Consider the following 72,089-nt stretch of genomic DNA (forward strand, 5'->3'; position numbering starts at 1 on the left):
CTCCCACTAATAGGCTGATAACGGTTTTGTAATTCTATCTTTAACATCACTGTGAGAAAATAATGACAAAGGAGAAAGGTAAAATTTGTGAGTTATATTCTGCATGCCCCAATAAAATTTTTTTTCTGTTTTTATTTACTTAATTTTTAAAATTGATACATTATAATTACACATAACAGTGTAATTCATTTTTACATATTTGTATACGCACATGCATTATTTGGTCAAATTCAGTTTTTAAAGTATTACAAGAATGAGCATATATATTGCATTTGTCTTTATATTAGTCAAAAGTTCAGATTTTTTTCTTACATGTATTCAACAACAATAACTGGGATCTCTCTTTATTTAAGGCATAATGTTAAGCAAATTTCACTGAACTCAATCTTAGCATTGTAAGTAATAAGAGAAACAATGAGTTGAAGGATTGAAGGTCCTTATTCTACCTACCACCTGTAAAACCCTTGCTAGGCCTTCAGGGAAGATTGCAGACTGGCAAGGTCTGCATGAACCACTGCCTCCAAAAAAGAGAAACTGTAGTAACAAACTGTAAAATGAAGGATGATAAATATAGATGCTAATGGTACATTTTATGATATTTTACCAAAAAGCACTTACATCACACTTATGAACAAGTGTGTTCTTCATTGAACTCCCAGATCTGGATATTTGCAGGTAGTTACTGCTATCTTCGTTTCCTGGAGATATAAAATGTTTAAGTAAGATGTCTACCATCAGTCACATGGGTAGTAAGAGGTACAGCTGGGAGTCAAATTCATGCTATTTGATTTCAAACCCAAATTATTATTATACTTCCTCCTAGTGACAATTTCATCTTAAAGCTGTGGACCCCAAATATTTAATAAATTACTTAGAAATATTTATTTATTTATTTATTTATTTATTTATTTATTTATTTATTTTGCAGGTCTGGGGATGGAACAGGGGCATTCGACCTCCGAGTTACATCCCCTGTTCCATTTTTTATTCTTTATTTTGAAATAGGGTCTCACTATGTTGCAGAGGGCTTCACTAAGTAGCTGGGGCTGTCCGCCAATAGTGATCCTCCAGTCTCAGCCTCCTGAATGCTGGGATTACACGCATGAGCCACCAAGTCCAGCTCTACCTAGATATTTAATATGAATGGTAAATCTTAAGCTAGATGGGGCAATAATTGTGGGTTGAAGGAGAGCATGACCTAAAATTAGAGTTTAGTTTATTAGATCCTAACTATTAGAAGAAAAATAAGAAGAAAATACAGAAAGTTGGATAAATATTTCAATAATCTTGATCAGGGGATTATTTGATGGAGGAGAATATTTGGGTTTTGAATTGAATATATGATAATTCAATTTAATAAAACATTGGGTTATTTGGAGAATTTATGAGTTGTTGGAAAATATGATTATTCTTAGGCTGAAAATAGTAAAATAAAAAGACGATATAGTTCAAGTGAGTGAGGCAAAACAATCATTAAAATATAAAAATAACAAATTTGAAAGTCATCTTCAGGTGAGAAAAATAGGAAGTAAATATATTGGCAAAGCCATTTATTGTTTTCAAAATAATAAATAATTGGACTGTTGGTGATAAAGAAAGAAGTCAATCTCTGCTTTCAAGGTCACATTAAATCTAAAGAGCACTGAGAGTTCAATTTCAATAAATATGTCAGGAAAATAATTCGGGGAGGAAAAATTAGAATGGGAAAAGGAATCGTACACATCCTAGCCATATTTGGAGCCAATCTCAAAGGAGAAAATGATGCATGAATCAAGACAGAAAACATTCTCAAAGGAAATATGAAGGGGAGATAATTGTCCTCTCTTTGAAGTAAAAATAACATGAGTAGATCAATTAGGAATTCCATTCCTGCATCGGAAGGGCTGGGGAACCACATGGACTACTTCATCCTCCTGTCCTGGCTGGAGACGCGGGAGGAAGACAAGCTAGTCTTTGACAATGAGCAGCCTCCCGGTACTTTGAAGGCAGGTGGCCGCATGTCTAAGCTCATAGACTCGCTGAGGTCGGAGGTTGTACCACACTTCCTTTCACAAGAGACCACTCCAACTCATCCTGTGTGGAGAAAAGCTCTGGGCCAGGGAGCAAGCCAACGTCTCTGTCCCTGCTCCATGAAGACACCTGGATTTCTACATGCTCCGTGTTTCTGCATGTTCCTCTTCTCTCCTACTCCCATTGGGACAGAGACTCGGCCTCACTTGTAAACTTGAAAACTCAGCTCATTTCTAATAAGTTCAAGTTTTATGATCTAAAAAAAACTTTTATCAGTAAATAAAGGTCACCCATCTGGCAGCAATGTGTCTATTTGGCTCAGCTTTGGTTTTCTACACTATGTTATAAAAATATTACAGTCTAGTATGACATTAGCAAAGTGTGACATCTGGGCTTATACAAAATATAAGAGTTGGCAGGGGGACTAATTTCCCTTCTGAAAAATTGCCATAACAGAAAGGGACTGAGGACAACCAATGGCTGAGAAAACGGTCCTAGATTTTGCTGTAATTCAGCCAGTCTGGCCCCCGAGCTTAGCAGCATCCTCCAAAACGTCTGCCTTAGAAAGGGGAAAAGGGCCTAATTACCCCAGAGGACAACGTTGATGGATTGCCATGGGCCTTTGAGAATAGAAGCTATTTTAGCACAAGAGGAAAAATTTCTCTACCTGCAGTGCTAGGTGGCCATGCATTCAAGAATTAAGTGAGACAGTTTAAAAAAAAATACTGTAGATATGGCAGTCATAAAGCTGGGCGGCTTTTCACTGGGTTTAGATGTTAGAGCATTTTCTTTGGGGGTTGAAAAATGTATAATTAAATTTTGGCATTGCTTTTAGGTGGTAATGATTTTTATTAAATTCCTTTTTGTATGACCCCTTTTATGAGTTCAAGACAAATGCCATATTTATTTTTTTTCCCCGAGGCTCTCTGGGTGCATTTTAATGCACTATAATCTCAAAGATATTGAACACTGACGAAAAGAATACCCGCATCTGGACAGGGCCATTGTGCAATCGCAGTTAAAGCTAATTTATTTTTTTAAAGAAAAAAAGAGAGGATCAAATTTAAAGAAAAATTCCTTGCTCATCTTTGAGCACTCAATTTGTTGTGTGTGTGAACATTCAGGCAGTATTAATGGTGGGTGGTACTTACATAAGTGGGAAATGGCACTGGAAGTTTTTACAAGGGTTTAAATAAATCCCTAGGCTTTCAGAAATTTGAATATCTGAACTATAATGAGTATTATGGAAACCTAGGATGAATGCTATTTAATTAGTAATACAAATTATTGAAACCATAAAATCGAAGTATCTTGGGAAATGATGCATGGGGGTCGCAGTGAATAAATAGGTTTGGGACATGGGGAAGTAGCATGGTGTTCCCATCTTTTCCGAGGTTAGTGATGCTAACCAAGGTAAAAGGCCACAAAGTCCTTTTTCCTGCCCTCTCCCCGAGCCATACTTGTTCAGTGTGAAATAGCAGGCTGCTGCATGCCCCCATCTGATTTGCAGTGCACATCTTTCTTAAGGCAATATACAGATATATTATGCAGGAGGAAGGGATAAAAGACCGTCCTCCATGGTCACAGCCAGGGTGCTCTGGGAGTCCTTCTCAGAACAGAAGGGGAGCAGAAGCTTCCGCATTGCGATTTTTCACATGAGGCACCGACAGCCTGGAGGGGTTCATGGAATTGCCTGGTCAGGGAGGCATTGCAGGAACCAAGACTGGAGGGCAAGTCTCTGGGCTACTTGCCATTAGCTCTTCTCAGCTAATTACTGCCACCCAGACTACTGGGCTTTGGCATTTGTCACTTTCCCCAGACTCTTAATATTTTCCATTCCAGTACTTGAAAGAATGACTGTGTGCTTCTGGAATGTATGGATATGATCACCAGAGGCTGGATGGGAACTGGGTGCTGGGAGAGTTTCACTTTCTTTAGTAGTTTTGTCTCTGGGAATTGCTTCACACAGAGTCTCATAAACTCGAGTCATTTGTATTATAGATGCCGCACATTTTTATTCAGACTGGGGAAGCTGTGAGATGTAATGGGCTCCATCTGCGGGGAAGTTTCCTGCCCTGCGTTAGATGTGGCTGTGCGCCTCATGCATCTTCTGCACTCTGTGTCCTCCTTCCTTCTTCTGGGAGATAGACAAAGAAGGAGAGTATCCTGACAGTTCCCAGAGGTTGAAGTGGGCTAAGGCCTCCCTTGGCACGCAGGGCATGTGAAGGCTTCTATGGAAATGACTTGTGGCTGCCCATCGAGAGTGAATCTCTTCCCACCTTGACTCTCCTGCCCCTTGTCCCAGGCCACTGTCTCTATTTATACTTTGCCAAAAGATGAGCTTCAGGACCACCTTCCTCAATGCCTGAGCCAGTTCGGACAAGGGGTTGGCCTACATGAATAGTCTCTTTTTCAACCTCTTCTATGACTGTGAACTTTGGGCTTGAGATGCACCATCAAACCGAATACCATTCCTAACTCTGTCATCTACTCTTCCAGTATTGTTTTCTCATCTGTAAATTAAGTGTTAGTATGTCTACTTTACATAGGAGAGATGTTAATTCTCTGCTGCATAGGGATAAATTCTCTATATTTTTGTCCTTCATCCTAGCATCCATCAGTTTAACTACAGAATACAGTCCTTCTTTCTTCCAAACATAACCCAGAGACCAGAGGCCCTGCCATTTTCTTCATCCTAGGAACTACATTTTCCTAAAGCGATCCCTTGATCTCTATTGTTAACGAGAGTCTGATTTACTTTATGAGTTGAATACCAAATTTTAGTGAAGCTAGATATTGAAAGTCATGTGGCCTATTTCTCAGGCACCTGCTATCGTCTGGGGTCAGCCCACCAGCATGGGGCATTCTTCCAGTCCTAGACCCTTTAGAATCTTTGCATATATTGCCTGCTTCCTCATTTCTTTCTAGTGTTATATCACCATCCTGAGCAACCTAATAGCGTTCTCTCACTCCAAGCCTAGATTCAGAGACGTTGAAGAGGAAAAATATTAACATGCATTAAAAAATATTTTATGAGGAGGAGACTGCTATACTGAGTGCTCTGCCAATTACTGACACATTTCATCCTCACCCTGACCCTGGATGATAGAAACCCTTTTATCTAGATGGGAAAACAGAGGCTCAGAAAGAACAATTGATGTGTGAATTTACTATAGCTAGTAAGTGGCTGACTTAGGATCTGACCTTGGATAAGTGATATAAAGGCTCCCGTTCTCCCCTCAACACCCTCCGTTCCATATCCATGAACAATATCTCACCTTATACCTGTGCTATATAAAATATGATGATTTCACTAGCTTTCTCTAGCCTATGCTGTAGTCAGCAAACAATCTCCAACTCCTAATGGCTTAGAGCAAGAATGGTTTATCTTTATCATGTTTATGCTGGATATAGATTGAATTTTTATGTCTTCTTCATTTTGACTTTGTGCTAAAGGAGAAAGTCTTATTTAGGACATATGGATCTTGGTGCTGAAGGAACCTACTAGGGGAAGAACCATCCAATGGCTCTTAAAGCTTCTTCTTTGGTGTATAGCACACATATCAAATCTGCTCATATTTTATTGGCTACAGATGGTCATTGACCAAATATTATGTCAACTCTTTAGGACTTATATGCATCTTATAGAGACAATCACTCTGGTGAGAAGGTAGGTATAAAGGAAAGTGAATATTTTTTAACAAATAATGCCATTTGTCATATACAACTTCTGCTTTATGTACACAGCATAATTTGTGATACCATGCTTCCCAAATTTCCTCCCACCTCCATGGCTACTATCTCTTGGTTTCTCTTGCTTCTTTGCTGGCTCTTTCTCTTTCTGAACTTTAAACAGGACTCTGCCTCTCTCTCTCTCTCTCTCTCTCTCTCTCTCTCTCTCTCTCTCTCTCTCTCTCTCTTTCTCTCTCTCATCAAACTCCAGATGACCTCATCCAACATGGCTTTAATTATCATCAACATGCTGGTAACTGTCTAATTTATCTTTCAAGTCCTGACCTCCTTTTGAGCTCTAAATGTCTTATGTTATCTCCCACTTGGAATTTTGATATGCAGCTCAGATGTGCTACATCCAAAGTGAGACTTCTGATTTCTATCCATCCCCACCCAAGCTGGCAATCTTCCCTGTTGTAGAAAATGGTACCATTCTCCAGGCAGTTACTGGAAGCAGAAATCAAGGTTTCCTCCCTTTTCCTCACTCCTACTTCAAATCCATCAGCAACACATGTTATTTGCATCTTTCAGATACTTCCCCAAAATATCCATGTCCCTTGGTTGTAAATGCCAGTACACTAACATAAGCCACCATCATCTCTCACCAGTAATTCTGCAGCAGTTAACTAAGTGGCTTTTGTACTCCTTTATTTTCTCTCCATAATTCACACCTCAAATAGAAGTCAGAATTATCTTACAAAAGCACGTGATTGGGCCTTTTCCTTTGCTAAATTCCTTATAAATATTTAATACTGAATATAGGAAAAATGCAAGGTGCACATAATAGTGTACGAGGCCCTGTATGATTTGACAGTTGTCCACTGTGCTGGGTTTAATGATGGGCCCTCCAAATTGAATTCCATCTGAAACCTCAGAATGTGACCCTGTTTAGAAATAGGGTCTTGACCCATGTGATTAGCCATGCTAAGATGAGGTCATACAGACTAGCATGTCCTAAAGGCATTATGACTGGTGTCATGATAAGAGAGAAAGAAGAGACCCAGAGACACCCAGGGAAGAGAGCCAAGGGAAGATACTGTACTGGCAGAGAAAACAGCACTACAGCTATAAGGGCAGAAATACCAAAGACTACTGGCAGTCACTAGCAGCTAGGAGAGAGATCCAGACCAGATTGTATCCCAGAGCCTCCAAAAGGGACCAACTCTGCCAACACCTTAATTTCAGATTTTTAGCCACATAAGCTGGGAGAGAATTTTTGGTGTCCAAAACCAATTTGTATTATTTGTCATGCAGCCCTGACAAACCATCATGACCTTGGTTCCCTTCCCTCCTTTCACCCTTTGCCCATGCACTGATGTCACACTGGCCTTTTTGCTCCAAGGCCTAGTTCTCATCTTGGGGCCTTTTCATTTGCTTTTCTCCCAGTGTCTCAAAGCTTTCACAGGATGGCATCTTTATAGATTATATACTTCTGCTCCTGCTTCTGCTACCACAGCCTCTGGTGTTGGCTCTACATGTCTTCAGTAACATCCTGATTAGAGTGTAGTCAGAAAATATTTTTGCATTACTCTTGTCATCCGCTTCTAGCCTTAAGAGATCTAAAGCAAGGGAGGCATGCATGTTGGAAGCATTTTTAAGCAGTAAGATTAAATTGGTTCCAACTGTGGGTCAGATAAAATGGGGGATGTGTGGGGATGGGGGAGTATGACTCAGTCCGTGAATTGGTCTGTCTATTTTCTTGTGCTTAAAAAGACAGTGGCAGCGAATACCCTCCCACTGTCCTAGTGTTACAGAGATAAAGGGCTTCCAAGACATGTAGTCACTGAGTAGATTCCACAGTGGAGCAGTCAGCATCCAGAGCTCATACACTGGGAGGAGCTCTGGAAGGAAAGAGATAGGTTTCACATGGTGTCTAAATCTGTAAAATTGCAGATGGAATGTCTGATGATTCTCCAATTTGGACTAAAGGTCCAGATGTGAGGAGTTTGCAATTCCAGGAAAGAGTAGCAAACCCCAAGGTGAGCTAGTAAACACTGATCCCCGACTGCAAAGAATTCTGATGATGAAGAAAGACTGTCCACACTATGAAACAGCATTTGTCCTTTACCAGTGAGAAGAAATAGAAAATGAACACATGCACCATTAGACATACTCTTTGTCTATTGAGTTTATGTGATTCAAGTTTACTAACTTAGGAATCTCCATGGAGTTCTAATTTCATATGCTTTCCTAAATTTTTGTGGTTATTATCCTGGAATACTTCATAAATTCTTAAATCAAAGAGCCCCTTTAAATATTATACAGATATGTAAAAGTGGAATTACTTAGTGTGTGGTGCCCCAAACAATCTGACATATATCAGTAACAACAGTGGTAAAAAGGAATTCTATCAAGCTGGGCGTGGTGGCGCACGCTTGTAATCCCCGCACTTGGGAGGCAGAGACAGGAGGATCGTGCAGGTTCGTAGACAGCCTCGCTGGCTTAAGAGACCCTGTTTCCAAATAAAAAAATATAAAATAGGTCTGGGAGTATAGCTCAGAGATAGAAGGGTTTCCAGAAACTCCAGCACCACCAAAAAAAAAAAAAAAAGGAATTCTATCAAACTTTTGGGCATTGTAAGAAGAAAAAAATAACCTTGATATGGTGGGACCACAGATGCTCTTATACCTTGCACCCTCCCAGCCATCGTTTCTGCTCAGTAGTGGTTCTTTGAACATGGACACCCTGAGTGTCCTTGACTTTCCCTAGTAGTGTTTCTTGCCCAGAAGCCCCACCTGCATTTCAGAATGGGCTGGTTATTGTCAACACCAAGAAAGTGTTCCCGGGCGATGATGCAGTAATGTTTTCTGTTTTCCCAGACTAGGAGTTGCAGATTCAGATTCTTGATTTCAATTCTGGCCCCAGATGGCCACACCTGTGCTGATATCAGATGTGTGTTTTTATAAGCTTTCACAAGCATACTTCCATTCTTTTTTATTGACTTATCACAACAATTGAGTATAATCTTTATCTTTTTTTTTTTTTTGGTGGTACTGGGGTTCCTGGAAGCCCTTCTACCTCCGGGCTACACTCCCAGACCTATTTTATATTTTTTTATTTGGAAACAGGGTCTCTTAATCCAGCGAGGCTGGCTCCAAACCAGCACAATCCTCCTGTCTCGGCCTCCCAAGCGCGGGGATTACAAACCTGTGCCACCACACCCAGCATAATCTTTTATCTTTTTGGCTAATATGGAATCAGAGGTAGCTGATGACTGAACTGCCACTCACGCAGTTTGCCCTGCATCTGGAGATTATGTGGACCATCAGACAACCTGTACTCTGATAGACCGAACACTGACTTCTTCAGGCCTACCTAGAGCATCAGGCTGGGGAGGGACGACTCTCCTAACAGAACCTAGAAGTTCAGATAAAATCCAGTGTCCACTTTTGAGATGACATAAGAAAGTCCCAAGAGAAAGACCTAGAGAGGGGCAGAATGAGGCCAAGAGAAGAAGGAAGCTCCTGTCAGGGGAGCTTCAGAGACCCCCCAAGCTCCCTTACCCACTGCCAAGAACCAGAGCACCTGTGTCTGCAGCTGCCAGGTTGTTTTCAGTTCCACTTAACTCCTTTGCTCTCAAGAATCTGAGAGGAGACAGAGCAAAGTGAATCTTTTCACTGGTGTCTTGGACAGAAGACTGCTAATGGCTTACTGTATAAGTACATATGCACACACACATGTACACAGACACACAATCTCACACACACACACACACACACACACACACGCGCGCGCGCGCGCGCTATGAATGAACAAAAGGAAAGGAATTCTAAAGATGGTTAGTGGTTCGGAAAAACCAATAGCAATAACAAATTCTTTGGGATGATAAGGTTTCACCAGATATGAAAAGTGGAATATGTAAAACTGTATGCTTTTTCTCATTCTTAATCATTTTTTGTACTGGAGTTCAAACTCAGGTGTGTTCTGCCTGCACATTACATCCCATCCTTTTTTATTTTTACTTGAAAGTCTTGCTAAGTTGCTAAGGGTGTCTCTGAACTGCTGAGGTTGGCCTCAAATTTAGAATCCTCCTGTCTCAGCCTCCTAAGTACTGGGATTCCAAGTTTGTGTCACCATGCCTGGCTGAATAGTTCTTCTAAGAGCACACATAGGTCTCAATATCCATTATTCATAAATAATTCTAAATGTTCAGAACAAAGCACAAAATACACCGACATGAAACTATAAGTGATTTTGAGTGTATTGACATTAACTCATTTTAAAGTTCTATGTATTTCTTCCCTTCAGGAATATTGGAATATCATTCCCTGCTATTGTTTTGGAAAATTAAAACCCAGATTCAAAATGTAAGATAGGAATTTATTTTACTCTAACCTTCCATCATAAAAGAATCATTATTTTCTTGAGTTCAATTTTTTTTTTTTTTTTTTTTTTTTTTTTTTTGCTGGTACTAGGCTTCCTGGAAACCCTTCTACCTCTGGGCTACACTCCCAGACCTATTTTTATTTTTATATTTTTTATTTGCAAACAGGGTCTCTTAAGCCTGTGCGGCTGGCTTCGAACCTGTGCAATCCTCCTGTCTCTGCCTCCCAAGCACGGGGATTACAAGCATGTGCCACCATGCCCGGCTATTGAGTCCAACTTTTCTAGATTCCAAATTTAAGTGAGATCATAACATTATTCTTTTTTATATTTTTATGTAATATAACATCTCTGTGTTCATCCATGTCACAAATGATGGTGTTTCTTTCTCTATAGGGTTGAATGGTGTTCAATTTTGCATGTAATCTGTATATTCTTTATTCCCTCATCCGTCCAAATGTTTTTACATCCCTTCAAGTCTCAGCTATCCTGAATACTGCTGCTATGAACACAGAAGTGCAGCTATTCCTTCAAGTTCTTGACTTCAGTTCTTTTGACTCCATGTGCAGTAGTGAGATTGCTGAATCTGGATAGCTCCATTTCGTCTTATTTTGGGGCATCTTCATACTGCTTTCCATAATGGCTCTACTTAACGTATATTCTCACCTTGGGTATAGGAGGGATCCCTTTTCTCTGCATACTCTCCAGCACTTGTAATCATTTGCCTATTTTAATAGTAGCTATTCTAACAGGCATGGGTGGTAAATTGTGATTTTAATGCTCATTTCCCTGATGAAGTGTGATTTTAGCATGTTTTCATATACCTATTGGCCATTTATGCACTTCCTTTTGAGAACTGTCTATTTAGATCCTCTGCCCAAGTTTTAATTAGGTTGTTTGGTTGCTATTGAGTTGAAGGAGTTTGTTATGTATTTTGGTACCAATGCCTTATCAGATGTATGATTTGCAAGCATTACTCTCATTCCATGGATTTTTCTGGGCTCTCTGTTCTGTTCCATTGGTCTATAGGTCTTTCTCCATGCTGTTATCATACTGTTTTGATTTCTATAGCTTTGTAGTGTATTTTAAAGTAAGTCAGTGTGTGATACCTCCAGCTTTGTTTTTTTTTTCCTCTCAAGATTGCTTTAGATATTTATGATGTGTGTGTGTGTGTGTGTGTGTGTGTGTGTGTGTGTGTGTGTGTCTTACTGGGTTATCAACTTAGAGGCAGGCATTATAACACTAAACTATACCCCAGCCCTTTAATTATTTATTTTTGAAACAGGGTCTTCCTCTTATCGTGTCCTGGCCCTGCAATCCTTCTGTCTCAGCTTCCCAAGTACTAGAATTACAGGCATGTACCCCTGTACTGAGGTACTGAGGGTGTATATTTGTTTGTGTGTGTGTGTGCTTCTACATTAATTTTTTAAATTTGTTATTTCTGTAAAATATCATTAAAGTTTAGATAGACATTGCCTGAAATCTATTGATTACTTTGAGTGAAACAAACATTTTCACAGTATTAATTCTTCCAACACATAAACCTGAGATATCTTTCCATTTATTTGTGTGTTTTTTAGTTTCTTTTGTCAATGTGTTATAGCTTTCAGTGAGCAGATTTTTCACATCCTTGGTTAAATATATTCCCATGCATTTTATTTTATTTTTCCTAGATATTTTAGATTGGAATTATTTCTTTTTAGATAGTTGATAGAAAATAGAAATTATATTGATTCTTGTATGTTGATTTTGTATTCTGCAACTGTATGATTTTTTTTGAAAAAATATAATAACAGATTCAGAATGTGAGGTAAAAATTTGTTTTACCTTTATCTTCAATCATTAAAAAAATCACCCTTTTCTTGAGCTTATCTTTTTTAGATTCTAAATTTAAGTGACATTATATATTGTCTTTTTTGTGCCTGGCTTACTTTACTGAACAGTTTTTGAGAGAAGTCTTTGGAATATATATATATAATCATATATATATATATATATATATATATATATATATATATATATATATGATTATGTCTTCTGCAATTTGTCTTCTTTTCCAATTTGGATGTCCTTTATTTCTTTCTCTTTCCTAATTTCTCTGGCTAGGAATTTCAGTACTTTGTTAAATAGAATAGCAAAAGTAGAGATTGATATGTTTTAGAACTTGATTGTAGTGATTTTGAGTGTATGTGCACATAGCTAAGTATATAACATCAGATCATATACATCATAGTACCTGTGCATGTACAGATTTTTGTATATAAATATCTCAGTAACGCTGTTAGAAAGAAAATGGTTATTGATTAAGAATTTTGTTACAAGAAGGGAGAATGGCTGAGGAGCCACATACCTCAGAACATGTTTGCATTATGGAATTCCTTTCTTTACATAAGTATAGACTGGAACATATTACTTTTCCTTTTTGCCCTAGTTCAAAGTAAGGGCCTTCTGAGAATTGCCTTTAATCAGCAGGACAGGAGGATCTTCCATATGTTTAGGTAGAGAGGTGAGACATTCAGCAGTGGAGGAATGTGGGCTTTCATAGTCTGACGGAAATGAGTGTTATTGGGGTTATAACAATAGCATAGAATTGAAAGGGGTCACAGTGTTCATCTAGACATAAATTAAGAACCTATTTTTCATGGAGGCTTTCGCTTTCTTCCTCCTGTTTAGCAGCATGCGGTGTTGTCTTATTACATGGGGACCAACTTCTCCTCAGTGCTCATGGCTATTCCTATGAAAGGGGAAGGAATAATACATTTACTTTAATGTTATCTGCCTTAGTAATAGTTAAATATTCTTTAGTTACTATTACTAATGTCCTTAATTCAATAGTCAAGTATTATTCTAGTATTAAAGCTGGTAGATTATGATGATGATTACCATGGCACTGATGCCAATGTCAGTGTCGACGATGATGACTGTTTACACATTTTAGTTTTGCTGCGGGGCCCTAAATAGCTGATTTGGTTTCTGGTTTTCACAGACAGGGTATAAAAGGAAATCTACTTGAACCATGCAATTTCATCTAAAAACCATGACACTGACAATATCACTATCTAGCACTGTATTTTTGAAATGAGAGAGAGCGAGAGCGAAAGAGAGAGAGAGAGAGAGAGAGAGAGAGAGAGAGAGAGAGAGAGAGAGAGAGAGAATATCACACTGAGGTCAAAGTGGTGCCCACCTGCAAACCATGGTTATTTCTTAATAATGTACAAGGTTATATGACTTTCCCCCTCTTCACTTGGCACATTAATTTTATTTCTCTAAATTTGTAGTCATATTCAAGTAATTTTAGCATATATAATCCCACATAATCTCAAAAACTCTGTTCATTTGGCCAAGTTCACCTAGTTAAAATTGAAATTGGGACTAAATTCCAGAAATTCTTTCTACTTCGCTATTGTGTGTGCTTTAATTCTTGGATTAGGAAAGTAACGTATTTTACTTTTGCTCAGATCTTGACTAGAAAGTTACCTTAAAATCCCCAATATCTAATTTGTTGTTATTTTTCTGCACAAGGATCTTAGCCCAAAGTTCTGCATATTCATATATGAACACTTGCTGAATCGAAATATGTTGGTTTCAGTTGTAACTGATTCTCTTTACTTCAGTGTACACATATTTCAGAGGTGCATCTGTTGTACATTAAATGATATATTCATAATAATGAAGAAAAAGCAAAATCATTTCCCCTCAAGAAATTAAAATATTGCCAACTGAACTTTCTGACCTACACATAAAGCAACCTTAACCCCATCCATCCTACAACTCACTTTAAGAACACCCTACAGATGGCCATGGTCCCAAGTCAGTGCTCAGGAAAGGAGTCCCGAGGGTTCTTTTAGACACCTTCTCCTGTTTTGGAAGCATGATTCATGTTGCTAAATTTCAAATTGTTATTTCATCATGTGTCCCACAAAACATTATCGCCGTGACTCACGATTTTCAGTTGGAGGTTACCTCAGATGTAAATTATTTCACGCTGGCCGCGTGTGCATAAGGCTTTGGCTTTTAGACTTCTTCTCAATTTACTCATGCGGTTTCGAAAGGTCCAGATGGGAATGAACATATTGAACACTTAAAAAGAAATGTTTGTATTGTTTATGCAGGAAATAAGACTCATTTCTTAGCACACAGGAAAGGTTGTTTCTCTTTCTATTAGGAATTCCAAATGAAATAAAATTGGGGACCTCTGTGTTTCCCTGCAGTAGTTAAGCTGAGGCAGCAGACACATTGGTTTTAATTATTTATGGATGAGCCGTGCAAAATGCCTGCCAAAGGTAGCAAAGGGGAAATAATGGCTGGTATTGCACAACTGACCTTGAATCCATCTCTGATTGAAATTAATTACCCAGAGTTTTAAAATCTCGGCTTCTTACATTGGTTGGTAATGTCCTCCTCTGGTGATAATGAATAGTCCCATTGTCTCACTGGGAGCTTTGCTTATCACAAGTATTTATTCCATGGTATTTGGGACATCTGATCCTTGTAGGGAGAACACTATTAATTTACTTGATTTTTTTCTAATTTCTGCATATTGTCTTACCCTAACTTTGAGCCCCCGACTTTCTAAGGCCAGTGTCATCTTGGGGAGCGACTTTGTAAAAATTAGCTCAGTTTGGGTGCTGGCCTCTGGAATGTTTTGCTGCTCAGAAGCTACAGCTTACCTCATATCCTTGTGTTTGTATGCCACCAGTCTAGTGTGCATCAGTTGGATGTGAGTGCTAGATGGGAAAATTATTACTCCTGTTAATTCTTTTTCTATTTCCTTTTAAATTTTTTTATTGGTGCATTATATTCAAACATCATATTCGGGTAAAAATCTTGTGCGTACAAACATGTACACATCGCTGATTTAACCCCTACCCAATTCCCACTCCATTCCCTCCCCGTCCCTCCCTCCCTTGCTTGGCTTAGTGATTGACTTCGATATGTTTAAGTATATTGTGTGTTTTAGAGATTTTCCTCTTCCCCCCTCCTTTCTCCTCCTTTAGGTTGTCTTGTTTGCTCCTCTATGGGATTTCCTTTCTTTTTTTTCAAGAGTTCCTCCTATGACTCATTTCTCCCTAACTCTCACATATTAGGGAAAGCATCTGATTTTTTATTTAATTAGCTGTCAGTCTTGCAAGAAGAGAGTATTTGGTCGCAATGGGGATGGTGCTGACTCATGAATGTACAATCCAGTCTTCAAGAAACATTTGCTGTGAAGGAGCAGTGGTTTCTACTATTATTTTCAAGGTCTATTTAGTTTTTAGGTACTTGAGTTTCAAGAAAGATGTTGCCTACAGCATTACATCTAGGTGCTTTTCGCCGCCGTCTCTGGACCGGTACATGTCTGGGACCATATCTTTGGTAGCTGGGGGCAAAGGTTCTGTGAGAGGAAACTTCACTGACAGAAAACTGAAAAGTGCCACACTGGAATGCTGAGAGAATTCATTGATAATAAACAGTAATTAAACAGGGATTATTAGGGTGGCACATTTACGATGTGAAAGCTGAAGTTATGTCAACACCTTGTAAAGCCCAGAAAGTAATTCAGCTGAAACATTTGCTCTGGGCTGTGAAGAACAAGGTTGCATTCTAAGGGAGAAGTAGGTGTGCTGTTGAAAGACTCTTCTTGCTTGGTTTTAAGCATTTAACAGAGTGGTCCTAGGGTTCGAGATCATAGAGGGTTACGTAATCTGAGATTGTTACTTATGGATCTTTTATCATGAGAAACTCTGTTCTCTTTCAAAAGACAGTATGTAAAAACACATAGCAAATTAGATTTTGTGTTTTGAATGTAAATCCCTGGCAAGATGGAAGCACTTAAAACCCTCGTCTGGGGAGCTGAATCGCTTTAGTCATCTATCATTGTCTTTCTGCTTCATTCTCTCCGCCATTTGCTTGTGGCCTTGCTCATCACCCATCACCCGAGCTGTTCACTTCAACCTCAAAGCACCGAGGCTTCTCCCCGGGCCCCGGAGTTATCCACACCCTCCCATTTTATCCCAAGAACCTTGTTGAAAGTCAACCTGTCTGTGGTTTAGCCTCTCGGAGTTGGCTGGGCGGGTAAAGCACTAATGGACAAATCTCCTTTGTGATATATCAACATGTATTCAGTATTCTGGCAGTACTTCTAGTTAATAAAAAATGAACTGTAATAGTTAATGCTCCTGTAGCATAAGGAAGGGTGAGGCAGCTCTGGAGGTCCAGGAGGGAGAGGCCACACAGCTGAGAAGGCTGGTCCTGTTTGTCTCTGTCAGATTAAGCTATTCAGAAACTTTATATCACTTACACATTAAGCTTACCCAATAAAAATAAAATGTCACCTCAGATGACTTAAAAATAAACAAGAGGTGGGTAGAAGAGAGAAAAGCAAGACAGAAAAGGATCACTTCTGCCCATCAAATTATCAACATCAGTTTTCTAGAATTTTGTTTAGAACCTGTAAAAAGAAATTGTTTCTTTGAGTATTAAAAGACTACCTAGTTTAAGGAAATAATAGCCACATATGAATCAAAATTTCATTTTATTTTTATTTGTTATGTCTTTCTTCTAGGAATTTTTAGTGAGTGGAAATGAAAAACAGGAATGAGACAGCAAATCTTTTTTCTATAAGCAATAGAAATCTTTTTTCTAGATAGCAATGCCAACTTTTAACTAGATTTATTATTTTAAAAACCCATATGATGCCCTATTAACTAAATCAGATTAAAATGGCTTTAGGCATATATAAGCAGAATATTATTACAAAAGAAATATACATTTGAATCCATTATGACTATTTGACACACTTTCTCTGTGGTCTTTTCTTGATTTGAAAAATGGACTACTTTGTTTAAGAGGGAGAGTTCCAAATGGGATAAAAGGCTGGCCCATGCAGAGAGAAATGGCCCATGCAGAAGGGTAAGTCTCTCTCTACCTCCATCTTTTAAATAGAAAAATTATGTTTTACAAGCTCTGTTGAATAAAAATTTAATCCAGGTAGGAGAAGTTGATTGTGGCTGAAAATAGAGAAGAAGCTCAACAGACCAATTTAGGGAAGAAGGAGATTTGTTTTGTTTTCCAATTTTATGGAAAGAAAAGACAAATTTCTAATGAATAAAAAAGTGTTAGGGAGAAATGTCTAGGCTCTTAGCATTAGAGATTCTTCCAGAAAGAAGATGTAGGAAAGCAAAAATCAGAGTAGCCGGTAGCGCTATGGCAGTGCACACTTGTGAGTCCAGTACTTGGAAGAGGAGACAAGAATATAGCGAGTTCAGGGCCAGCCTCAGCAACTTAGTCACTTAGTGAGACCCTGTTTCAAAATTAAAAATACAATAGGGCTAGGAGTGTAGCTCTGTAGCTCAGAGGTAGAATACCCCAGGGTTCAAGCCCTAGAACTACCAAAAAAAAAAAAAAGAGAGAGAGAGAGAGAGAAAGAGAAAGAAAGGAAGGAAGAAAGAAAGAAAGGAAGGAAGAAAGAAAGAAGGAAAAAAAGAAAGAAAGAATAGCTGGTAAATAGTAAAATAGGGACTTCTGGGGAAACAGGTGGGCACAAATGTACAATATCTTCAAAGAATATTTGAGAGTTGAGAACTTGATCAAGGTAGGTTCAGAGGCCCAGTGAGTTTAGGAATTGGAAACTTTTTTGCTTTGTTGTTATTGTTTGTTTGTTTGTTTGTTTGTTTCTAATGCAGACCAGGATATTTTTAAAGACCGATTGTTATGAGGTTTTGTCTTCAAATACATATTGAATATCCATATTTATTTTCTTATTCATTTTCCAATATTTAAACTTTTTCCTAAAATATTCTTCTCAACTGGATGGCTCTGTGATGCTCAGCAAAATGAATATGTTAGGACATTCAATTGGAGTCTAGACAAAAATAAATAGAACTTAGACTCTGCCTAGCTCTCTTGAAAATAAAATTAGTCTTGATTCCTTATTATAAGGGCATCTTTAATGCAAGAGTTATGTGTGTATTGTTTTATTTGAATGTAATTTATACTTTTGTAAGGTGGAGATTGCTTGAAACTGGAAGTCAGGCATATCTCAGTTCAAATCCAAATTCAATAAGTTACTAAAAGTGTAAGCTTCATAAGTTGCCATCGTAGACACATTTGTGCTATTTCAATTCCATTTTTTTCACAAACTAGGACTAACTACATGATTTTCTTCTTAAGGTACTAGATTGCCCACTCTTTCAATTTACTTGAACCAATGTTTAAATAAACCTTTTGCCCTGAACAATTTGCAGTCAGCAAATTAATTTCAGTTACTGTTCAGAATAAATAAACATTTAAATTCTACTCTGTCAATTTCACATTTTCTCAGAAAACTCAGCGGGATTTAGTAGGATTGCTCCTGAATACAGACCACTGCTTTCAAAAACCCAGAGTCATTGAGTTTATTTCTTTATGAAGTAAAACCCACTGGAGAGTAAAGAGAAAAACACAAGAGACAACTTTTTTATGCATAAAAATATTTTATTTTCTTAATAATCTCATATTGCTAACAATGTCCCTTGGTATAATTTATATTCCCTCTTATGTCATTATTTGTTCTTAGAGAAATCTTGCTGGGTTCTACTGCAATATTCTTCATGCTTTCCTATATCCATTTGGTTTCTATATTTCAAATTTTCTGAATAACACCTCAAGGAAGAGTATATATTAAATAGTGGAAAATGCTACAATAATATAAAATATACATTTCCCTGTAACAGTATTTTATGCAGTGCTTACAATATGCATAATTGGTGTATGGCTAACATGCAAGTAGAAGAGAAATTTTAATAAAATATCCCTCCTTTCATAGTTAATTACTCATCTGCATGTATGTATGATCCTGGGGAGGGAAATCCAGTTACATATAGGATTCTTTATTCAGGTTGAATTAGATTGCTACCTTATATTGTGATTTTTTAATACACTAGTCTTCACATTTCTTATTTACAGTAGGATATCGAATATATGGCTATCTTGTCCTATTTGTAATTTAATTAGAGGACATATTAATAGAAAATATAATAAAAAGGGATAATAATATTATTTTCACCAGAAGAAAATGTAATACTTACAGATATACTCTTTAGAATTTAAATGATCACCAGAAGTTTTCTTTTGCAGATAATAATTAAAGGAAACCTATGTAAGTAAATATATTGGTCTTCTTGTTGTCTCTCTCTCTCTCCCTCCCTCCCTCCCTCTTCTCTCTCTCTCTCTCTCTCTCTCTCTATATATATATATATATATATATATATATATATATATATATATATGAAAATATTCTTAAAGCAAATCATACTCTACACATGGAGACATTGTGGTAACAAGAATATTGCCAGAATATGATTGAATTCTAAAAACATTATCAAGGTCATTGGGAAAAGCACTAACTTCTCAGTTGTCATTAATCTAAAATATAATGTGGTCCTATGTGAAACTATCCTTCCATATATCAGCAGAGCCACCCATCCATCCACGCATCCACCCTTTCACACATACACTGGTCTTTCCATTTACATATCTATATTCCAATTATCTACTAAGTGGTTGTTGTATGTTGAGAAGTGACTAGGAATGTAAAGATGGGTAAATTGAAATCCGCAATTTTAAGTTGCGTAGGACTTCATGAAAAGAAGACAGAGAGCAGATATGCTCTACCTAAGTCATAGCACTTATCAGTAGGTGCTGAAGTTCAAATCTCAGCTTTGCACCTTACCAGCTCTGAGACTCCTGGGTATCTGTGTCCTTACTTGTGGTGTCGTAAAGAAGTATGTTGTCCTTGTGAAAGATTTTGAAAAACACCTATCAGTGTATGTGGTTGATTCGGGTTGAAGATGGACGAAATGAGGCAGAATCAGAATATAGCTTATATATTTAGTGGATTTTGAAGTAAACTGGTGACTGCAGGGAAGATAGACTCTGGAGACAGATGGGATCTAATACACAAAGCCCCAGGCATAGAAAGCAAGGCTGATTTAGGCAAAAACTGTTTGAAATGGTTGAACCACAGGGTACATTTTAGTGATCGGAGATGGCGCGGCTGGGTTATAGAGGAAGTTGTTAACATACTGAGACATTTGGACTTGAGCTGGTATGTCGACATTTATCTGATTCGGGTAGCATATGGATGCTTTTAAAGAAAATGGCGCATGTCTTCCATTGTTCATGTTGTTTATTTTTATTGCATCCTTACTTACATATGTACACATATAAAAGAAACTACAAACTCTTTATATATGGGAAATGATTACATAGCTAAAATAAACGTATGAGTTAAAAACAATTATAAAACCATTAAAGCTCATAGTCGTAGGCCTGCTACTTTTAATTTTTATTCAATTATATTCAGTTTTTGCAATACTGGCCCTTGAACCCAAGAACATCTGTTACTGAGCTACATCTCCAACTCTTTTTTTTTTTAATTTTATTTTGAAGCTGGGTTTAGCTAAACTGCCCGGGCTGGTCCTGAACTTGTAATTTTCCTCCCTCAGCCTCTGGAGTTGGTGGGATGATAGCCATGCACCATCACACCCAGCTGACTTTCCTTTTTAATTAAAATGTTTTGAAGTGAACACGGTCTTGACTGCTTGGTGCCGGTATTCTGACTTGGGCATGCCTGTACTAACAGTAGTATTTACCATGCTGGGGCTTATTTTTCTATTTACACTGTAGGGAAACCTTTATTTGTTCATCTACCATGCTGGGAAGACATTTGAGTTTAGGACATTAAGATATTCTATGTTCCTTTTTATCTTATTTGTAACAATGAATTTAGTGTCACTGGTTGTTAATGTGATTAACCCCCACAGCAATATGGGTACTAAAATCTTCTGAGCATGTTCTGTCATTTCTATCATGAGGAGTATGCTTCTATTTCTGCTTTAGATTTTCCTTGACAATGCACAATTTATAATTGTATAAGTCCGGGATCCCTGAGACCAAAGTCACAGAAAGAGTTTTGTAAAATACTGCCAGAGACAAAAGTGTGGGTATGAAAGGCTGAAAAACTTAGAGAGAAATGTGTATGAATTTTCTCTTGGAAAACCACTCTGTGGACAGTTAGAAAAATAACAACAATTTGGACAATAGATGAAGAAAAATGTGTAGCCGCCATGGGACTATGGCCCAGAAAACAAATTTGACAGTGACAGGGGTTTAATTGACAGGACTTTGTCTCAGATTGGCTGTGGGAGGTAAAGGAAATTGGAAACTCAACGCTTCTCAACGTCCCAGTGTGGCTGCCTGGGTAGTGGGGATATCAAATAGAGAGAGTGTGAGGACAAGGTTGGCTGGGGGTGAGAACAAAGAAATTGGCTTTGGATATATTCCATCTGAAATACAACAGCTGAGATGGAGTAAACAATCAGAAATATGAGCCTGGGGTTTGGGGAAAGAAAGGAGGTTGTGGAGAGAATTTGGCCATCATCAACATACCTGTGGTCTTTGTGGCTTTGGCTCGTATGAGATTCCTACATTGAGCACATCAGGAATCAGGAGAAAGCCACAGATGGATTCCCAGGGGATAGTGGCCCTTCAGGAGGCCAGATGGAAGAATAGCTCTGAAAGGGAACTGAAGAGGGCCAGAGAAAGAGTAGGCCTGGAGAGCCATGAGTCATTGAGGGCACTCTGCTGTCTTGCCTGGGTTACTACTGCAGTCTCATAAATTATTTGTGTATTGGAGTGTCAATTTCTTCCAATTCATTTCCACCCTAACACCATAGTGAATATTTGATTTCAAGCCTGATTCCTCTTTCTCCTTTGTAATGTGTCCAGCAGTGATTCATGCTTTTCTGCTGATGTTTATTTGTGGTCCCCTGCAAATGTCATATCTTCTGCCATGAATATGTTGGAAAATTTGGATTAATTCAAAACACATTAACATATTTAGAGTGGTAGAACCTCTCAATGGAGTATAGTTCCTTCCCTTTTAAAAGCTTCCCTTATTCGGGTGTACTCATTCGAGTCATCCCCTCATGCCATCTTGGCATGGGGCTGTATTTCTATTTTCTGTATTTCTGTCTTTCTAATTAACTCCTAAAAAAAATAAAAATAAAAGCTTCCCTTATTCATCCCAGTGCTCAACACTAAGCCTTCTTCATTAATATTCCATCAGGTGGTGCATGCCTGTAATCTCAGTACTTACGAGGCTGAAACAGGAGGACCACAGGTTCAAAGCCAGCCTCAGCAATTTAGTGAGGTTCTCAGCAGTTTAGTGAGATTCCATTTCCAAGTAAGAAATAAAATCGGGCTGGTAGTGCAGTTCAGAGGTAGAATGCCTCTGGTTACAATCCTTGATACCAAAAGATAAATTATATCCTCTTTTGATCATTTTATTGTTCTGATTTCCAAATTATTTTTATCTATCTACTATCTTTCTATCTATCTACATCTCATATACCATAATCATCATCCTCCTGAGGCCTAAAATGTATATTCAACTACCTACTTTACCTCTCTACTTAGTCACCCTGTAGAAGGCCTATTTAAAATGATTAAAAATTTAACCACCAAACATGTACCCTCTTTCTTCTATGTTCAGTGCCTTACAATATAGTCTTTACATAAGCCATCTGAGTGATACTTTATGATACTTCATGATATTAATACTATATGATAACACATATATTACTTCCTGATCTAAAAATCTCTAATAACTTCCAAGTGCTCTCAGAATAAAATCCACACTTTTTACTGTACTGGGTAAGACCCTATAAGATGTGACACTGTTGAAGGCCCTGATACTCACTTTGGTCTAGACACACTGGCATGATTTATTCCCCCACAAACACCTCAACCTGAAATGTCTCCATTTCCTAATCTGGCTTATTCTTATATAGTATCATCTGAGTGAGCCAGATTGGCAATAATCTTTGATTTTTTTCCCCTCAACCCCCAAGTTAGAGGATAAGCTAATACTTAATAGTATATATTCAGTCCAAATATTTGTCCTCTTGAAGTTTTCATTAAATGGTTAAATATTGCTTAGACACTATAATAAAATGTGTGTGTGTATATATATATTTGGTATAATAAGATAACTGGTATAATATGCAGTATACTAAATTAATTTTATATATATATACACACACATATATATATAATATTATATAGTATTGTACTATATATAGTATTGTACACAATTATGGATGCTGAGGAATCTCAAGATCTGCAATTTGCAAATTGGTGACTTGGGAAAACTATTGGAATAGTTGTAGTTTGAGTCAAAAACAACGATAATCAAGAGAACTGACAGCAAAATTTCCAATCCAAGTTCAAGTTCAAAGGTAAGAGAAGGTCAGTGCCCATCTTGAAGACAATCAGGCAGAGAGAGAGAATTCGCCCTTTGTCTGCCTTTCACTCCATTCAGGCTTTCAAGAGATTGAATGTGGCCTGCCCACCCTGGGGCAGGCAATATGCTTTTCTTCATCTGCTCATTCAAATATTCATCTCATGCAGAAACATCATGACAGACACACCTAGGAAGACTGCTGAACCAAGTGTCAAGTCATCCTGCAGCCATTCAAGGTGGCAAAAAATGTAGCCATCAAAAATACTCCCTCATTCCTCTTATGTTCAGTGCCTTGAAGTTTAGCTTTAAAAAGTTGCCCACATCATATTACTCATTGATTTAAAACTCTCTATTATCTTCCTAGTGTCCTTAGAATAAAAATGCAAATGTCGTACTGTACTGGGTAAGACCCTATAAGATGTGACACTGTTGAAGGCCCTGCTGCATACTGGGGTCCAGTCATCTTGGGCCTTGCCCTGTAGTGAGAACACTTTACTTCCCTAGAAGGCAGAGTTGTGCTGTTGTAGGGCCTTACATTTGCTATTTCTTCTACCTCACCCCTCAGAGTTTTGCACAACTGACTTCTCATCATTCCTGTTTCAGCCCAAATATCAGCTCCTTGGATGCAGCTTTCCCATAGCCTTACCTAAGCATCATTCTGCCTTAGCTTATATTCTTGGCCATGCTACCCTGTAATTCTATGCACCATGGGAGGTTAGAAGAAGGAATATTACCTCTGGCTGTGAAGTCTGCAGAGCAATGGAAAAGTGTGGATGATAGAACAGGACAAACATGTGTTTGAAGCCTACATCTACCACCTACCAATGTGGCTAGTTACCACACACTTTTGAATCTTAATCTTCTCACCTGAGACAGGGAAATGATGAGTTCATAGCTGCAGTGAGAATTAAGTGAGAATACACAAGAAAAACATCTTACATGGCTCGGTTCCTAACACAAAACAATTGGTATGAACTATAATTCATTTTTTTTATTTTTTTTTAATTGGTGCACTGTATTCATACATCATAATGGGATTAAAAAAAACTTTTGTAGATAAACATGCACACATCGCCCAATTAGCCCCTACCCGATTCCCACCCCGTTCTCTCCCCATCCCTCCTTCCCATGCTTGGCTTAGTGGTTGACATCTAGTATAGCAGTTTATCCAAAATTAACAATGATAATCTCACAGAACAGTTTCATTTGTCTGATACCAAGCTTTTGATGACTTAAAGATAACATTTCAATATTTCTTTCTTACCAGAGAATATTTTTTTAGGTGAAACTATCATACATTTATTTATTTATTTTTCAGAAAAAAATTTATCCTAATATGGAATGTGGACTCTAGATACCCAAAACGATCTCGAAAAAGAACAAAGCTAGAAGATGTATATTTTCTGATTTCAAGCCATATAAAGCTACAATAATTGAAACAGTGTAGTACTGTTCTAAAGGCAGATATATAAACCATTGGAGTTAAATAAAAGCCTAGAGATAAATTCTTCCATTTATTGTCAAGTTATTTTTGACAAGGCTTCCACGAACATTTGGTGGAGGAAATAATAATTTTTAACTAAATATTATTAAAAAATAATAATTACATGAAAAAATAAAATTGGGCCCTTACCTAACACCATATACAAATATTAACTCAAAATAGATAAAAGACCTAAATATAAATCTTAAGACTATAACTTGTAGAAGAAAATCTGGGTCATAAAACCTCACAACATTGAAATTGGCAGTGATTTCGTGGATATGATTTCAATGATACAGGCAACAGAAGGGTAAACAAACTCCCTAAAAAATAAAACAATATTGTATATCCAAAGACAATGTAAACACAGTTAAAAGTTACAGATAGAATGGGATAAAATATTTCCAAATGCTATATCTGAAGGTATATTAATATTCCAACTAGAAATCCTAAAAATTAGCAACAATAAAAGCAAACAATACAATTTAGAGATAGGTAAAAGACTAACATAAATAATGAATCTCCACAGATAACCAATCTTAGTTGTCTGTTGGATGGGAAATCTTGTTTCTCTGGTTCTGGTGTGTGTTACCTATTTCTTCTTTGTAGTTAATCTCTTTGAGTATTTTCTCTAGCGCTGGTTTTGAAGACATAGATTCCTTCAGTTTCTGTTTGTCATGGAAGCTTCTTATTTCCCCATCTAATTTGATAGAAAGTTTCACTGGGTAGGAAATTTTTGGCTGGAAGTTGTTTTCTTTCAGAGTTTGGAATATGTGACTCCAAGCCCTTCTGGCTCTCATGACTTGGTTTGGGAAGTCTGGAGTGATTCAAATTGGTTTGCCTCTGAATGTCACTTGGCCCTTTGTTTTTGTTGCCTTTAGATTCTCTGTTTGGCTTCCACATTGGTCATTTTGACAATTATGTGGCATGCGGATCCTCTTCTTCGATCCTGTCTAAAGGGGGTTCTATAAGTTTCCTGGACCTGTGTATCGACCTCTTGCTCTATGTTTGGAAAATTTTCTGCTATTACTTCCTTGAAGAGATTGTTGATCCCTTTGGTTTCACCTTCTTTTCCTTCCTCTATTCCAATTATTCTTAGGTTAGCTCTCTTAAAATGGGCCCATATTTCTTCAATGTCAGATTCCTGCTGTCTGATTTTTTTTTCTAAATTAGAAACTATGCGTTCATTTTTGGAATGATCATCTTCTAAGAGCAAGATTCTATTATCCATGTGGTCTAATCGGTTGTTTGTGCTTTGAATTGAGGCCTTTACTTCATTAATTGCATCCTTTATCTCTTTTTGGCTCTCTCTGAATTCTTTTTGAAGCACCTCTATTATTTCTACAGTTATTTTCCTGATTTGATCTTCTAGAAATCTCTGATTTTCAGTTTTATCGGGTTCTGATGTTGTGGGGTTGTGGGTATTCATTGCTCCTTTGTTATTCCTCTTTCCCATGATTTCGGAAGTTTGTGCCTTCTCTGGGTTCTTCCCTTGGGTCACTAAGACTTCACTTAAGGTGCTCTGGATCTCAGTCCCCACTACTCCTTTATTAGGTTGTATCGTAGAGTCTCAGACCCAGGGAGTCAAATGAGGCTGCTTTAGACCATGAGGGGTGCCAGGTTGGGCGTTCTCCTATGGTGTGATATCTCTGCCATCACCACTCCCCTACTGGGTCAAGTCCCTGGGAGTGCAGTACTGGGATTTCTCCTCTAGGGGCCGCAATTTGGCTTACTGTTGATGAGTGCGCCAATGGAGCTGTAGTGGACTTGGTGAATTCGCTGCTGTTGTCGCTGGTGGCAATATGGCGCCGCTGCCACACCCTCGGCCATGAGGCTGGCGTATTTGTTCTCTGATTCTGAGCTCTGCTCTGAGTCCCTGCAGGGTGTGCTGAGCCCAGCCACTGGGAGCTTTAGATACTCCCTGTGCCAAAAAATCTGCTGAATCCAGCCCAGCTGTTCCACAGCAGCTCACCTTAGCTCGCTGTCCGCCACTCCTCTCTGGAGCCTGGTGGGCTGTTGAATGCATTGGTCTGGGTGCCGTCCGGTGAACTCTCCGCTGTTGCCGGTTGTAAGGCGCTGCTGCCGCGTCCTCGGGCGTGAGGTCGGCATATCTCCTCTGTGGCTCTGAGCTCCGTTCTGAGTCCCCCTCCTCTCTGGGGCCTGGTGCTGCAAGGAAAGATGGCGCCCGCCGCTCCATGCCACTGCTCCGGCATCAGCACTGCAGTCTGGTTTCTTTCTGGTGTCTCGTTTTTCCAGCCCTCTTTTTCTCTGTCCCTTGTAATTACATTATTTGTTTCTCTGCTGATGGTGTTTTCTGACTATGAAAGGCGCTGATTTTGTAGTAATAGAGATTGGTTGTTAGCGGGGCTCGTAAGCCCTGCTTTTCTCCATCGCCTTCTTCCCAGAAGTCCTGAACTATAATTCTTTTTCCATCAACCTCATCCCTACATTCTACTCCCTGTTTATTCTTTGAGAATTGCTAAGAATATAGTATGTTAGGAATCTCAGAGATTGGGCTGAGGTGTAGCTCAGTGGTAGAGTGCTTGCCTCGTGCGCATGAGGCTCTAGGTTCAATCCCCAGCACAGAGAGCATGGCTGATATTTTGTATAATCCCATTCTCTCATTTTGTTATCATCTAAAAATTAACCTAAAATTAAAATTAACTTACCTAAAAATTAACTGAACCTACTGGAAATTCAGACATCCTCGACATCAAGGAAGGTGTTATGAAAGGCTCACTACCAAGTCGATTCTACTGATAACCTCTATCAAGACTCTAACAGTCACAAATGGGGAGCTGGCAGATAAAGTATCAGAGGAACCTTTGACTCTAAGGTTCCACAGAGACCTGTTGCATTTGCCCTTTTATTTTAGCTTTGTCCTGACCTTGGAACTCTATAAACACAGCTTACATCAGCTGTGAACTCTCTCCTTTAAGACTGAATGTGCCTAACTGACCACCGTTTGTGTCTGCTGAAATAGGTGTCGCCAAAATGTAGCCCATGGGTCAAATTTGTCCATTGGCCTGCTTATGTAAATAAAGTTTTATTGGAAAGCAGCCGCATTCATTTATTTACATATTGTCAAAAGCTGCTTTCACACTAAAAGGGCAGAGTTGAGTAGCCACAACAGAGACCATATGGTCTGAAAAGCCTAAAATATTTGCTATTTGGCTGTTTGCTATAAAAGTTCCCAGACCCCCATGTTATACTGTCTAACCTCTGCACTGGCATCTGCTTCGCAAGGAAAAATGTGTTGGGTACCTACTGCCTGTCAATCTTTATCTAGGCTAGCTTCTGAGAGTAGCATACAAAGAAGAGGCTAGTCCTATTCTCAAAGAGCCCACAGTTTCTATCAATGGCTCTGCATCAAAGGTAAACTAGTCCTACCCATTTTCTCTATTGGTCTCCTCTCAGATACCATTATGGAAAGTAACAATTAAAAAAAAAGATGTTCTTCCTACACAAGACTTTTTCTATCACACCTAAAGGTTTTCCTTATTCTAATCCCCTTGGTATGGAAGTTTCTACGGTGGAGATAATTTATGGGAAACAAAAATGCCCTCTCACACCTTTGGCTCAGGTTTGCAGCTTCATCGTGACTCTGCTCTCTGGGCTGGCTTAGACTTTGAGATTTCAACAGCATCGCTTATTCAAGATCTCTTGCCTATTTTAAAATCTTTTTAATACCGTTCATGTTGCAATGTAAGGCTTCTACGTTATACTGCACATCAACTGTTGCTTATTACCTCTTTGAAATATGTAAAGTGTTCTCTTCCTGTTCATATATAGTAATAGCATTCTGGAAATCATGGGTGCAAAAATAGTAATTGGAATGTGGGTGCATAGGCAGCAGAGCTCAAACAAAGCTTATTCCCTAGTTAATAAGATGTGCAACAATGGAGAATATCACGCAAATGCAGCTCAGGGTAGTAAGCCTGCTTTTTTTTTCACTAAAAAGTCATGGCAGAAGATAATATATCCATAAATTAGCTCTACCAGCCACAAAATATGAGGTATATGCTTTAAAATTATTCAATTTGTAATAATAAAATACAAGTAAACAATGACACAATAGCTTGCTATTTTAAGACTATTTCCCATGCTTCTAATACTTGAGTTTTTTTTAAAAATAAAAACTTAGTTTTTTAAACATAATTTAAATTAGTATTACTCAGCTTACCTGTGAATTAAATGTTAATGCAAGTACAAAATAGTGAAAGATAAATAAGTTATATTTAAAAGAGTGCATAAGGTTACATATTTACTAATAAAATATATGAGAAATCTTTCAAAAATTATGTATGAGGCTATCATCTAATTCTGTTTTCTTATTTTTATCAATTTTATGCAGTATCTTTCTTTTCCTTACCAAAAATTGGAGATCTTTACTCCTTTCTATTTTTTACTTTGAAATATTATTTTACTTTACAATTCAAGTAACTAATGAATTTTTAAAATACAAAATTAATTTTAATATATCTTTGCTCTAATGTTCTATGGTGAAGGAAAAATAATTCAATTTTGCACAATTTTTTTTTTGAATGTATCAATGTCACATTTATTTTTTTTTCTTGCCTTAACTGATTTTATTTTATTTATTTTTTTTTATATAACAATTTTTTTATTGAACATAAATAGTATACATTTACACTATATTTGGTGCCCTCCCCCCCCGCCCACATTTCCCCCCCCACACACACCAATGGTTGTCCAGGTTAACCATGTCTTATTCATAATTTTACACATGTTCAAGTGTAGACCCTTATTAATCGAGACCGGCCTTCCTCCTCTCCTATCTTACCATCCAAACTTAGCTAGTATTTCCCCTTCAATATCTGGAGTCCCTCTGGTATTCTTTGTGTTTCCTAGTTTGGGCATATTAGAGGAAACATATGTATCTTCTTCTTCTGTGCTTGGCTGATCTCACTTAACATAATGTTCTCCAGGGCTTTCCATCTTCTTTCAAATGATATAATTTTGTTCTTCTTTATGGCTGAATAGAATTCCATTGTGTGTATTTCCCATAGTTTTGCTATCCATTCATCTGTTGATGGTGATCTGGGTTGGTTCCATATTTTGGCTATTACAAATTGTGCTGCTATGAACATAGGTATGCATATGTTGCTGTAGTTCTCTGAATTCAACCCCTTTGGAAAGATACCCAGGAGTGGTATAGCTGGATCATATGGTGGATCTATTCCCACCTTTCTTAGGAATCTCCACACAGATCTCCATAGTGGTTGAACTAGTTTGCATTCCCACCAACAGTGTAAAAGAGTTCCTCTTTCCCCACATCCTCGCCAGCATTTGTTGTTATTTGATTTCTTTATGCTTGCTACTCTGACTGGGGTTAGATGGAATCTCAGTGTAGTTTTGATTTGCATCTCCCTGATGGCCAGTGATGAAGAACATCTTTTCATGTATCTATTAGCCCTTTGTATCTCTTCTTTTGTGAAGTGTCTATTTAGTTCATTTGCCCATTTCTTGATTGGGTTATTTGTTTTGCTAGTGTAGAGTCTTTTGAGCTCTTTGTATACTCTGGATATTAGCCCCCTATCAGAATGGTGGCTGGTAAAGATCCTTTCCCATTCTGTAGGCTTCCTCTTTAGGTTATTGATAGTTTCCTTTGATGAGAAGAAACTTTTTAGTTTGATGTTATCCCACTTGTTTATTCTTGCTTTAATTTCCTGAGCTTTGGAGGTTTTGTTGAGAAAGTTACTGCCTGTGCCAATATGTTGTAGTGTTGAACCTATGCTTTCCTCTACTAGCTTCACAGTCTCAGGTCTAATTTCTAAGTCTTTGATCCATCTTGAGTTGATTCCTGTGTTTGGTGAGATATAGGGGTTTAGATTCATCTTTTTACAAATGGTTAGCCAGTTCTCCCAGCACCACTTGTTGAAAAGGCTGTCTTTTCTTCAGAGACCTAGAAAAATCAATCATGAATTTCATATGGAGAAAGAAAAGACCTAGAATAGCCAAAGCAATTCTCAATAACAAGAAACACGCAGGAGGCATTACAATCCCAGACTTCAAACTATACTATAGAGCAATAGTAGTAAAAACAGCATGGTACTGGCACAAAAACAGATATACTGACCAGTGGATTAGAATAGAAGATACAGAAACAAACCCACACATCTTTAGTCAATTAATCTTTGACAAAGGGGCCAAACACATACGCTGGAGAAAAGACAGCCTTTTCAACAATTTTGCACAATTTTTTTAATAGTACTGGGGATTGAACCCAGGGACATTTTGTCTTGGAGGCACATCCTGAGCCCCATTTTATTTTTTAGTTTAAATCATGATTTAACTAAGCTGTCGAGGGCCTTGCTAAGTTGCTGAGGCTGGCCTTGCACCTGTAAACCTCCTATCTCAGCCTCCCAAGTATTAGAATTATAAATGTGCACCACCATGCCCAGCAAATTTTGCACAAATGTTTAAAAGGTGAGCGAGGCAACAATGGTACAGGAAAAACCACCATGTCCTGCTCAAATGTCCAGTAGGTCCTCTTTCTTCCCCAGACTTATTTAAATGCAGCTATTTCTTTCTTCTCTCCCTACTGGCCAATCAGCCTTGGTAAATGACTTATTATTAAGGATCAGCTACTCTGACTTTGCTTGGAGGTGGGGAGCACAGGTACCCTCTCAGTCCTGGCGAGCCGTGCAGCACACTGGGAGCCTGGGATTGGTCACAGGCGGTATGAAGTGCGAACCTTGTTGAGTAGCAGGCTCTGGCTCTCCTTTCTCCCCTGGCCGGATTCTTCTTACTCCAAACCTTTGAGCATCTCTTTAAGCCCCACCTTCTCACTACAGCAGGAATTCTCGACTCTCCTTTGAGAGCATAGCGCTTTTCTTCCTGGTCCCCTTTCCACCATTCATTCACTTTCTGTTTCTTCCCTGAATTGCTGATTGTGGATTAATGATTGTGGTGATGCTAAAAATAATTATGCCAATAGTGAGCATCGTCAATTGTACATATTCTGTATCCTCATTGATGGAAAAGTTACTGCTATTCAAAATCCTTTAACTTCGCAGTCTCCCATCAAGGTAGATATCATTAGGATAATTTAGAGTTAAAGAAAAAAAGGCAGAGTAAAGTGTATTGTGCACCTGCCGGCGAAGCCAGACTCAGAGCCCAACTCTTTCTCAGCGCTCAGATCACCCGCTCCCCTCAGCTCTTTAGTGAACATTCCAAATTTCATTCCTGCCTCTCTGCTACTTGATTTCAATTCATCTTGTCTAGAGCAAGATCAGTATCTCTCTTCACAATCTGATCTCTTTTACCTTTCTTTATAAAAACACCCACTTTGAGTTGCATAATTTCAGGTGTATTTGTGATCTTTTGCAACTACCATATTCACGGAATAATTCCTATTTATATCCTTCAAGTGCCTAAGCTGTGTTAGACACAAAGAAAAATAAAAAAAATGTAAAATACAGAGAAAATCCAAAATATACTTTGCATTTCCTGGTTGTGGAGATGAAAACTTCCATGAATGAGAAACTGAAAACATAAAAGAATATTTGCTTTATAATATTTGGGAATTTACTTCTGATCTAGTGCTTGGTTTTCAGCCCCCTGACATTCCCTGCTGTATTTAATTATATTTGTTCTTTAGAACTCTTTCTCCTACTTCTTGAACACCTTTCCCTCCCATCTGATTATTTATCTTGGCTGTTTTATTTTTTCTTGTGTTGAGATCTTCCACAAACTTATTCTGAGTGATTTTCTCTTCGTTTTCTACTATTCCCTTTTGTTGTACTATTATTCTCAAGTCATTTTCATCCATTATCTCTAATCCTCAGATATAATGCCCCATCTTATAGATGAGAAGAAACTTTCACAAATAATTAAGACACTCCCTTGAAGTTCTCACAGCTGGTGTTAAAATTGGTGGAGCTGAGATTCAGTCTTGCCTGTGATGTATCTACACCATCACATTGGCTTAAAAGCATTTTTTTCTATACTAATTATTTTGTCTGGCTTCATGACACATGGAGAGTATTTCCGGCAAATTATGTTGGAAGCAATTTGGTTTGGTTGAGTTTGATGATTTCATTTGGAGAGATGAAGAATGAAACTGGGATCCCAAAGCCAATAATGAGGCGATTGCAAAACTGTTGGAGTGTTTTCCCAAACAAATGCTGTCTTAATTTTTAGAATGTCTAGGGATCTATTGTTGTGACCTCCAGCGGAGTCTTCCAACTGTCATTAACAATTAATTTCTTAACTTTGTTTTACAGTGGGTAGATAATAGATCTCTGAGTTTAAATGTCTCTTGATACAGGCCCAGTCATAACAAATGGTCTAAAGAAAAAAGGAAGGATAAGGCAGATGTGTAGTCCTCTGCCTTTTCATGTCAGAATAAGATCATGGTCAGAGAGAACATTTATCTGTGTTTTTTGCTTTCTTCTCTGGTTCACCTGGCAGTTAGCAACCTCCTGGGTAGACCGGGGAGGTAAGAGCAGGAGGTATAATGCTTTCTCTTTTTTTCCCTATAAATTTAAGGCCATTTCCTCTTGTCTACTCTCAGGGGTAAACTTATATTTCCATTTTAAATATGAGCTCCCAAAAGGCATTAGCCATGCCGTTTTCACTTAACTGCCTTCTGTTTTCTCCAGTGTGATGCCGAGTTCACATAACTGATCTATGGTCATAGGAAGAAAATGACGAAAACTGCATTCCAGTGACTATAAGCTAATATTTTATAGGCCACTGTAATGAAAGTTTTGATCACTATTGTAAATCATACCTGAACGTATATAACTTAAGGTCTGCATTGACAATATCAGGAATACATCAGAGAGCACTCGGCATTTGATTTGAACTTTCCTAATTGAGGTTCTGTGATAATTAGCCAAACCAGGATGACATTTACCTCTGCACTCTGTATGGAATGAGGACATTTATGGCCAAGTAATTGATAATATAAACAAAGGCATGTTTCATTGCTCTGTGCAGTTTTATAGAACTGGATTGAGCTGTTATACACTTTTGCAAATGACTGTATATTGTAAAGCGTGAAACATTTCAGCTTGAATTTGAATTCTAAAGTCACAGTATTTAAATACATGAAAGTAATTAAAATCAAATTCTTTTTAATTACCTATTGTGAAAACACTGGCATAAAATCACTTTGCTTTGATTTAGTGCAAATTAGAGAGCATGTACATATTGTTAATCTTCTTTTTTCTTTTTCCTTTTCCTCCTTTTTCTTCTTTTACGGTCTTGTTTCCCCATCCCTACTTTTTATACAAAGAAATGCAAACTTAATATATTGTATACATTAGGTGGTTTCCTTAAATGAACCTCTATATCTAGATGGTGAAGCCATTTGGGTATAAGTCTTTAGGAATACACCTTCTCTGATTAAGGAAAAGTATCTTCCTTGTTTCTATCCCTATGACATTTCAAATGAAAGGATAATTCCTTTTGATTTTCTATCACAGCTCAATGGAGGATATCTTTTTCTCCAGTTTTGGATTCTCTAGCTTCCAAACCCTAGGGGGTTAAAAAGTTACTTTCACTGATTAGCAGTGAAATGACTAAGTATGTACCTGGAGAGCTCTGTGCCTGGAGAGATGGGTGGTGGATTAGGTACCTTTTAAATGAATTCTGATTTTATTAAGTTCATTTGCATAATTTGAAGAATGCATGTGGGTTGCATAAAGTACTTCTTTAGGGTTGCTCATCTTCATAATTTCTGCAATTTTCTATCTATGAATATTTAATTGATTTCCCTTGCTTCTCTTTCCTCTCCCACCCCATTTTAATTGATGGTTCTAATTCATTCATACTATAAGCCCCAGGAGATAAAAATATAAGGGAATACCCAGATGTCTTCTTCTGGGAAGAGTCTCGGGAGACAGAGGTCTGCTTTGTAGTCAAATGCCTGTTTTTCTCCTTGTCTGCCTCCAGTAATCACCTTAGTTTGTGCTTTGGAGAAAGGTCAGCCCAGCTGGCAAGTTTATTTCATTGACTAATGAGGATTGGGCAACCTGGGGCATTCCAGTGGCAGAGCATTTTTATAAGGCTGAAGTGTGTTGGAAACAAGAGGGTATATAACTAGCCTTTATCTGTTTATTTCAGGGGGCTGTTTCTGACTCAAACCTGCTTGTTTTCTAACTATATTTGTCTACCAAAAAATAATTTTGGCTGCTGTATGGACTGTAGCACTATGTGGTAGAAAAACCTAAAAGAGACTGGGTCAAATTCAGGAAGAAGTAAATAAGCAAATGCAAAATAAATGGTATTGATTGATGTCCACCAGTGAAGTGCCCAGTCAGGCCTGTTCTTTATCTGAACCACAATCACACTCCCTTGAGAGATACCCTAAATGGGAAATTCTTTTGATTGCCTACTTACTCTCTTTATATATTGTGATCCACCTGAATGTCATGGGAAATATTAGATTAACATTCAGACACAGGTATCTTCAAACTATTTTACTGATGGTAAACACTGCGAGGGCTATGGACAGAGCATAGCTCTACAAACGGGAAAGTTGACCCTGACTTAATCCTTTATCTTCTACTGGCAATAGTTAAGAGAGGTCATTGTGTACCTGTGTTTTATTATTCTTATGGCAGTGCTGCTAATAACAGTCTCAGCAATAACAACGACTGTGTATAGAATCGTTGGCTTTTATTCTCAGGATAACATGTTGAGTGATGCTGTTGATGCCATTTTATGTCTGGTGAACTAAGGCTAAACAACTTGATCAAGACATCATAGACTTAGACTTTAGTGTTACTGGTTAGTTGGGTTGGTTTTGGCATTTGTTGAAAAAGGCTAAAACAAACAAATGAGTATGTAACTTTCCAGGAGAAAGAGGAAGATGATGGCCTTGTTTCTGGATTCTTCCATAACTCAATTTTGCATGTTAAGTTTCTTCTCATGTTTTCCTCCAACAACGCCCCCATAAGGAAATAAAGCAAGGTGAGTCTTGCAGTCAACGTTTTTATTTCCCATTATTAACTCTAGACCTGTGGCATAGAGCATAGCATCAGTGAAATTTTGAGATATATTTCCAAGATACTGGTGTTTTCTTGTTTGTTTCCAAGATAACTGCATTGTAATATAGAAAGTCTCAGGAAGAGCTCACATTATTAATGTTCGGAGGTGCAGTGATTGAGTTATGAGTTCTAAGCTCATCATTGGATGAATTCATTGTAATAGGTTTATTGGATGGTAACACAAACAGGTGGCTGTGGCTGTAGAAAGGAGTCACTGCAGGTGTGGCCTTCGGAACTGTACATGTGTTCATAAACACCCTTCATGGGCTTTCTCTTGCTTCCAGTTTCCTTGAAATGAGAGCAGAGCCCGTGCACTCCCCCTTTGCTCCCCCTACCATTCCCTAGCTCCTCACACTTCATCTGGCCTCAGTGGACTGAACCTTTGAAATCTGTAAGACTGTGAGCAAACAAATCTTCTTCCTCTAAGTTGTGTCCTCAGGGTTTTGGGTCACAAAAGCGAGAATGGTGACTGAAAGAGTTGTCTTGGCACTTGTTGGTAACAAACCAAACAGACTACAACAGGGAAGAAAACCATAAATTAATATCCATAGACTAGCACGTCAAAAAAATCCAAAATCTGCTTGTCCTAGAATCACCAAGAATACATTTCAAATGCAGATCCCAGGGCCTGTCCCCGAACCCACTCTTGCAGAATATCCAAGAGTCCCAGTATTGTCTTTATTAAGACCACCAGATGACTCCTCTCCTCTCATTTGAGACCCCAAACTCATGGTGGGCTGGTTAGTAGGGAGAATCATCCTTTCACAAAGGGGATTTTCTAGAATGACTCTCAAGGAAATCACACTGGATTTGTGGAAGGTCTGAGTTTGACTGTTTTTTTTTTTTTTTTTTTTTTTTTAATGAAGCTTCTAGAAGCTCAACTCTACAGTCAGATTTCACCTCAGAGATTCCAAAAGACATCAGTTTCTCTGTGGAGGCATCTGTAGAGACTTTCCTGCATCAGTGGCACATTCTGTTCCCTTCTTACTTGGGCCAGGCATGCTCATGTGTAGCTGTTTATTTGTTTCTTTGAAGATGGTGGTGTCTGTGAGAGTTGCTTAGAACATCTGCTCAGAGTTTTGATGCAGACTTCCCCCTCACTTATCTAAAAATAAGTATTTATTGAGAAAAATATCAGGACATGCTAATGTGTTTGACATATGGAATCCCTTTGGTTCTTTTATTTGCCTTAAAAAATCTTTTAAGGTTGGTCAGATTATAAGTCAAACAAATGCACCAAGTTTTTCTCATTATTGTTTCTGCTTTTGGGATTTGTAGTGGTTTCTTATTTACTCTGATAAGGGCTTATCTGATAGGACTGAATTTGGACTTTTTATTTACTCTGTCACTGATAAATAAGAAATTTAGTCCTTTGTGCTTACACTTGTATTTTATATTATAAAACCATTCTGCTTTCATTTAGGACCTATTTTATATGTTTAACTTATCACTCAAGAAAATCGTTTCTGACAAATTGATCTTTTAATATTGTAGTTTCTTTGAATTTTATTTAAGTTCTTATTCTTAAATGTTTTTAACATTCATTTTATTCCTAGTTAAATGGTTTTTTTCATGATAGAACATGTTTATGTCAATATTGATATTTAAAGCTTTGAAGGAATTTTTCAATACTAGAGAAAAATCTGATTTTTAGTACTAAAACACCTTGACTTACAATGGGCTATGTTTCCATAAACCCATCATAGATTGAAAATATGACTACATTAAGAAGACATAATAAACCTCATCTACCGAGCATCACAGTTTAGCAGCATAGTGCCCCACAGTGTGTTGGTTTTCTCCTTGTGATTGCCTGGCTGACCGGAAGCTGTGACTCGTTGCAGCTGCCTAGCAGCTTAAGAGTTTTGCACCACCTATCACTATCCCAGGAAAAGAGAAAAAAAAAAATCAAGATACAGTTTTTTCTGAATGGGTGATGCTTTCAAAACATTATAAGATCAAAAAGTCTTAAGTTTAACCTTCATATGTCAGCGACAGTCTTTATTAAAATCCTTCATTGTTTTGATTCTGGCTTAAAACTTATTTTGGTTTCTGTTGAGTTTTAAAGTAATTTGTGCTGCTTGCAACTGACCCCGTTTCATTCTGCTGTGACTAATGTTATTTATAGTCATTTAAATTAGACCATGCTTCACTGGGCATGGGGGCAAGTGCCTTTAGTCCCAGAACTCGTGAGGCTGAGACAGTGGGATCACAGGTTCGCAGTCAGCCTAAGCAACTAAGCAAGTCCCTGGTTTTGAAATAAAAAATAAAAGAGACTGTGGATTTAACTCAGATGTAAAATGCTCCAGTTCAATTCCCAGTACCAAAATAAATAACTAAATTAGAGCAAGTTTCATAGATGAAATATTCTCTTTCCTAAGCTTTTTCCATGTCTTCTAAAATTCATTTTTTCTATTTTTATAACATTTTGTATAACTTAAGAAACAGTGCTCGCATAAATATTCATACAAAGTTGCTTGAGAGCATACAATTCTCAAAAATGTCTTGGATTTTAGTTTCATTCTGTTTTCTAAGGATGAACTCTAATTTTTTTTTTTTAAGGTGACCCTGGCATCATGGAAACCTGGATAGAACTTTCTTACACTCAACTAATTTGGAAGCCATTTGCTTTTCTTTGTATATTTGACTGTTGTGTCAGGGGCTAGTGATTTTGGTGATATCTTAGATGAGGAAAGAGCCACTTTCATTGTGGTAACCAGGGGAGAAGGTCACATCAACTTCATGCAATTGTTCTTTCTTTAAAAAAATTATATATATATATATATATATATATATATGTGTGTGTGTGTGTGTGTGTGTGTGAGAGAGAGAGAGAGAGAGAGAGAGAGAGAGAGAGAGAGAAGAGAGAGAGAGTGTGTATGTGTATGCATATATATTGCGGTACTGGGGATGGAACCCAGGGCCATTCTACCTCTGAAATACACGCCAACCCTACTTTTTATTCTTTATTTTTACACAGAGTCTCACTGAATTCCAAAGGGCCTCACTAACTAGTAGCTGAGGCTGTCCTCGAACCATAATCTTCCCATCTCAGCCTCCCGAATGCTGGGGTTACAAGCGTGCGCCAACATGCTCGAATTTCTTTATAAAATATTTTTAAACAAACAAAATATGCCCATAATTATAGTGTCCGGCATGGCATTGTGACATGTGTCCACTGTGGAGTGGCTAAATAAACCTATTTGGCATATGTGTTGCCTCATATACTTGTCATTTTTTGTGGTAAGCACACTTAAAATCTGCTTTCTTGGAAATTTTCAAGTATATGCTGCATCATTATCAACTATGGTGACCATGATGTAAAATAGATATCTTAAAATTTTTCTTCCCACCAACTGAAACTTCATGTCCTTTTACCTAGATTTCCCCAATCCACCCATTCCACAAAGGTAACCATCATTTTACTGTCTCTTTCTATGAATTTGACTATCTTAGATTCTACCACATATGGATTTTCGGTTTTAATGGTCCTGGAAAGGCCAAAATGGATTTGATCTGAAGTCTCGGCTTCCATATCTGTGTTTGTGGATAATGTGAGAGAGAACAGAACAGAAAATCTTCCTTGAGATCTTCTAGCCTAAAGCCCCAGTCCACAGGGACAGAGATCAATTTAAAAGAACCTACCTAAATTGAATTATAGAGAAATAAATTTATAGAGACATAATGGTAAAATTTCCTTTTTTTCTTTTTTCTTTATTTTTATTTTTATTTTTTGGTGGTACTGGGGTTCCTGGAAGCCCTTCTACCTCCAGGCTACACTCCCAGATCTATTTTTACATTTTTATTAGAAACAGGGTCTCCTAAGCCAGCGCGCAGCTTCGAACCTGGGCGATCCTCCTGTCTCTGCCTCCCAAGCGCGGGGATTACAAGCATGTGCCACCACGCCCGGCCATAATGGTAAAATTTCTTTAACTCTCAGATAAAAATTAAGTTTACAAACTTATTGGGTAGTATAAGATTGGAAGCTCTAAGCATGTATATCCCACAGTTTCATAATCCACTCATCTGCTAAGGGACATCTTCTTAACAAAGCTTTTTCTATCTCTCTTATTTATATTTTGGAAATACTTTTACCTCCTAGTGACTTCTTTCTACTCCTAGATTTTAGTTAAAATATCAGAAATTGTGCCTGGCGTGGTGGCGCACGCTTGTAATCCCCGCGTTTGGGAGGCAGAGACAGGAGGATCGTGCAGGTTCGAAGCCAGCCACGCTGGCGTAAGAGACCCTGTTTCAAAAATATAAAATAGGTCTGGGAGTGTAGCCCGGAGGTAGAAGGGCTTCCAGGAACCCCAGTACCACCAAACAAACAAACAAACAAAAAATAGCAGAAATTGCCAGCTTTTTCATGAAATAATTAACCTTTAGTTTTAAGAGACATTGTGCTATATATTGTCACGCTATCCTTACTTAGTGCCTATGTTTCAAATGTGTCATAAATCTAAGGGTTAATACATAAAAAGACATCTTGAGATCTCTATTTTGGTCAGTTCATTATATGCACACAGTATTTTTAGAACTTTTCTCAAATTAGCTACTAGGTTGCCAAACTTGGCTAGAAATGGATTTTCTTCTTTCAGTGCTTTGTTCTTAAATTATTGATTCTATACTTTTCTTAGAGCTATAGGGGTAATATTTGGTGATGAAGTAGGTGAATGAAAAATTCATTGTGGGGAAACAGATAAACTAATCTTACCCTTTATTATATACATAGGTAATGATAGCTATTACTGGATTAGAAAAATATAGCAGTTACTAATTAAGGAAAAAAAATGGAGTGAATAATGGTCTCATCCAAGCAGCAAAAACAAAGAAGGAAGAAGTGTACGACACGATGCTGTAAGGAAAGCGTAGCGTGGCCAGCATACCATATGGGTATCAGTGATTCAGTCATGAATCTAAATGTGAATGGAATCTCTTCTCAGAAACTAGAAACTCTTCACTTAGAGTAAAATAAAAACGAATGTTTATATTTGTGGAAGATTTTACATTGATTCTGAATATTTCTAACAGAAATGAGTTACATAGTTGTCTGAAAAGTGCCAACAAATAGAGAAATATGTACCTATGCACATGTAGATAATTATAGGTAGCATATTTTAATATTGAAATAGGTCTCCAAAAGTGCTTATGGTTTTATATCTTTTTGTGTAGCTTTTTTGTGATTTTTTAAGTTTTCAAAGATAATTATTATTTTTGCAATATAAAAAGCTAACAAAAATATGGGCAATAATATATTTTTATGTACTGGCCAATGTAGACAATTCAGAAAATATGTGGAAGCTATAAGGAGCTCTGTATTCAGCCTCCCTCCATCCTGTGCTAGGAATTTCATTTTAGAACTGATTGTAATAAACCAGCTGCACCACAAGTACTGGATCTTTACACGGTGGACTTCATCATCCATGGGGACTGGATTTTAAAATCAGCACCTCAAGCAAGAATTGCATATCAATAAAATTATTTTCAAAAATCCCTTAGGAAGGTGGAATATAAAAGGTTTTTTACCAATTTTTCTTCCAAATTACATCAAATCCCCATTCTTCAGCTGAGCAAATGGTTCAGCTGCATGTGGAGATCACTGGGTACAGAGCTCATCATAACCCAAGAGGCAAAGTGAAGGAACCAATCAGGGCATGAGCAGGGTCAGGCTTCTGTCTCTTCCTAACCAAGGACTTGTACTTGCTAAGCAGCCAGTGGGAAGAGTCAGGGCATCATCATTCTCTTTGATCAAGCTCAGCAAAGTCATCAAAAGCTACAAACACATCTGCTCTGACACTCTTGGGTTGCTTTCTCAGTATACGTTCTATCAAGGTGAAACCTGAATTCATTTGACCATATTTCTGGCTTAGTCTAGGGTGTGAAAAATGTGTTGAGCTGCCCTGTGCTAGTTGAGAACATGCATTTTTAAAGAGACATTATGACCTTTTTTCAGAACACGAAGTTTCTTTTAATTCAAGACTGCAAACAATGGGCATCATTCTTAATAAGACATTTGGTACTGGGGATATTTATTATACTCCCAAACCTTTCAACCTACACTTGCAATTTATTTTCTTCTTGTCTAATTCAGCTCTGATGGAACTGACTAAAATTAGGAAGAATCACACACGGACACCCATTAGAAAACTTTAGGATCATGAGCACATACATTCAAGTTCATGCATGTAGTCTGCTTTTTTTCAAATGGAGAATGCACTGCGAAGTGTTTAATGAGGTGCCAGAACTGGGAATTTAATACAGCCTTCTGTAATTTCACACCCATACTGCAAGAATTTTGTGTGGGGAAAATTAAAGTTTCCAGCTGCTGTGGCATAAGATGCAGAAGTCCCCAATACACTTATAAATGGTATTTCCCTTCAGATGGAAGAGATTAGGACCACATCTGCTGCAGTTTAGTTGATGGACATGGTGTAGACCGTGTCAAGAATCACTCTGCACTGGAGTCTAGTAAGAGAGAACAGGCGACCACCACCCATGGAGAGGCTGGGTGTACAAGGTTCTAAGGGACACCATTTAGTTTGGTTCAATAAGATGAAATTTGTTCCTTGCAAACTCATGTGCGTTGTTCACTTAACACTCTTTATGACAATCTACTCTGGAAATATTTTAATCATAAATTTGACTGAAGCCATTAGTTCATGATCATTGAACTTTCATGATCATTGAACGTTGTAGCTACTTTGCCATTGGTCACTGCAATCATGATGGCACAGGAACAGACCATCTGAAAGAAAGCAGCCATTGAGTGCTGTGTGCATGTATGCCTCTACCATCATGTACTATATTAATAAGTATGACTATAATGCACCAACAAAATATTAAAAATTAAAAAATAAAAATAAAGTCCAAGAGTCCAAAAAATGTGCACAGGTGAATTACAAAGAGATCTCAGCAGAGAGAAAGAGAGGTGACACAGCAGGTTAGACTTGTTCCTATGATAAATTTAATATTAATGAAAATCACCCTTAATTAAACCTGTCATATTAATTCTAATAGATGACATTATTTTTAAAAATATTGCATCTGTAGGATACCATGCAGCTCTTTCCTTTACAGAATATTACTCTAAACACAACAGCAAAGGCACGAGCATAATTATCATATATCATTTTGATGTTCTACATGATATTTTCCAATTGCTTTTATAGAATAACCTTTGTAGTCTTTCTCTAACAGCTGTGGTCCTAATTGTTATGAGCATTATTGTCATTAGCTCCTGACACTTTGTTTACTGTTCGGGTCTACTTAAAAGCCTTTGGATCATTTTGAAATCTGCCTAGAGTATACACTTTTTGTATACAGCACAATCCTGAATACATTGAAGCTTCTAGTACCAAGGAGGCTGGGATCATCCTGAGTTTCACATTTTGTCAAGATGTTTCCACTTTAGTTACTACTCATCTGGCTATGACTTTGGACATTGGTTATGTAGTTCTTTCAGATTCACTCACCGTCATTGGATGATTCAAAGTGTAAGGGCCTTGGCTTCCCAAGACTTGGCTTCAAGTCCAGGAAAAGCCCAAGCTCTTAGTCTCTGTCTTGTGAGTGATGATGGTAGTGATCAGCAATGATAAGATGACTTCGGGAATATTAACTTTGTTTCATTTGATCTCTATTTTCTACCCTGAAATTGCTTTTTATTATAAGTTTATAAACAATGATTGTGATGAGTTTTTCATACTTTTTTTTAAAAATCCTCTAGGGTAACATTTGGGCTAAAAACTCTTCTACCTTAATTAGTTTGCTGAAACATTAATCCACGTATTCAGTGCTAGAGGACTCAACTTCCATAATTGTTTATAGGCCTCCGAGCCATCTGTAGAATTAGAGTTAATCTAGAGTCTGGCCACTAGATTAATTTAAGCAATATAGTCCATAAGGAGAAGGTACTCAGTAAAATAGAAATGGTACTTTATGACTCAGAAAAGCAGCATTTTGAATTAACTGAACCTGGATATGCATTGTGTTCACCACATTTAAGAGTTGCTAAGACCTGTCATTGTCTTCCTATTGTCCCCAGAGCTACCCATTTGTCTCTTTTCCATTACTATTGCTCTATTATACAGTTCCATTGTCCTCTATTTGAGGATTTATAACTTATTTTCTATTTGAGGACTTATAACTTATTTTTTGTCTCTGAAAAGTTATACATGAGTCAATGAAAGGTATTTTTCTAGGATGGTTCTTCAATTTTTCACTGCAGATGAGAGCACATTATATGCTGCTCATTCAAATCAAACCTAATTTTTCCTATGCAATCCTGTGACAAGATGACAGGCAAACATTGATTTGCAGTGACCCCTTGACTTCTAAGTCCACCTACTTCCTGCCATGGTTTTATATGCAGATACCATCCAATCGTTCTTCTATCCTCTCCTGTGCACTGCCAACAGTCATTTAAAAGCTTCTGCTTGTTCTTAGCTCTACTCTCTGGAATGAATGGCCTGAGGGAGGTTCCGTCAGCAGGCTCTGGGTCATTTGTCAGTTGAGCAGAGTCTCGTCTAGATTCCCCACTTCATGGATGGAGTAAGAGATCAGATGGGCCAGAGTGGAGCTCTCTTGAGTATAGGGACCCAGGGCCAGGACCAAGTTGTCTGGCTTTTAGGGGTAAAAGTGCTGCTGCTCTTATTTAGAGGTATAGACACAGGAGAAATGTGACATTTCAACTAAGACTATACACATAAGAATAGCTATATATCTATCTAGAAGAGGAAGTGCTATAATTTGGATGTGGTTTGTCTCGCAAGGATTTACTTGTTGGAAGCTTGGTGTGCTGATATTGGACCTTTAAGAGGTGGATGCTGGTGGAAGGTCACTTGGTCATAGATGACTCTAGGGGATATGGCAGTTCTTGTGGAACTCTGGTTAGTACTTACAAGAGGGTTGTTATAAAAGACCATGACCAGTCCTTCCCCCTCTCCTGGTTTTTGTGGTCTATTCCTCTCACACTTGCCCTGCAATGATGACATCTGTCATGGCGGGATGTAGTCAAAGCGGCCCTTGTAAGAGTCAAAGGCATGTAGCTTGGACTTTCAGCTTCCAGAACTGTGAGCTAAAAAACACTATTCTATTTATTTATTACCCTGGCACAGATATTTTGTCATAGCAATAAAAATGGGCTAATATATGTGGGGTTGCAAGGAAGAGGAAGAGAAAAACTTGAAAGCTGAAGAATTATGTGAAGAGTCCCTAAAACAAACAGAACAAGATGTCTTCTGGATTATAAAAGACAGGTGGGTGGATAGTTTTGCTGAGAAGTTGGGGAGAATCCAGATTAGTCTTGAATGTTTTCTGAAGTGCAATGGAATCAAAGAAAGGTTTCAGTCAATGAATAGTATGGTTATAACAGTCTTTCTCTCAACTCTGAATTTTGGTGAGGAGAAATTGTGTTCTGGACGAGAATGGAGGATGGAGATAGGGTGGAGATAGATGGGAGATAAGGGATGATATAGGTTGCAGATTCAGTAGGAGTTGGTGGTAAACTGAAGGACAAGAGACAAATTTCCTCAGAAGTTCTAGCATCTGTAACTGGGTAGATATGTTTATTGTTGGAAATTTAGTATTTAGAATAGTATTAGAATTTGAACTTTGAGCAAAAGTTTGGTGCAATCAGTGATCTATGGAAACGTCCTGAAAGAGAATGAGTGAGCCAACATGGAGCTCTGAAGTAAGGTTGGTCTGAATGCATGGGACAGTATGTAAAATGATGTATCAGATTGCCCAAAAGACAGTATACTGGGAGAAGAGAATAGAGTCCGGAAATAACCCTGGCATTCACATGTCTAGAAGCAAAATACTAGCTGGCAAGTAATACTGAAAAGCTATCTGAGAGATGGAAGAAGTGCAAGGTCACGTATCTGACTAGACACAAGGAGAGAATGTTTCAGGAGATGAGAAGTAAGGAACTCCATGCAATGCCTATAACCAGTCAAATGCGATGAGGAGCAGAAGCTGTTCACTGTACCCAGCAGAAGAGATGTCTGTGGTGACTTTAGGTTTATTGAGTGATGATGGTAGAGATCTTCTTTGAGTATATACATGCATGAGTGTGATAAAGAAATGTGGCATATATAAAACATTTTAAGAGATTTGGCTATGAAGAAAAGAATTAGAAAACAGTAGCTAGAATGGGCTACGATGTTCAAGCAAACCTCTTTTTCATGTGGTTACATTTTGTTTTTATGAGAAAAACAAGACATATTATCGTGTTCATGAGGATAATTTAATCCTATATATCAGGGGATGCTGTGTAAGAGAACTTACATAATCAATACCATATGATTCCTGAAAATAAGTTCTATAGAAAAAAAACAAGCTTACAAAAATATTTCTCCATTGGAGAAAAGGCCACATGTAGACCCTGGTGGTTTGCAGAATGATGATGGATGGTTGAAGGCATCCCAGCCGATGGTTTGCAATTCTCAGTGAACCCAATATTTTCTTGTGAAGCAGGGCTAGGCAGAGAGGCTGGAGGTCTGATGAAATTGGGACAGTATTAAGTACCAGTGGAGAGGGGAAGAGAGAACTACTTATTGGGAGATATTAAAAGTCCAGTTGAGAGTGCTGAAGCTAAATCTGTTGTGACAACAACCTTCTCAGTTGCATAATTTCCCCAAAGAAAAACACGGGGATTCTTAAGTGAGTAAAAAAGAAATATGAGAATGGGGTTAAGAATGTTTAAAGATGCACTATTTAAATGATGGACTAGGTGCATGGCTATCTAGCAGTGATAATCAGTATCTGTTGAATAAGGAAACTAGAAGGGTGGGGAAGACTTTAAGAGAAATACTACCATAGACTATGTGTATATATGTGAATATATACCAGCGTCAACCTGGGTACTTCATATTGGGAGGGAGAAAAATGGAGGGGGCACCAATAGCATGTATGGCATTGTTTAATTATGTTAATAATTATGTTAATAATGTTAAGTGACTATAATGCACCAATAAAAGGAAAAAAAGAGAAAAAATAAGTTTCCAGTGAGACTGATGCCCCATTTTGTGGAATGAATTGTGTGTAAGATAAAACTATTGAAAACCGTGGTTAGAAGGCAGAAAATTTTGATTGGTGATTTAGCCAAGAAACAGTTCAGGATGTAAGGGTGGGGGACGGTAGCTGTCTTTAAAAGAAAAGGAGATGATTTGAATCTAAGAAGTCATTCGATCTGAAGGCTGGATAGTTAGGGACATCTGCACGCAGATGCTGACCAGCCTGGAATCATAGGCAGAGAAAGTGTTTTGGGAAGACTGGAAGCCAAGAGGAAGGGAGAGCTTAGAAGTCTGCAGGGGGCTGCAATGAAGTGGCAGAGTAGGGGCCCTGAGGTCAGAGAAACAGATCATTTTGCTGAGTGAAAGTAATGGGGTAAAAGGCACAGGAGATGAAGAGGCCACAAGCTCTGTTCCTCCTTCCAGACCTTAGGGAAAACACTTCACCTGAGAATGTGGAAGAGAAATGTCACCTTCTGAGAACATAGGGTGTTTTCTAGAAGACAAAGGAACATTCTAAGAAGAATTGAGACATTGAAAATGAGTGATTCCCAAGTAGATGTCCTAGAGGGCATTGAATTAGTGTTTAGGAAGGAGGGAAGAAATATTGGGTTGTGAGTTGTAAGAAGCAGTTCAAGGGTGATGGTAAGGAATAGAATACCTGAGGCTTTTGTCTTGTATAAGGAACTAGTGTCTGGCCCAACAATGGAGCTGCGGACTGGGACGGGCACTTGATTATGGGGTGATGAAACCCTTCTCTACAGGCTTACCTCTGCAGCAGTGGTAATGGGTCTAGCATGCACTGGAGGGTTGTTGAGTTTGGAACGAATAGTCACAGATTTATGCCTTTAATCCTTGAATTTTGAATAGGAAGTTACTTTATTTATTTATTTATTTATTTATTTATTTATTTATTTATTTATTTATGTGTGTAGGGGGTACTGGGGATAGAATCCAGCAGCATTCTGCCTCAAAGCTATATCTCCACCCTTCCTAATTTTTGTCTTTCAACTACTGTCTCACTAGATTGTTGAGAGTCTCACTAAATTTCTGAGGCTGGTCTCAAAACTATTATTCTTTTGTCTCAGCCTCCTAAGTACTGGGAGTTGTGCATGTGCAGCCACGCCTAGCTTATTCTCATTGCTCACAGGCACTGAAAGTATTTCCTTAGCAATATTCTTATAAGTGGGTTGCTTACAGGTTGTCTCAGATGAACATCCCAGAGCCTGTATCTTTGAAGAACCATGTTCTGTGATATAGAACTTTGGGCTTGGTAGTAAATATCAGTAGAAATTTTAAGTGAGATTGTCAGCTGTTACATATACTACTTTTTCTCTGCTAAATGATGGTTCATCATTCATTGGACTTGTCCCATCTCCAGAAAACATATCCTAATTTTTCACTCTCTGATAGGATTTCTACATTCTTGGTTACACCTTACTTTTAACACAATTTTACAAAGAACTCCACACATGTAGGGGAGAAAATAGAACACATTCCCTCTTGAATATATGTTTATATTGATTTTCTGATCTCCCAAACTGCAATATCCTTGGTGACAAGACTGTGTTCTGACGTCATTAGTTATAGAAACCATTACCATGTGAACTGACCAGTGACTCATGCATGTTTTTTTAATCACCCTTACTACAATTTGCAGATTCCCTAACATTAAGACTTCTGTAATGCTATGATCATGGAGTTTCTGTTCAAGAAGTAAATACTAGACAATAGTTCTGTGTCATGGATGCCGCTGTTTTAAGGATGCAGATTATACTCTATATGTGAAATGTTTGTTAGGGCTGTAACCCAGTTTCAAAGTGTCTGCTGGGTAAACTGATGCATGCAAAACCTTAGAAGCATCCACTCATGTGGATGATTTCCAGATATACTGTCTAATATTGGATATATTTCAATGAAATGAGATTACTAATAGAGGAAAAGATATTTGTGAAATAGGGTTACTGTGATAGCAATTATTCTGAAAACAAGGGCCACAATATAAATGCCATATACAGACATAACTTCAAGACTTAGTGCAGAGTGATTTTTCCTTGTTTGCCTAATAAATTTTATTTAATTATTTGCTATGGCATTGAACTTCCTGGGGAGCTATGCTTGGTCCCCACCTGTTTTAAATACTCTGTGTCTCAATTACACATGCTTGTGAAACGTTAGAGTCTCAGAATCCATGTTAAAGCTAATGCTTAACTGGAAAACACATCAGTTAAATTTATCTTTTAGATTTTATGTAAAACTCCTGCACACTGGCACTTTGCATGCTATTAACAGGAACTAGAATCCTATTCTTTTTCTAAAGTTCATTTTCTTTTTCAGGACCATGAAATACCAAACTGAACTTGACCCTGAACAGGCTCTCAGTTTCAAACTTGATATGAAAACCATTTAAGAATAATGTGTGAATCAATTTCATGGAAAGAGATGGAGCATTGGAAAAATTCAATCCTTTCTGAATTTCTCAGACATATATCCAGCAATTCAATGGCAGCTCGGACATACATGGAATCGGGTGATCAGTACAGCTGTGAAGTGAACAAAACCACTCTGCCCCCTGCCCCAATATCGCATTTCCCTTCCTGAAACGCGAACCCAAAATATTTACAGTCCCAGTTATTGAGGGATATATTAAGTGGTCAGAGGGGTCACTGTCTGCTCACAGGTGTGCAAGTATTTCACACAAGGTCCACTAAGAATAAAGAGGTTTGGCAGGGATTCTGGAACCAGCTCACTAAGCTATAAATGCAGTTTTATGCTTGTAACTTAAAATATGTCTTAGCTGAACAATTAACCAGGAAGAGGGAAAAACGTTGAACCCTTGGAAGTAAAACTGAGGCCGTGAAAAGCAAGTGGGGCAGTGTTCTAGAGCTAGTGTTGACTACTCTGTTGGAAGTGTGGTGAGCAGGGACGTGGTATGAGCTCTTGTCTGCAGCAATAATCAGGGCAAAGAGGCGAGCTTCTGTGGTCTGGAATTAAAACTGGGCCTCACTCTGAGAAAGTCCCACCAGGGCAGAAGTCACACACCATAGACTTCTTAAGAACATTAGTTTACCTGAGATTTTTGTACTATAAAGTAAAAATGTATGAATATGACCATAAGTATATTAAGTTTTCAGGTCTTTATTAAAAACAAAAGGCTATTTCTTCATTTTAGGAATACAGTTGTGTGTGTGTGTGTGTGTGTGTGTGTGTGTGTGTGTGGTACTGGGGATTGGACCCAGGTGCATTCTATCTCTGAGCTACAACCCCAGCCTGACGCTTTATTCTTTATTTTGAAATAGGGTCTCATTAAGTACTGAGGCTGGCTGTGGATCCTGTCTTAGCCTCCCAAGTACTAGGATTACAAGCATGCCCCACCACACCCATATGAGGCTGCCTACAGAAGTCTTTGCTTTTGGGAAGCTTAGCTCAGTGTGAAGGACAGCCTTTAAAATATTGTAGGAACTAGCTATAGGGTCAACACCATAGGAAGAATCAATTTTTTTCTCTCTTTTTTACTTAAGAGTTCTAATTATGAAAAGAAATTTATGGAAAGAGCATTGCCTTCCTTTACTCAGGCTACTGTCACGGAATACCATAGACTATGTGGCTTATAAACAGCAGACATCTTTTTCAGTGGCTTGGCAGAAATGAATATACTATATATTCTATAGTATACTATACTATACATGAATATACTATATATATACTATACTATATATACTATACTATATATATACTATATATATACTATACATGAATATACTATATATATATACTATATAGTATATATACTATATACTATATATTCTTCAGATAAATCCAGATGCAGTATTGCTCCTTCCTCCAATAAATCCATTAGGATGGTAGTGAAAGGATACATTGAGATGAGATATTGGATGACTGTCCTTTGATAGCTGAAAATAATAGAGGGTTAGGAGGAGGTATCGCTTGGTTTTCCTTCCTAGCCTTGAATTGATTATAATTGCCCATAAACTCTGGGCCAAACTCTTTTATATGAAGTATTCTTCATGGTTATTTTATATAAACTTAGAAAATAAGAAAAAATATGTGTTAAAGTTAATTCGTTTTGTACCTGCAACTGGACTCAACAGGATCCTATGTGTGAATGAGTCTCCCTTCCAGGAGATCCAAGTTCTGCCAATCTCAAGAACATGGCTTTTCATAAACGGGCCTTTGGGCCCAAATATCTATATAGAAAATTCTTCATAAGCTCTTTTCCTTTTTGCTAAAATAACTAGGCCAATACATCTTTGGTCTAAAACAAGCTATGAGACCTGTTCTACTTCTGTAGCCAAAACTCAAGTTTGAGATTTTAAGGGAATATTGAACCACATTTTCCCTCAAGCACCAGAGGAAATAAAGGGAGAGAAAGAGCTAGAGGGGAGGACAGACTGCAAATCTGTGGGAAATTGATGTGAAAGAGGAATTGGCTTTAATGCCTAGAACTCTACGCTCCAGGCTAGGAAACCTCACAAAGAGTTGAGATCGGCTCTCTGCACATGGGTCTTTCTATGCATCCTCTTGGTTGCTTCACAACTTTCTCTAGAGAGGTAGATTTCTTCAAATTTTGCAAGAAAAGGAACAGAATAAACGTTTCCAGAGACCCTAGAGCTTATAATTTACAGATTTTATATCCAAATTATAAGATTTTAAATTATGAAATTCACAAGTTTAATATATATATATATAGCATGTATCTGTGGATACATTGATGTGTACAAGTTTTGATGGATGTATATAAAGAAAATGCATAACATCTAAATACATGCATTTAATAACTGAAGAATATAGTTCTGTTGTTTATTTTATCTGTCCATAAACTGGATTAATACATTATAATTATAATATTTAATTGGGTCCCATTTTTAATTTTTTTATTGGTACATAGTAGTCATACATCTTAATGGAGTACACAATGGTCGAGGCCTCATGTTCACACCACTCAACCTTTCCCCAATTCCCACCCCATTTCCATTTCATTTAAAATATTGGCATATAAGCTGGATGTGGTGGTACATGCCTGTACTCCTAGTTCTTGGGAACCTCAGACTGGAGGATCACGTGTTTGAGGCCAGCCTCAGCACCTCAGAGAAAACCTGTTTCAAAACAAAAAATTAAAATGGGGTTGGGGGTATAACTTGGGGGCAGAATGTCTATGGGTTCAACCCCCAGTATTTCCTCCCAAAATATTGGTATGTACCCTATCATCTGTCATGTTTTCCATTTCCTATGAACTGTGCTACTTGATTGAAAAAGAGTTTCCATTTGTTTTCCCTACTTAAAATGTTTGCAATTTTTCATAATTATATATATGCACGTATATATATTTTCAGTATACATACATATATATTATGTGGTATGGGATTTAAGCAGTTTTTATAAAATCACTAAGAACATACAAGTGTTTTATGGTAGATTTCTTTATATGCAAAATTTTTTCATAATGAAATCCCAAATAAATTACAATATACATTTTACCTGCAAAGACACATTTGCAGTAGGTATCTTTACAAACTCAAGCAGGTGAATCTGCTAAGAATCTGATTTAATTGTTTAACTCTATTTAAAATTTAATCATTACCATAATAAAGACATCATCCTAGAATGATAATCCAAGTGGTAATTAACATTTCTATTTTGTTGCTTGGAGGTCAACGCGGTGGCAGAGCAGCCTGTTCTTTCCTTTACTTTGTGACAATCCATTTCACCATGCTAAACATTCATAGCATAGATTGATAGGACTTTTGGCCTTACTCTCTGAGCTGGATCTGCATACTGGTGGTTAGAGGGAGGGAAATTAATGAGTCCCCCATTCTAACTCATTTCCTGCTCCCCTCTTTAAATGGTAATTATAGTGACACCGTTCATGTTATGGCTAAACATTTCCATTAGAAAACCAGTCTTTCTCCTGAGATTAATACTTCATCTGTTAAAACAGTCTGCAAATTTAAATGAGGGGATAAAAAAAGAAACATATAAACCAATAACACTAAAATTGTAAGCTTGAGAACAAAATTGAAAAACAGTCAAAACAGGGCTGCTGTGTGAGGTAGTGTACATCATGCACACACAGTTCCAACGAATGCCATCTACCTAGAGCTGTTCATCAGCATTGCCAAGTTCCTGATCCATTCAGGCAGTTTTAGTGGTTCAGGAAGGAATCTAGAGCTGGGAGGAGCTCCAGTGGTGCGGTGGGTGAGCGCACATTAGGGTGTAGAATGCTGGGCACAACAATGGAGCAGTAATAGAAGTTGCTAGAGGTGATATTGCAAGATCTTGAGCTTAAAGCTCTGAAAGTCCCATTGCATCATGGGGAATGGAGAGTGCACAACACGGTTCTTAGTTCATAACACTGTTCTTTCTACCTCTGCTTACTCTGGATCCTAGTGGCAGGGAGTGAAGATGTCTTTGTTAGCTGGGGTTGGGCAGCTGGCAAGGCACATCCGTTGCTCTGAACTGTTGAAATCGACTGGATGTATTTATTTAGAGCCTCACCCTTCTCTCCTGACAGACAGCAGACCAAATATGGTGTGGTCTGGTTTTTTAGAGCATAATTTCTGGACTTCTAGTTTTTATTTAGGTTATGATACTAGGTGCTCTGAAATTGAATCCTATAGTGGTAGTAAATAACTAATTTTAAACACTTTTTTATTGCCGGCAATTTTACTGAGCCATAATATTAAGGTGATTTTAAGAAGGATCTGTCAAAAAAATAATGATAGTGTTTTGTATAGCTCATTTCTTCTCTACTATGTTTCTTTTTCCCCTCACTGGAGATTGAACCCTGGGACATTTTACCTCTGAGCTATATCCCCAGGCCTATATATTTATTTTTTTATTTTTGAAACCTGGTCTCTCAAAGTTTCAAAGGCTGGTCTTGAACCTGTGATCCTCCTCTCTCAGCCTCCCAGGAACTGGAATTACAGGTATGAGCCACCATACCTAGCTTATTACATTTTTTAAATGCTTATTTAACCAGTCTTTGGGGATTATTTATTGGATTCCACCACAGAAAAGATAAATATGTTTCTGATTGTTGTAGCTGGAAACAGCTCAGCCAAGAATAAATTGCTGAGCCCCAAGGTCAGGAAAGGGGGAGAATACCTGAGACATGAGAAGTTCTGCTGGGATTATCAGGAACCCAGGAGACTGGCTTCCCTGGACAAGGCAGCTGGACATGCTGGAACCACAGCTGCCTCCCAAGTGAGGAACTGAATCCCAGGAATACTGATTACTCCATTTCATGCCTGGGGCTGCAGCAGACATGGAAGGAAACTGCCTTTCATGCTAGATCTTGGGGTCTGAAAGGCAGGGCCGTGCCTCAGCCCTCCTCATACTGCATGCCTGGGAATCCTCCCATCGCATCTGGTGGCCACTCAGGGAATACTTCTGGAATAAATGAATAAACAAATGGCTGTCTTTTTATACACATTGTCTCATTTGATTCTGACAATGGGCAGTCTTGAATTTTTCTCTCATTGAATATTACTGAGACTGAAAAAATATGATCAAGATGTTTCTTTTTATTTTCCGGTATTGGGAATGGAACCTTGGAGCTACACACTAAACCATATTTTTTAGTCTTTTTATTTTTAGAAAAAGGGACTCACTGAATTGCAAAGGGCCTTGCTAAGTAGCTGAGGCTGTCTGTGAACCCCGATCCTCTGGTCTCAGCCTCCACAATACTGGGGTTACAAACATACGCCACCAGTTTCTGATTTCAAGTAGGGTTCCACAAGTTGTCACTACACTGAGGCATATTATGTTACTTGCTACCAGAAATTAGCTTCATCTAACTGTGTGTGGGCATTAGGGGTAGGACCTAGTCCTAAGATTGGTTAACATCATGTGGTCCTGGAATCCTGAAGGTTAGCAATCATTATTTTTTGTTTGTTTGTTTGTGGTTCTAGGAATTGAAACAGGGCTGTTCTACCTCTGAGCTACATCCTTAGCTATTAATTAATTAATTAATTAATTAATTTATTTATTTTTGGTGGTACTGGGGTTCCTGGAAGCCCTTCTACCTCCGGTCTACACTCCCAGACCTATTTTTTACATTTTTATTTGGAAACAGGGTCTCCTAAGCCAGCGCGCATGGCTGACTTTGAACCTATGTGATTCTCCTGTCTCTGCCTCCCAAGCGTGGGAATTACAAGCGTGCGCCACCACGCCCAGCATCTTCTTATTTTTAATTTGAAACAGGGCCTTGCTAAATTACTGTGCTCTGGCCACAGACTTTGTATCCTCCTGTCTCTGACTCGTGTGTCCTGGGATTATAGGCATGTGCCACCACGCTTGGCCACAGGCATACTTTAGACTGAATGAAGGAAGCTTTTGTGAAGAAAGAGGCTCTCCATAAGTGCATAGGCAGCCATCTAAAGATCTTATTAAGATGCAGATCTGATTCAGCAAGTAGGGGGTGGATCTGTGATTTTGCATGTTTTTGATATGTCCTACTGGTGCTAGTGCTACTGGGTCATAACTGCACTCTGAGCACCAACATCCTAGAAAAAAAATCACACTTAGAGAAACAAGATAGCCAATCACACCCAGAGCTCTGTCTCCAGTGCAGGGTGGGCATGTGTCCTAGTGTACCAGTATTGGGAATGGCCTAGGAAGATTTGAGAAAGCTCTGATTGTTAATAAATATATTTCAAAAATTGGGTGAGGGACAGATCTGTGAAAGGACTTGGTTTCTGCCAAAAAGCAGGCAACTATTCCAATGTAAATTAACCTAGCTAAAGGTAATTAGCAAGTCGATAGGAGAGGGGAACTAGAACTTCCTCATCCTTATTCTAAAGACAGGTTTACATAATTGGATAATCTAGCTAGGATGGAGGAGGGGGTTGACCTTCATGAAAGGAGACACCTCGGCGGGAAAGTAAGGGGAGGAGCTTTACAGGGACTGTTACTATGTCAGAATTACGTGAAACAAGATGGAGGGTGTCGTGTATAAAAAGTCTGTCCGTGTTTTGTACTTCGGTGATTTCATTCGAAGCACCTCTCATGTTACCCAAGGGTAATTGTCTTCTGTATTTCTATCTTTTTAATAAACTTCTTTAAATCTTCAGCAAGAGTCTGGGCTATTGCATATTTATCCTTAGCTCAGGACAAGAACCCTCGCTTTTTTGTTGTTGTTGTTATTTGGGGGAAATTATTCCCAGGGATCTAACAAAGGTCCCTGGAGACAGTTTCCCAAACCATAACATCTTCTGTCAAAACCGTAACACTAGGAAATAGTCAAGGAAGGAGAAAGAAGAAAGCACTCTTTCCTTATCACTTCTATGTCAGCTTCCAAATTTTCTATTTTCATTTATGCTGAACATGAAAAACATAGAAATTAATTTGGAACATATTTGTTTCAGTACATAACAATTTTTTTTTACTAATTGGAATTAATGCTAAAAGAAGAAAATGAGAGAAGACTGGTGCAGTGTGCCGGAAAAGGCAAAGAATGGATCCTTACCTCATTTGTCAGACCAAGACACGAGGCTCAGGGATGTCAACCGATTGCACAGGGCTGCAAAGCTAAGGTCCTTCGCAGACCTTCTGACCCCAAGTCTACTGCTCTTTTCTCCCCTCTGTGCCTTGGGCACTTGGCTAGAGAACAGAGCCATAAAACAATTCAAAGCACAAGAGGAAAACCTCACCTACAAATGCACTTTCCTTCTGACCTCTAATAAAACACAAGCAGAACAGGAGAGTTGCGAAAGCCAGATTGTCTTACATAAGCATCTCATTTGAGATAAAGCCTCCCTTGCTGGTGTCGTTAATCACCTTCCCTCTTCCTTTCCCCTGGAATCCCTGGGGACAGAGTAACTGCAAGCGTTTTCTGTCTGTATTGCACCTATCTCAAGATCAATTAGCATTTTTCAGAGCTGTCCTTGGAAACACAATAGAAGATAAGGATGAAGTCAATTCTTACCTGGCCACAGTGTCCAGTTGGGCAGCCCGTGAGGGACACTGAAATGGCTTTCTTGTGTCTTGTGGTATCAACCTGAACCCTGAATATGACTATTTACAATTTTATGGTAAAAAAAAAGAATGAAGCCATAAACTGGGAAGGAGAGGACAGGGACATAGGGAGTATTAGCCATGAAAACACTTGCTTTGTTTGGTGTCTTGCAAAGAAAATGAATTCCATTTGGACATTGCAGAAAACCTCTGGTAAGTCACTTCCCAAGAGTCAGTTCCTGCAGATGTGCTGGACTTTTCTGTACAGGGTATGAAAAATCAAAGCTGTTGTATCATTCACAAACAATGACTATGTCTGTTTAGGAGGTGTGCTGAGCTCTTCTTTGTTCTTACCATTTTTGTTTCCTTCCTGAGCTCTGCAGGTGTTAGAGGTTAGGACAGTGAGAGCCCTCTATCCTCAAGGGCTGACCTGACATCCAACTAGAGACTGCTCAGAGGCAGAGACTCTCTTGGGTCCCTTGCCATTTTGCATGTGGAATCCTTCATGTGGAATGCTTTGTAAGTACCTCACCGCCATGATTATGGACCATGCTTGTTATTCCTGGAGTTTGACTCCAGGAATAACCCTAACCCTAACCCTAACCCTAACCCTAATTCATTAATTCACTTGTTCCTTTAGTTTATTATTAATTTTAGTAAGCAAGCCTTACCTGACACCCACTAAGCTATGTTCACCAGGGAGATTTGGGAGAACTTGAAATAATGCCATTTTCACTCACCAATAGCTCAAAATGATGTAGGGCAGGGGAGCAAACCACCACAGCCAAAGGGACGAATGCTGGCGTGAAACAGAACCAGAGGTGGAGTGAAATAGGTCTCTTAGTTAGAGTCCTGCATATGATAGCAGTGGTAAGTACTTCTTAAGGGCTTGGACTCTTGAAAATATGATAATAGAGGAATAGTAATCATTGGCTATATCTATATTATATTCATCCATACATCAATGTATACCATAATGCCCTTGCATTATGGTATATACATGCATATACATGCATATGTATACATATATAAATGTACATATATTAAGGTATACCAATAGTCATATGCATTTATTTATAGATATACATGCACATATATACTTACATGTGGACATATTAGTATATTCATAGACATACATAGCACATGTATGTGTAAATGTATTTTTTGTAACAACATTAATATAACATTTACTCCCTTGGCAATTTTAAGTTTACACTACAGTATTGTTAGCTGTAAGTGCTATTGCATATACTTGCTTTCCAGAACATTTTTATCTTTCATAACTGAAACTTTGTACCTCCCTGTCCTCAGCACCTTGTGACCTCCCTTCTACTCTCTGCTTTTATGAGCTTGACTCTTTCAGATTTCACATGCAGTGAGATCTTGCAGTATCTGTCTTTCTATATCTGGATTATTTCACTTAGCAAAATGTCTTACAGGTCTGTTCATGTTACAGGTATTTTATTGATTTTTTTTCTCATAACAATCCTGATATATTAAAATTTCCATTTTATTAACAATTAGATTATAAATTAGAAGTTCTGAAACTTGCTACAGTTACTCTGAATCTACACAGTTCTGGCTCTGAAGCTAACAAGAGGTCTGAAAATTATTCCTTAGACAGAATGCATAATACCTAGTTCTCCACACTTTACCACAAAAGCTTTGAGTAAACAGAAGAGAAGCAGAGTGGTTTCTCTTTCAAGTTTGCATTCGTTATGGAATCTGATTGCTCTTCTCCTTTTGTGCCTACACTTCTCCTCAGATTCTGGGTCACTATAGTTACATAGTGCAGTTCTAATTCTTTGCCCAGCTGCTAATCTCTCAGTGAAGAACTTCTCAGCCATCCTAAGGTGTGACCACCGAGATAGAAAAAGTTTCCATGTTAATGATTCCTTTTCAGAGCCCTTGAGTCTTAAACAATACAGTTGCCACAGTTCAGAGATCACATTTCAGAATGTTATGAAGGAATATATTGTATTATGCCACAAATGGTTCAGTAGCTATGAATCTGATATCTTGAAAGAATATATTCATAGATAATGACAGGAACCAAGAGGAGAAAATGATATATGTATACTCAGTGTGAGGTCTGAGAAGCCCACTTATTCAAGAGAAAAGGAGGGTGGACAAAGTGAGACTTAAACTCCTTCTTCCCCAGCTCCTGGGGAGCACAGTTTCCAGGACTCACAGACCACCAGCTGCCTCAGGACCTCCTCAGCTGGTTCAGTTCAGCCTTCAGCCTCTTACCTCTGGCAAAGTGTAAATGTAAGTATAGTTGTCACTCCACTCTACAAGGCAACACTCACCTGAGTTTTCATGATCTTGGGCATTTCTGGTGTGGATGTTCAAGTTGAGGAATTGGACCATCCATACCAGTAAGTCACATTGTCTCAGAGCAAAGTGCTGGGGCCTGGTGTCACATCACTCCTCACGAGGGGCTACAAGTGAGATGGAGAAAATCTCTAGTAGGTACCCAAAGAAGGGACAATGAGAATTCCCTGGTCCCTGGGAGCAGAGGGAGAAGGCAATGGCTCAGCTCCCCCAGGATTCTCAGGGTTCCCAGTATGGGATAAAGTCCTTAATAGTGCTTTAGCACTCTTCATTCCCCAGAGGTACTTTCTTTCTTTTTTCTTCTCCTTTCCATTATATTATTGCAGAATTGATATTGATGAACCAATTGTCAGTAATTACAATTTAACTGTTTCTAATTAACAGAAAATATATTTCCTGCTAATAGTACTAGGAATGTGAAGAATGGGACAAAGGGGAAACATTCTTATTCTAATTTCTTCATCTTTATTTTATTTGAATGATTTGAGAAAAGTGTCACATTTTTTGTGCATAAAATGTTTATATTAATTTTAGAGGAAATCTAACTTTAAAAGAACCTACATAATAGACCTTGACTGGAAGATCGTTCAAACACATCATATCATTGAGTTTAACCCGTGAGGACATATCTGATACTTCTAGAACAAAAAAAAATCTTGTCCTGTCTGTGGCAATCATATCTACCACATCTTTCCATTTTAACATTTATCAAATTATCATATAGTTACAAAATTTTAGAAGTGTTTCCTACACTTGTCTTCAAGGTCCTCAAGTGTAGAGAGTGCTGCTGTATGCAGTGTGGGGCACTTAATATCCAAGATTTCAGAGATATGGCAGTGCTCAGTAAGAGTTTATTCATTGAGGAAAATTCTTTAACCATCACAAAAGACACTAGTTCATTTAAAGGTTATTGGACATTTAAGATATATGAAGTAGGTTTATATGAAGTAATTAACTTTTCCAAATTGAGAAGATTAAAAAAAATTTGGTGTCTAATCACCTCTTCATATTTGCCAGTGTGTAAAATAAAGCTATTTTGCGTCTTTCCTCCCCATACTACATAAATAGATGCAGGTTCAAGGTAATATTGCTGCTAATAAGTTAAATTTGACAGATACAGTTTCTGTAAACCCTGCGGCCTAATACTCTTCTGAAAATGGTAGAAACAGAAGATTACCTTTTCGTTTACTGAGAGTACCAAAATTATTTTTCATGTGACACTGGTATGTAGATGCTGTTAGTGGTGATATTTTAATATATAACTTTATCATGCAGCTTTGTAGACAGAGCAATTGTGCACAATTAGAGAATTAGCCATAATGTTTTAAAATGAAAACTATTCTCTCTGTTTTCTTTAAAAGACATCACCTTAGTGATGATGCAGAAAATTAGTGCAAGCAACGCCTAAATTAAGAAGATTCTCCAACTCAATAACTTTTGCAAGATTTAGTTAACTTTTCTGCTCTTACTTTGGGAAAAAAGAAATTGGAAAATTATCATTAGCTTCAAAGGGAGAAAATAACATTGTGTCTCAGACATGAAGGGACTATCAAACCAGTTTTAACTTGATAAAGGTCAGAACATCTAGTTCTTAAAGTTGGGCTTAAAAAAAAAAGAATTTGTGTTATGGTTAGACATAGAATGTCCCCCAAAGAGCTCATGTGTTAATATTCAGAGTTGATATAATTCAGTCATGAGGACAATAATCTCATCAGTAGATATGTTCATTTGTGGTGGGTTTACTGGGTAAAGCCAGGCAGGTCGGGTGTGGCTGGAGAAGGTGTGCTACTGAGGTGTGACCTTGGGGACTGACTGTGCTTTGTCTTTGATTCACCTTACTTGCTGGCTCCCTTACTTCCGGCCTCCATGTTGTGAGAGCAGAGCCCTTGTTCTGTCCTGCTCTTCACTTCCAGTTGCCATGATCTGAGATCCACAGAACCAGGCTTCACATGGACCAAACCTGAAATTCAAAACAAAATAAGAAAGAAATCTACTCTGAGCATATAAATCTTCCTTTCTCTAAGGTGCATGGTCTGTTGTTTTGGATTATAGTAGTGTGAATGTTAACTGAGCTATCTGCAAAGATAACAACCTATGTGCTCACAGTTTGCATCTCAGGGATGAATTTTTGGGCATTTTTCTGTCATGTTAATGGGGCTTTTTGCCACCGCAAGGCCCCAGTGACAGTTGGTTCCACAAGCAGCAGTTCATCAATTGATTGCAGGTGTTTCCCCTTAGAAAATAAAACCTGCATGTACATACTGGGAGTTGAGGGAAAATCGATTTTCAAAAGCCACACAGCCTGGTGAGTTCTGAGATGTGGCTTTGGGAAACAAAGGCTCTTGCTGCTCTTACCATATGTAAATAGATAGCATTTATACTATGTGCCAAAAATGTCATAATAATAGGAATTTATAAATTGGAAATTAATTTTCATATATCCAGAATAGGATAAATTTTTTGCTAATTAATAAAAAGTAAAATCTCAAAATATTAAATGTTATAGCCATTATTGCTCTTCTGAAATCATTTATACTTTTATTTTATTTGTAATTTTCTGCCAGACATATTTTATAACATATACAAAAGAATACTTTTTTTTACAAAAGAATAATTTGATGAGGAATAAATATGGTTTCTACTTAAAAAGCTCTCAGAAACATATATAACCTTACATTTGGCAATTTTAGGATTTCACCCTATCATTATATTTTATTTGATTTATCAAAAAGATGTTTGACTTAGTTAGGTCTCCTTGAATCTTTTGACTTTTCAAAATGTAGGCTTGGGGACAAAATCATCCCCTGTTGAGAAACACTGATCTAGAATCTTTACGGAAGAAGATAGGTGGTTTCCCTCTTGGTGTGCATACATTACGGCAAGTGACAGAGGAAACTGAGGAAGCAGGAGTCCCTCCTTTGCCATATTTTGAGAAAAATCAGAGTTCTCTGAATTCAGATTAGGAAACATAGATTTTAGCTGTTGCCTTTAATAACTATTTCTGTGATTTTAGATGGGTTTTCTTAAACTGTAAATATTGATTGTCTTATATACAAATTAGGAATAGTGACAGAAGATGGGATGCAAGTTCTTCATAATGCAGGATTTCTATGTTGACAAACTTACATTTATTTGAAGGTTAAATAGTGACATATGCAAAAAAATATCACAACTCTGCAGAGGAATGTCTGAAACATTGTAGGTACTACCTGTTCAGGTGCCTGCTCATGTCTGCCAAATTCGTTACTTTTCAACCCCTGACAAACACAATTGGAAATTCATTCTTTCCAGAAGCACTTTTCTGATTAAGTTGACCCTCATTCCAAATTGGGTAACTTTTCCTTTGGAATTTTACTCAGAGTCAGTTTATGAGTCATTCAAGGAAATAAGTCGCATTACTTTGCAATCACACTTCATTTGGGCCCCAAATAGAATTACATAGCTTGATCACTCACTTAATTTACTAGATTTTGCTGCAAAAGCCTACCACTATTTCTGAACACAAAAGCTGTGTTCAAGCCAGGTGTGGTGGTACACGATTTTAATCCCAGCATTTGGGAGGCTGAGACCCTTGAAGGATCATGGTTCGCAGACAGCCTCAGGTACTACTTAGTGAGGCCCTTTGCAACTCAGTGAGACCCAGTTTCAAGATAAAGAACACAAAACAGGGCTGGAGGTGTAGCTCAGAGGCTGAATGTCCCTGGGTTCCATCCCCAGTATGAAAAAAAAAAAATGTTGTGTTCAAAAGATGAAGATTTGCTACTTTTGTCAGTACTGAAGGATGGTTGATGCTGCAGGCTTGGAAGACAATTGCAAAGAAAAAATTTTATGAGACATAAAGCTAATACTGAATGCATTGTAAAGAAAAAATCACTGAAAGTCATAATAATCATTATTTGACTTTAATTTGCATTCAGAAAGATCAATCCTCCATATTTTATCTATCATACGTGTCTACAGGAGGAGAGCAGTTATTCTTTTCTGTTTTGTTCTATGATTTATCCCAAAGGCCTAAAATTGTACTCAACCCATTATAAGAGATTATCAATTATTTTAAAAATTAAAAATACAATTCAACTTCAATTCACAATTGTCTCTTAGATGTTGATAATCTATGTCTTTCTGTGAATTGAAACTTGCTTGAGGTCAGGGTGCTCAATTTTTGCTCATAATTTTTATGGAACAATTAGTACATATTTATATGGGAAGGGTGCTCAATAAGTGTTTCCCAAATGATTATCATTTACAAATATAATCTTTTCAAAGCTCATTTCAGTGTGGAGCTGCCTATAAAAACACCATTTTTAGAGCATCAAGTACAAATGAAATAGACTTATACACATGGAGCAGTAATCTTGGGTAATGTAATGTTTTCCTCTTTTATTTCACTGACTAGCAATTATAACAATGGAAATCTCACTGTGACAATATGCACCACTGGTGAATAGAAACAATGGTGCAGAGAGCTTGAAATTATAAACATTTCCCAGAGAATTATTTGACAACTTTCTTAGTGTAAGCAATGTTGAGCAAATTACATTCATAAGTAAGCAGTGAAAGTTAGAAAATTGAAAAAATCTTGGTTATTCTTAGAAAAGTAGTAGAAAAGTGGATCCACAACAGTATCAGATTTGCATAATTCTAGCAATAAGAGAAGCAGCTGGGGTACAGAACTGTATACCAACATCTTTCATTGCTCAACTGAAGGAGGATGGAGATGGTAACTTGCCTTAACACCAAGCAGGTCAAATGCAAACTTTTAAACCACAATGAGGATTGAAAGAAATAAACACTTTGTCACCAGTTCACTTTTGATGATTTAAAAAATATTATTTATGTAAAATATTCTGGCACTACCTTAGTAATCCCCCTTCCAATTTGTCTCCAAACCTGCTCTGATATTTCTCTCCCATACCCAGTGATTAACTACTTTCTCACTTAGAATATATCTTCCAATTAATATTCCATGCATTTATAATTGCCTGCATGCATATATGTCTGCACATAAATGTACATGTGCACACACAAACACACATGTATGGGATTTATACTAGATAAGTATAATTTATGGTATAATTTAATATATATTTGTTGTTTTCCTAATGCCTTGTTTTGGACATCTCTCTTTCCTATTACTTATATTTGCATCTCACTCTTGATAGTGACTATATAATATTCTACAGAAGTAATACCCCACAATGTATTTATTATTCAGATGTGGATAGGCACTGGAGTTGTTTTCAGTTTTTAAACTTTAGGTTGATTAAAGAAGTGAAACTTTTATGGACACATAATGTGCTCATGTACCAATGTTTCTGCAGGACAGTGTTTTGAGAAGGTAGGACTTCTGAATCAAACAGAACATCATTTCACATTTGTTGGTTGCTGTTAAATTGCCTGTATAAGTGTTTTACCAATATTTGTTTCCAAACACCAGAAATGTTTTCATTCCTAGTCCCCATTTTTTTTTAACCAAGACTTAATATTATCAAATTTTCTTCAAACTGATGGGTAGGAAGGAACAGCACTTTATTTCTGAGGACTTTATTTTCAAGTTCTTTGACATTGGACATGTTTATAGTGTTTCTTATTTATTTAGGTATTAGATGCACAATTTTTAGTAGATGCATGCTGTTTTTTCTTTACCATTTACTATTTTTAGTAATTTTCCTTCCATTTGCCCATAAGAAAGAAAATAAGAGTTTTAGAAAAAATGAGAGAAAGAAGAAAGTATTTTTCTAGCTCCCATGGTTCCACGTTTTGAGGAAAATAAAAGAAGGAACTTAATACTAGAGAGGCTAGACTAGTGATTGTTAGCTTTGACTACATATCAGAATTACTTAGACCCTTTTGGTTTTGTTTAGTCTGTTTTATTACTGATTACTAATCATGTCCCCAGAAATGTTAATTTAGAGCTAGAGACTTATTTTTTTTTTTTTTACTCTTTGTGTGTTGGTGTTCAGTCATACATTCTTCTGGTTTCTTAGACAGTAAGTTTGTTAGAACCAGAGGTCAATAGGATCCAAACACCTCTGTTGTAGAGTCAGCTAGGTGGCAGTAACTGTTAGTCTCCATTTACTATGCAAGAAGAAAAAAAAACATAATAATTATATTTTGGAACAGTTGCCTTCTACAAATTCTTATATGTATTAGTTACAAATGTACAAAATATAAAATGAAATATTGCATTTTATGTTCAGAGTTAAGGGATTCTGGTTGTACCACTGAAAACTGGATATTTATGTGGAGAGAATAGATAATAAAAGTAATAATATTCTTTGATTATTGCTTTCTCTCAAAAATAACTGCTTAGTGCATCTGTTGGTCTACACAGTGTTTTGGTTGTCTGTTACCATATAACAGATTATCCCCAAACTCAGGTTTAAAACAGCACTAATTTATTTTCTCACTGTTCTGCAATGTTGTCAGAGAAAGGTAGGGTCAGCTCATACACCTTCTGTCTGAGTTGAGCTAGGGTGGGTAGCTTAATGGGATGGAGAATACAAATTCAAGGTGGTGCCTTCACACAGCTGCAAGAGAGGTGCTGTTTTGGTTCCTCTCATGTGGTCCTTCATGGATTACTCCAAAAATTCTTAGTGTTTGGTTCATCAGCTGCCAGTACCTTAAAGTCTGGGGAAAAGAAAGTAATATGTCATAACTTCTTTATTTCATTGGCCAAATACTCCCAGAGTCCAGGTTCAAGGGCATGGAACATGCATCCTCTTCCAGGTGAAGAACATTCAAACAAATTAGGTCTATTTTTTTTAAATGTTGTATAAAATACTGCTTTGCAAATGTCTTCATTCTTTCCAAACCTAAGTTTAACTTGTAAAAATAATACCAAATAATTAAAAGGTTCTACCACAAACATATCCAGCATATAGATATTGTTATCTATATTTATTCATATCTCAAAATTTTCTTTGTTCCTATTGAATGCCCATAGAAGAGCTAAGTGGATAACAATAAGATCCATTGGTTGCATTAAAAATAGCTCTACAACATGCACTTTTGATGTATTTTACTGATTCTGTTAAAGATTTCAGAGCTGATGAAGTGACATTATTTCTGGTCCATAAGTAACATCCTCTTAAAATAATGAGCAAATAATTTTATTAGTTACTTACATCTTAATTTGTTTTTATTTTCTCAGTGTCTGTTAAGGAGATTTCACCAAGGGATTTTGGTGACAAATTTGTCAAACAAATGTTAACATTAAAGGATATCAGTCTGAAGCTAGTTTATTCTGCAAACGACTTATAATGGCATGCTTTTAGTCAAATTACAAAACCTCAGTTGGTTCTATATATTTTTCTTTTTTATTAGTTGAGCCTATGTATAAATATCATGAAGTACAAATATATAAGTGAGCTAATAGAAAAGCTCTTTTCATTCTTTCCTGAGAAATTCATCTCAGGAGCTAAAGAAGTTAAAAATAACTTGAGTCTCTATGAAATATGATGCTCAGAAAACAGGACTATGAATTTCAACTGACATTTTCAATTGACTTTCTGACTTCATTAGCACATTTTTTCTGGATTATGAATTTGGGAAACTATTTTATATAAAATGATATAGCATCTGAAAAATTGGTATCTTTTATAAATATTGGTGTCCTACATTTCTTTACAATATAAGAAAGCCACATTAATATTAAGTAGTCAGTCCTCACCCTACCACACCATAAATTCATCATTTTTCTACTTTGACATCTTGACTCTTACTAAAACTCAGATTTTTCTGATTTTTAGACATGCCGTGGATTTTAGAAATTTATATTATTTCCTTTTTCTAATTATTGACAATAACCCTTTCTTTTAACCTTTCTTATAGAGTAAATAGATTTAGTTTGTTTGTTTGTTTTCTTGTTTGTTTGTTTGTTTGCAGCACTGGAGGTTGAACCCAGAGGCATTTTTTTCTCCAAGATACAGCTTCAGCTCTACTATTTTTTGTTCTTTATTTTGAAACAGGGTCTCACTAAGTTGTAGAGCGCCTTGCTAAGTAGCTGAAGCTGGCCTCAAACCTGCAATCATCCTGTCTCAGTGTCCCAAGTAGTGGAATTCCAAGCATGCACCACCATGCCCAGCTATAAAAGAGTATATTTAATCTCCATGAAGTAGAGAGTATCCAAAACAAAGTGATGAAACAATTATAGCAATATGGTTTCTTTTCTTAAGATGATGGCATGTGTGAACAGAACCCCAGTCTGTTGTGTGTTTTTGCCAGGTTCTTTCTTGCTTGTGTATTTTGTTTGTTTGATGTCAGTGGTAACTGAGCAGGCACCTCCAGCTCTCAGTGCAGTAATGCACCTAAACACCCGGGATGGTGAGTAAAGACAGGGGTGCTGGGGTCATAGTAACTTTGTTCTAATCCTCAGTTCATCATTTACTAGTAGTGTGCCATGAAATGAGTTAGGACACCCCTGTCGTGCTCCTCTATAAAGTTAAACTTGCATCATGTTATGATGAGGATTGGGTGAGGTGGTCCTTGCATATGGATGGCAGAGTGTCAGGTATGTAGTAGTCACTAGGTCAGTGGACATTTGCTTAACTTCTTAATTTTCATGAGCACATCTTCCTTTCCTATTCTCTCTTAAGTTCCAGTAAACCTCATCAATTGTATGATTGTTGTTTCTTTTGAATTTTCTTTTTTTTTCTACTGGGGAGTGAACCCACATGCCACTAAGCTTCATCTATAGGCCTTTTTCTTTTTTATTTGATGCAGTCTTGCTAGGTAGCTGAAGCTGGCCTTGAACTTGCCATCCTCCTGCTGCAAACTCCCAAGTCACTGTGACTTATGTGTGCACCACTACACCTGGCTAATTGCACGTTTTGTAGGCATCATCCCACCCCCCCAATTTGGAGCTGCCTTCAAAACCACAGCAGTGGAAGGTCTATGCAAACATAGGATATAACTTCCCAATTTTTTGAGTTTTATTTATAACTAATGCATATAAAATTACTCAGGAGGAAAGGTAATTTGGTAGATTTGTCAGATTCTAATGCTTATGTTCTTCACCATCACCTTCACTACCTCTTGATAACTAAGGCTAAGAGGAATTATACTAATTCTGAATTCCTAAAATCGCAAGGGCTGAATGACAGCTGAGGCATGAGAGAATTTAACTTCATTTACCTAAAATCATTTGATCCATGATCAAAGACAATCTTTCCCTGTGAACAACATGGTAAAATAAATGGTACTTTTGAAGCTATTTTTTGAATCATAAATTGTTTGATGAATAATTTTAAAACACAAATCCTTGAGTGTTTATCATATATTATTTTTTTCCTGGCTGTTCTTGTTGCTGTTAAAATGCTTTTTGTATCTAGTGATCTATTTTTAATTTACCAATACAAATGGTATGTACTTATGATTTATAGCATGGTGTTTTGTTATACATATACATTGTGAAATAAGTAAATTAGGTTAAGGAGCATATGCATTAATTTACATACTTGTCATTTTGAGGGCTGTAAGAATACTAGATCTACTCTTAGGATATTTAATAATTAAATACATAGTCATTAACACTAGTTACCAAGAGGTACATTAAAGCTCTTAATCACATTTTTCCTGTGTGACTAAAATCCTTACTAACAAGCTTCTGGCTCCCTATTCCTCTCCCCCTAATGACAACCATTCTACCCTTTGGTTCTATGAGATCAGTTTTTCAGATTCTTCATGTGACTGAGATCATATGGTGCTTGTCCTTCCATATCTGGCTTATTTTTTCACTTGCACAGTGTCCCCCAGTACATCTGCATCAATTTCTGGTTCTTTTTTTGCTTTAGCTCCTTTTGTTACCATGTTACTATAATTGTTATTATTATTTTATGGAAAAATTTTGAGTGATTAAAAAGAGAGAAGGATCGCCGGGCATGGTGGCACACACTTGTAATCCCAGCATTCAGGAGGCTGAGACCAGAGGATCGAGGAGGATCGCGGTTCGCAGAGAGCCTCAGCTACCTAGTGAGGCCCTCTGCAACTCAGTGAGACCCGGTTTCAAAATAAAGAATAAAAAATAGGGCAGGGGGTGTTCCACTCCCAGACCCGCCAGAGAGAGAGAGAGAGAGAGAGAGAGAGAAGGAGAGAGAGAGAGAGAGAAGGATCTAGCCTAAAAGTTTGTAGATAGTGAGTAGATTTGCTAAGTTGAAGCAGGCCTGCTTCTGGTCATAGTTTGGTTTCATCCTTCTTGTGGACCATGGAGGATGACATGATATACATTTGTCCCACCACCTCCCTCTTTCTGTCTCTCTCTCTCTCTCTCTCTCTTCTCTCTCTCTCTCTCTCTCTCTCTCTCTCTCTCTCTCTCTCTCTCTCTCTCTCTCTCTCTCTCTCTCTCCATAAACTACACTATCATTGACTGCTTTGAAATCACTACTGGCTTATGTTACTGTTTAAATGATGCTGTGGGCTCTTTTTCTTATTCAAGTAAAGTTTCTTGAACAAAAAAATTAAAACTAATAGGCAGCTTGGTGCAGCTTTAACAAATCTTTATTTAAAAATCAGTAGGAAATAGAAAGTGAAGAGAAGAAAACAGTAGAGTGCTGGCACACACACTGGAGAGCCTGAAAATGGAACTGTGACCTCTTTTTGAGATTCCAGGCTTTAAATGGATTTTGTATTGGTATCTTCTTATCACTTTCACCAAGGCAATGGGCTAGAAACTTAATCCTTGGGCAGGTGGTGGTGGTGTCTCTTTGTCTCTGGGCAGTGCACTACTAAGTTTAGGGTCAAGAATCTACTTGGCCTTTGCTTCTATTGTATTAGGCAGTATTGGTTGGTTATCAGTTATGGGTGCTTTGAAGCAGCACATGAAGTTTTACCTTTTCTATACCCAGGACAGATCACAGAGGAGAAAGGTAAACAGAAGCACAAACTACCTCTACATATTTTTAGGGCTACAGTCTTTGTCTCTGGTCTTTTGTTTTGTTGCCTTTAAGATCCTCTCCTTGATTCTATGTTGGTCAGTTTGAATATTATGTTATGTGATGAAATTTTTCTTTGATCTTGTCTAAAGGGGATTCTATAAGTTTCCTGTACCTGTGTACTGACCTCTCGTTCTATGCTTGGAAATTTTTCCTATATTACTTCTTTGAAAAGATTGTTGATCCCTTTGGTTTCACCTTCTGTTCCCTCATCTATGCCTAATATTCTTAAGTTAGATCTTTTAGAATGGGCCCATATCTCTTCAATGTTCAATTCATGCTATCAAATTAATTTTTCTAAATTATATACTATATATTTGTTTTTTGAGTGATCATCTTCTAAGAGCAAGATTCTATTCTTTATATGGCCTAATCTATAGTTTGAACTGATGCCTTCACTTCAATGATTGCATCCTTTATTTCTTTCAAACTCTCTAAATTCTTTTTGGAAGTCCTGTATAATTTCTATAACATTCCTGATTTGTCCTTCTGGCAATCTCTGCAATTCTGTGTTGTTGGGTTCTGTTATTGTGGTGTTGTGGAAGCTCATTGCTTCCTTCTTATTCCTCCTTCTCATGATTTCAGATGTTTGTATCTGTTGCTTTTGATAGATTTCTCTCAATATCTATGTGTCAGCTATATATCCAAGGGCAAGTTGTATTGTATTCAACAATGAAGGTTGAGTAAGGAGAGGAAAGTGAAGTCATAAATGCAAGAATAGGGTAAATCCACAGATAGAATTAAATAGATGTGAGTATGAGTTTGTAAGGTGGTATATAGTAGGGATTAGAGATAGTGGATATGTAGTAGTATTCTAGCAATCAATGTAGGGTATTTAGTATAGTAATATGAAGTGGATTTAATACAAGACAAAGAATAGAAAAGTATAAAGAAAAGAAAAAATGATGGAGAGAAGAAAGTAGTTATATACAAGGGAAGAAGCTTGGGAGAGGAGTTGGGAAGAGAGAAAACAGGCATACACACACATACAAATAAGAAACAAAAGACAAAACAAAAACAACAACATAATGCAACCCTACAAATATATAAATATTCAGCAGACTGGGCCTCTGCAGTCTCTCTCCGTGCAGACACTGAGTTCCACTGGCACTTACTTTTCCTGCTCCAAGCCTGGTTCTCTGAGTCTTTCTCAGTCTATGAAGATGGCTGGTATCAATGAGGCTGGCTCTAGTGTTAAGTAACCCTCCACATTTTCCAAGAATGTATAGCCTGAGCCTCTTCCTGCATGCATAGGTGGTTAATGCCTCTGGGACCAAGCCCAGTGTAAGAGTCTTTGTTCTCTACAGCTGGGACAGGACTGGTTTTACTTTTCCCCATTCACCACAATTGTTTCTTTGGTCATCCTGAACATCCTACTAGTTGAGTGAGTCTAGTGTTAAGAGTACCTCTTCCTCCACATTTTCTACTGATGTAGGGCCTGAGTCTGTCCGAGTCTCTGCTATATTCAACAGCAAACTCCATCCCAACCTTTGCCAAGTTGAACCACAAAGTCTCAGACCTAGGGAGTTTATCTCAGCTGCACAAGTCCCTTTGGTCAACATGCTGGGTGTTCTTCTGTGGGGACAGTGGGTTCATTTACAATATTGTTGAACACTGCTCTGGAGCTCTAGAGGACATGGCCAAATGGCCAATAAATGTATAAAAAAAAAGTGATCAACATCATTAGGAACCAGAGAGATGCAAATAAAAACTACCCTGAAATTTCACCTAACTCCAACTAGAATGGCAATCATTCAAAACACAAACAATAACAAATGCTGGTGAGGATGTGGATAAGTGGGAATTCTAATACATTGTTGGCAGAAATGCAAATTAGTGCAAACACTTTGGAAACCAGTATGGAGGGTTCTCAGAAGAATGGAAATGAACTTACCATATGATACAGCAATACCATTTCTGGATATCTACCCAAAGAATGAAAACCAAACTACTAAACTAATGCATGCCTATCTATGTTGATAACTGCACAATTCACAATTACCAAAT

This window comes from Muscardinus avellanarius (assembly GCF_963383645.1).
Source record: "Muscardinus avellanarius genome assembly, chromosome: 2".
NCBI lineage: Eukaryota > Metazoa > Chordata > Mammalia > Rodentia > Gliridae > Muscardinus > Muscardinus avellanarius.